A 68544-nucleotide genomic window follows, 5' to 3' on the forward strand; every position below is an offset into this window, starting at 1 on the left:
TTTAGTCTTATTAGGTAGTTATTTCGTTACCTTCTTAACTGTGATTACGATTAAACATGCTTATGACATAAGTTCTTAGCTTTTCCGTCACTTTCTTTCTGTGCGAAGCAATAAGCGCTACGTCCTTGTCTTGAGTTTTACAGAACTTGCCAGATCTCAAGGATAATGTTTATCGGGCGAAAAAATAACTGTGCCAGACGCAAGGCTACCTGTACGGCACAGACGAGATAAGTCTTTTTTACGATTTCCTACTCCTTTTGGCTTGGCTGCTCGTGGCTACTGTCAAAATGCCCCAACTTTGTGAGCCGGAAAACGGAACCTTGACAATTTCCTACGCACATGTTCTTGCTGGCCTCCTTTCTCACTTGGTGACGATTGGTAGGCCGAAGGTGTATGCGCCTCTTGGGCTATCCCATCTATGGCTGTGAAGTATGGCTTACTTTATCAATAAATTGGTCCCAAGCGCTTTTCCGCTTTCCACCGAAATCATTGTCGGCGATAGGAGTAGAACAAGGAGAGCCTACAACCCATGGCAAACGTGATGTCGATGGATGCTTTTGCGCATACTCGCGTTTATCGATTATGCAACCCGACGCTCTGGCGATATATCCTAAAATTAATACCCCTTGCTCTGCTCTCCAGTGATCTCTTTCTGTCGTAGTCGCTCTCTCGTTCGGTTCCATTCTTTATACATATCTCTCTTTGAGCGAAATCGAAAGGAGTGTGCCGGCCATTGCACATCTGGCACCTGTATGAATGGGGAAGCTTTCGACCCATCATCGAAAAGCTCTCGTATGCACGGATAAATGGGCCCACTGCAGGCTACCTCAAGATCAACGAGAACTCCATCGTACGATTCTCTCACCAGCTTTCTAATATTACGAGAGACCAAACGCCGACTATTTACGAACGCAATGGAACGAAAATCGACAAAACAATGCGACACTGCTAGGATGGGACATAAAACAAGCTATTTTATCGTCAAGGAGCAAAGTGATAATAATCGATCGAAAACGGAGACAAATAATAAAATTTGGATTATTTACAAAAAAAATAAAAAAATTAAGAATTAAGAAGTTAACAAAACAGAAACATTAAATCAACAAAGCTTGTATTCGATAGCTTTTAAACATGTCCATGAATGAACTTCGCTTGTACTGTAAATCATTTCCCTGCGTTGATAGCTATAGTCACGCTCCATGGAGGTAAATAGGAAGTTTTTCTCCGCTCGAACTCGAACTACTAGGATTCGGGTACAGTCGTGGTGATCACATCCTAGAATACCAAATACCTAGCAGGTTAGAGCCAATCTTCTTCTCTCCATCGCTCAATTTGTAGCACCGTATCCTCTCTGGAGCGGCTAGGAACGAACCTTTTAAAAAAGCATCACAAGCAATACAGGATTTCGAATCATAATACTCGCTATGTTTTGTATATATGGGAGAGCGAGAAAACGAGAGCAACTCTTAGGAAAAGGCTTTTTTGCATTGTAAAAGACACACATCAAGTATCAGCTATTCATGACTCAAACTGAGTTCGAACCAGTCACGAAATCTGGGTTGCGTTGAAAGGTAAAGAAAAACAGGAAAGTGAACAAAGGTGTTTTTTCTCCGCGCCAAACCAATGGAATTTACAAGCAATAAATTGTGAAACACAAGCTAGAGGATTTCCGCGATAGCTCGAAGTTTTGCTTGAAAATGTCTGGAGCATTGGTGATTGGTGAGATAATCAATAGAAGAAAATCATTCGCTGAAAGCTTTTCATGATTTTTGCGAATCTGTTCCTGATCGAACCACGTTGGTAATATTACAAAACAAGTGACGACGCGACGGAAGAGAAAAAAAATTGTACCGTGGCGAAATTGATTTTCCACCCTTGCTGCAGTAAAGACGTGCTGGGGCAGCCATAACCAAACCACCACCTCCCAGGAGAGAACAACAGAGCGCATTCGGGTGAAAGCAGGCACTTCGGAGAGCGCGAGTACGACGTCCAAAACAGGCAACAACAGAAAAAATAGATTTCCAGGATGTTGTAAAGTGGGTTGAGACTGCCCTTTGCCATACTATCCAAGTGGTTCGCAGTGTGTGTTCTTTGATGCTCGCGTGTGTACTAACGAAACGACGCGCAGTGTAGCGCACAATGGAAGTTTAGTTTTTGCCTTCCAGTTGCCCCACCGTTGCGTGTTTGTATGACTACCTAAACCCAAAATAGTGCCCGGAAAGTGGTGAAATTCGTTCGTTTTCCACCGGCAAACTGTGTGGAAGTATTTTGGTGACTGGGCTTACACGACAATAGCTCAAAATAGGAAAATCGTTGCTCGCGTGTCTTTCTTGGTCTCTGTAGGCAGTAATTTATCTATATATTTTTTTCTTGGGGTAACAACAGAAAGTGTCCTCATATCCTTGCCCGAGTGTATGTTTGGATTTACGCATATCAAAGTGATCGGTTGTGGAGGTATGTGTAAACGTTTTTCTATCAACTCTGTAATATTTTAGTTTTACTAAGTAAAAATAAAAGAAAAGAATACTTTTCTACATCCTACAATTAGTCAAGTATGAATTCTCGTCAGAAGCTCCTCCATGTCAAGGACGAACTGGGTTAGCAAGGTGCTTTTACTCTTTGTTTGTGCAACGTTTGCGTTGAAATGAAGTTTCAATTTTATTCGCTCAAAAGTTGAAACCTTGAACAAAACGAGAAGAGATCATTCAAAGGTTTTCTGTCGTTTTTCATCAGTGCAGTAGATAGTTGGATGCTCAATCATTGTTTCTAGTAACAATAGATTGATTTTTTTATTCCATGGATCTTCCGCTGCTATTCGAATTCTTTCATACACTCCTGTTTGACAATAAATGAAGGTGGTGGTAAACATGTAAATTAATCTACAATCTCGTTGTTCATTCGTTAGAGAACGAGCAACAACAGCTCGTCAATCAGTTCCATTCGTTTATCATGTTTGTCGCGCTGCTGAAGCGCTTATACACGACCTAAGTCACGTAGGCCTATATAAAACCAATGCTTAGACCAGCCCTCTCTCTTGGCACGCGTCATTTAGCCCGAAATACTCAGAGTAGCTATCCTAATCGGGATGTAGTAGACGCAGCTCCAGCCAGAGTTATGCTGCCCCAAAAAACTTGAACAGCGAAAGAGAAAGAGAGATAAACAGTTGGATTTGGAGATGTGATATATATTTTTATATTATTCAAAAGAGAATGAGAGCGCGAAAAACGCAAGAGATCGAGTTCTTCGCAAACAAAAGACCAACGCAATATTTACAGAGATCCCGAATATGTCGCGTACGGGTGGTGTGATAATCAATTTCAATGTTTTATTTTATTTACTCTAAAGTTAGGAACCATCACGTCTGTCTGGCCTCTTGGCCACGCCAAACCGATTATGGAATTGGTCAAGCTTAGCTAAATGTCTTCAAACGCACCTCATATTAGACGATCAAACTAGACGATGTTCGATATCATAGGGAATAATATCACCACTGGGTGTTTGACACATGACCCTAGTCTACTTCGTCGTAATGAGAGGTGACGTCCCATCGCTTCCGCCTGGGCAATAAATCCAAGAAATTTCTTTCGACATGCGTTTGGAAGACATGCTACGCGATTACGAAGGTGTTCTCGGGAAAAAAAAGTCTCCACTAAAGCTTTAAGGTGACAATATTTTGTCGAGAAGCACGAGACAGAAAACGATCATCCTTATGAGTGCATTCTTTCGCGAATGTCCTGCGGCGCAAAAAGTTTTCAAGGCCACCGTAGAAGAAGGGTCTGCCAATTTCATCCGTCACGTCCAGTTTGTTTGTTTGCTTTGGCGTAAACAATGTAACGATAACTAGCGCGACGATAACGTAACGCTGGCTCATATTCGATCATTGTAAAACCATTGATAATTTATGATAGAAAGACCACACACTTATATCCAGTGTAACATCTTGGAGGGATTTTTTTTGTAAAGCAAATAGCACTAAACCACCTACCATACGCCACGCCACGTCATATAACTGGCAAAGGGGGGCTTTTCCGCATTGCTTCTTCAGCTAGAGCGTGCTTAATATCGATTACAACATTTGCCTCTTGAGGTGCCTAGACGATAACGAACCGCAGCGCGCCTTATCGCCCAAGAGTTACTGCTATTTTATTAATACGAGTTGTTTTCGTTTTCTACATGGCCACCACCCCACGTCCAGATTTAGACGACCGTCGTTTCAGAAGCATTGATAATGGGCATTTTAAATTGTGGAACCAAAGTAACAAGAAAACAAAAAGAAAGAACAAAAACGCAACACACTCGAAAAGGCTTTGCCAAACGCGAAACAGCTGTTCCGGTGATAAGAAACTGCTAGGGCTATTTATTTTTAACTGTCTTTGCACTTCAACTCGTTGTAGGCAATCCTTCTCGATGGCACGACCGCATGTGTCATCAGGAACACGCTACAGGAGTAGTGTTGGCTAATATGACTTGGTGTTGCGGCCTGTCGGGTAGTTGTACTTCATTGTTTTCTTTTGTCTAATTTACGTGTAATTTAATGCCCCACTCGATAGTGAACAAAAACAAGGCGGAACGTGCAGGAGTACATTGTTTTATGCCCTATTTTTAGCGAGCTCTCGTAGTTCAAAGTAGTAAGCAACCGGCATGAATACATCAGAGAAACCAACAGCAAGAGGATTGCATCATATCGGGAATCATCCGCTTGCACTTGTTGTCTCATGGCAGGGTTGATGCGTAAGGATGATGTAACAATCTGTTATCGTTATTTCAGTGATAAATATTAAAGGAAAATGGAAAACGAAAAACACAACTGGATCAAAACATCCAGACTAAAATAGATTCTATCGATCTTCGATTGTTTCGAATTAATTGGAAGGCGCAACTATACGGCATCCTCCCACGAGAGCATGCGAAGCGCGTGAATATTCCAGTAAAGAACCTACTACAGAGAGGAGAGGAGGCATTTGATGAGATTCGTTTTCCCAAAGGCACCAGATGCATTGGAGATTCGGAAGTCGTACAAATAAACGAATTGGATAAAGTCGGATATTGATTATGCATGTTCCATCGCGTGTTCTTTTGCGCTCCCTTGCACGAAGCCAACCAAATCCATCATCGAATCAGGCATTGAACTGGTGATGGAATGCAAAAACTCTCTCCACCGCTGGGATTCCTAAGTATTAAGCTTGTGTTCGTGCGGTTTCCACGGAGAGATGCAGAACTCTTTAGCCTTGGGGAGGATTGCACGTTTTGTATTACGTCAAGGCTCATTCACTCTTCAGCCGATCTGGTGTAATGCAAAATAGAATGCTCACACATCAACTTTCAGCTCGAATGAATTAGTTTCGTAGGATGTCAAATTTACGATAGCTTTCATTGCAATTTTGGTTTACATATCAAATTTGCCCATGACTCGTGACGTGATGTCATGAGCAAGGTCTTTGAGCCATGGGTAGCAAGAAGCAGCATTCAGCCTTCTGAATTGCATCCAATTTGCGAACCTCCTCATTCGCCGCATCTTAAAGCAGAATTTTACAACGTACGCGTGCTTAAGAACGGCTTAATGCTGCACGGCTGTTTCTCTCCGCCGCTCGGGGGAAGTAAGTGGCAGTTTCACAAAAGGAAAAAGTGATGGTCCAAGCCGATGACGTCCGTCAAACTTGGCATTTAGGTTGAAACCGCGAAGTGTTGTTGAAGCAAAAGGGACTGGCGTGGGGACACGGTCGTGTTTGTCCGCCGCTGACGGAGGCCGGCTTTCGTGGAGATATAAATAGCGGGGCGACCACTTCAAGAAAAAAAACTGCTACCAATTGAGGGTAAAGTGAAACATATTGGAAGCGAATTGATGAGCGCTACGTCCACACAGAACACGACGCGCAGGACCAAAATTAATATACAACGCTGCAGCGCCACAGTACCGCAACCGAGGCCAAGACTAATAAAGAAATTCTTTCGTACAAAGTCACGTTCGCCGGCCGGGCAATGAGATTGTACATCCGTTTAATATGCTCAATGAAGACCGCAATGTAATGTAATATTGGAATTTTTGGACTCGGTAATGGAAAAACTGAAGGGTTTTGTTTAGTAAATGATTATAACAAACACTTTTTTAACAATATCTCCCGATACGATTTTCTGTTTAAATTTCTGTGCATTGTTCTGGGTTGTACCATCTGGTTTAAGTTTGAAAAGGTTGTTAACCGATCACGATCATATATGCTATTTCTGTTATTTTGGTAATTTCCGACAAGCTTTTTGTAGTAGTTTCAGCTCTGCACTTCTACCTTTAACCTTATACAATCCACTTGTCCAATGAACCTTCTCTCCCGCTTGCTGATGCATGTCAGTATGCGGTGTAGTGCGATTGTTACAAAACTTTATCTTGCAGTGTTGTGCGAATTGTGTACCGAGCATTCCTGGGCGCTGAATTCGGAGTGGTATTTTGCCGGCCGGCTTTTGGGACGCGAAACACGGGACCGGTCTACTTGAAGGCCGCCAAGGAGGATATCTTCCTCGCGCCGTGAAGCCAAGAGTGTGTACACCCTTTACGGAGGGTGCTCTCTGGTGAGCAGAAGACCGGCCGGCTAGCTAACCGGACGAACTGGATAAACCGGTTCGCGGGACCAAGTTTTTTTTGGGGAACGTAATTTATTTAAATAAATACAGATCCTCACCCTTTCCCCTGTCGCTAGCGTGATCTGCGTGGGACGATTGTGTGTTGTTCTAGTCGTTTATGCAGCGCGCACAGTATTGAAGTGTACGATATGATAAAAGAAAGTCAGCGGTAGGTTTGGGGCGAGAGAAATCGTCGGTGACTGTCAGGATTACTGCTTAGTGCAGAGAGTCGTGCTTAGTGATCGAACTTTCCAGAGCTTTGCTTCCACGTGGGGATGAGCGCGTCGCTGGTCGAAGGTTGTGAAATACGCGCAAATTCATTTAGTGGGAAAATGTAAAAATTGAAAAACTATGGTTAACTCGAATTCAAGAGATTTAAATTTGCTCTCTTCTGTTTCACGTTCGGTTATCATTTACAATCCATCATCCGTGCAAATGAGCTCGTCCTATCGGTGAAACGATACCTCACGATGTAGGATACAACAACCTATTTTTTCTGTAAAAATCCAAGTTGAGCTCGTATTTATGTATCGCTACCTTACCAACACCATTCACATTTATAGATTGTTTTATTGAGGTGCTTTTTATTGGCTCGTAATTTATGAGACAGTGCTCGTCCTTGCACATTCATGGATTTTTTTCACTATATTTTTTGATCTCCCTTTATCGTCAGGTGTCAATGTCCATGTTCTACGAACCGTTACGCATGAAGTAGTAATCAATATTTAAATATGTTACTATTTAGGAAGGTACAATATGGTAAACGCCACCAATAACCTATACCTGAACAGTTTCTCTGTTACTTTAAATTACTGGCTCCACGGATCCTTTTTTTAAATCATTTGGCGATTTTAGGATCATCTCAAAAACCCGTCTTATCTGTTTAAAGCGCTTTCTCCGAAACTGGTAGTAAGCTTTTGAAAGTTGCCTCTTGTATCGTGCATAACCTTCAATAGGACGACAATGCTATTATTCAAACATACACACTTCAAAGTTCTGTGCTTTTTTTGACCTCACATTCGCTTCCTGTTCATGAAAACACTCGTTGTAATGTAGTTGCTGTAATTATAGAACAACAGAAATCAAGTTGGGTCAGGAAGCGGAAAGCCAATACTGGCATAAGCATATTTAGTATGGCTTCTTCAGCAGTCTCCATCCTACGGCATTAAATTCGACATGAGTAACGTCATTAGTGACTAAGGGATCGATTTATTGATCTTCGTTATATCTAGAGTGGTGTAATCCCCTAGGTATTGAGCTCTATTTTGTAGAACATTCCTCTAGTCTCCATCGCACTAATAAATTGTTTTTATACGTTTTTCTTTTCAGCTCAAGCATTGAAAAAAGTGTTGTGTTAGATTCGTTTAGAAAAATATAACTCTTGAGTGCGTTCCAGCGAAAATTGCTATTAATTATCGGAAAAAGTAACATTGACGAAAAATACGAATCGAAGGACCGGAAACGGTGTTGCGTTCAACGTAAACACACATTCCCCAGCGTGCTGAGTTGCAGTTTGATCCTCCAAAGAGGCGTAACCAACGCATGACGCGAAGCGTGAGCCCGTCGTGGAGAATGTGTTGCGTATGCACATGCCGATAGGTAGCATACCGAAAAGGAAAGAACGGCAAACATAAAAACAACAACCCGCAGGTTTCATGCCCGTATGCAAGCAAACCGTTTAGGGGTTTTTGCTGTGTGCGTTTTGCAGTGCGCCGAATCGCCCAAGTGCAGCCAGCTCCTGAAGCGATTGAGTAAAGACAGGCGAGACGACGAGTAGCAGCAGCAGTATCGAAAGTTTAGTGCTTCCCGCCGGCAGTCAGTCGACGTTTGGCAAGCGCCCACTGTCAGTCATCGTCGAATCGATTCCACCCCTAAACGGGTGGGGTGTTAAAACCGTCGAACCTCCTCTTCCGCTGAGGTCACTTTACCACAAGTGTTCGCGGGTGTATTTGTGCGAGAAACAATAATCTCTAAAGTAACAAATCGTGCAAACGTGCGCGTGCCCAGTTGGGTTTGTTCTGACCAGCCAGTCGGCAACTTTCCGCAGCGGAATCAAAATCCACACGAGAAACTACGGACGGAACTCTGTTGAACGCACTAGCAGTAGCGAGGATACCCGCAGCGAAAACTGCGTAGTAGCTTTGCAGGCGGCAAACAAGAGAACGAGTTAACGACAATAATAGGAAGTCGGTGACAGATTCGCGCGAACGTCGAGAATAATCAACATACTCCAATCCCCCTGCAAAGGCGGACATCTGTGTAGTGCTGACATTGTTAAGCCAATTGTGAGCCAATCGTACATATTGGTGAGGAACGAACAAAGCCATCGCAACAAGTAATTGCTGTCAGCACCAAGCAAGTCGGCCACCGATAGAGACGAATCTAGGTCGGCGACTCTCTTAGTGATCTGGAAAAGGCGAAAAGTTTCGAAGAAAAATTAACTAAGCGTTCGGCAAGAGTACGATAGTTCTTGACCAGTAGAAGTGCGTTATCTATTAGCGATCCACTCTGTCAACCGGAGGTAGATCCTTGCTGTAAGGAACACACGGTAGGAAGCGATCTGTCCGAACATCCTTTTTAGGTTCCCTACCGCTTTCAACACCACCCATCTCGGTTCGTCGTTCTTTCTCACCAACCCCACCGACCGTGTGTGATCGAAAGCGATAGTGCGTTAAATCTGGGGCAAGGCAGGCGGTTCCCATGCTAAACTACCGCCTCGTGTCAACGCACTTCCTGAAGCAGCCATAGATTCCGCGGCTCAACACCGCACCGGCACAGCGGGGACCCCCAGCAAGGTCGTAAAAATGTGCAGAGATCGGGATATGCCACTTCGATGAACTTGAGCACAAACTGTTGTACTCGATCGTATCACCAGTCAGTTGTAGTTACTCGCCCAAAAAAAAGTACAAGTGAGCGAAGGGGATAGTGCGAGAGAGCGCGAGTGCATGTGTGTGTGTGTGTGAATGCGAGAGAGAGAGAGTGAGAAAAAGAGAGAGAGAAAGATTGAGCGCTACTATCGTCACAGCTTTAGTACTACGTTAGCATCATATTACTGCTTCTTCTACTACAACTGCTACCGGTCAGTGCAACGGTCAGAGTGTCCGCTGCTGAGCTACTGCGTGTGATTGTCACTCTCCCACGTGCACCGGTGTGCGTGCGTGGTAGTACAGCGGCAGTGACCTGATCCTTTGGCAAAAACACCGGTAGTAGCGCAACACCAGCGGAAACGGAAGCATCCTGTGACTACTACACTGCGTGTCCTGATCATTACTGGTGGTAACGGAACAACAGTCCACGTGTTCTGCTGTTCGTGGTGCTTACAACAACCGTGTGTCACCTCCGTGTCCTTGTACCTCTGTGGCGACGTTATTGAGTTACTCGTTTGTTGGCTTCTTCGACGGAAATTACTAGCTTACACCTCGTCCGGCAAGCCAAAACAACTCGACATCAACAGTAGATAGCAACAGCGAACTTGGACGCTGTTGGTTGGATCGTCGTTAAGCCGCGAAGATTCCACCCAAAATTGAAGCATTTGCCAAAAACTGCTGGGAAACTGTAACCGCTTGCGTGGTAAGTACAAACGAGAGTCCTGCTACATTCCTCCCCAATCTGTATATCGTCGATTGACATCGTTCACCTGCTTTCTATTTCCAAGCATGGGAAGCGCTTGTGCTGAAATGTTTTCTTCACTGCCGTATGACGATCAGATGCTGATCTCACGGCGATCAGGTTTATTACCCTTTCGTTCGTTATTGACCTTCAAAGTTTAGGGCCAGCTGGCAAACTGCCACTGGGAATAGAGCACTAGCTTGTTCAATCGCGGAAATATTCGATGAGCGCTTTACTGCATCAGAATTACCAGTTCGTTTTTGTTTGCATCAAAACAACTTACCTCCTAGTGTCGAATTTCGATAAGGCTAGCCTTATTTTTGACTAAAACCGCTTATTCAACTGAATTATTAGTATATTTTAATGTTTTGATTATATAGGCAAACAAACTTCTTGAAATAGCTATTTTGCATCTGCGTTATATTTAGCTTCCTAAGGGATACTTATTAACTAGAGCAAAGTAGATTTATATTTAATTTGTTTTAGTTGAATTTCTCATACGTTAAGACAGCATGAAAACATGTTTTGCTTCTGCCATAGCCAGGTACATGATCTCGTTAGTCTGCCGTGCATTTGGGTGCCCATTTGATCACAGCTAATTTATGTTACTTGGCTCAAACGACAGCCATAGCCTAACGATCTAGGGGTGGAAACCGAGGTTCTTGATGGATGATGCAGAACACAAAATCAGCGAACAACAACACCAACGGAACCATTCTGTTGTCGCCGATTCTGCCCCAGCTGTGGCCTGCAAAGAACTATGCGCTATTTTTAGTTAACCAACAGCAATACTGGTGGCTTACATTGGCCTTTTACAGCTTCGCGTCATGTTTTTTGACTTTTTTTTCTACTTCTTCCGCTCTCATCTCCCAATCCGGCCTTTTCTTCCTCTTCGGGTTATGACCGGTTGTTGATGATATTTGTTTTGTTGTCTCGAAATGCGCCAAATTCGTCGCGAGGCCCGGTTTCAAACGAGCACCCTGGTTCACCGTTCGTGCCATGCTTATCTTGCCTGTGAGCTGGGGTCTTGCCGGATTTTGTGTGCGTTTTACCTTTTTTCATTTTGAATTTTTTTGCTGAACAATTGTAAACAAACAGCAAATATACAGAGGTACACTGATAGGACTGAACGGAATGATGCTGTATACTTCGCAGGTCGCTAACAGTACGATGAGCAGGCGACAAGTACTAGAAACCTTCGTTTATGGACAGGGAGAATTCATGGAGGTATATAGTTTTCGCATCTTACTATATTGTGATAGTCCTGGTACAATTTTAGACAACAACAAATGCTCACTTTTGTCAGTTTCGCTGGGCGATCCAAATACAAACCTAGAACCTGATCGATCGAGTGATCTTAACTGATTCATCGTATGGTACATGCCTCGGAAATAAAAAAGAAAGTTTTCAAAGAAAATCATATAAAGAAGAGAATTGTACCGGATTGATACAAGGAGAGTATATTTACCAAAGTGATAACAGGACAAGAGTAAAATAACCAACCAAATAGCCACTTATCTGATGTCGTTTGTATTTTTGTATTCCTTTGCTACCTCTGTTTTATTCTCAGAGGATCGAGAATTTTGACATACATTCAACACCGTTAAATTGAGCAAAAATATAGAAACAGCCGTACGAATCATGGCAGTGTGTATATAGGCCTATTGTTGGTCTTACTTTTCTGACGCATATTTTCCACACACCCAAGTCGTTTCATTTACGCTATTTACATTTTTCCACTCTAGGAAGGCGTCTCGTTCACCCCGTATGTAAACTCATAATTTTATCATTATAGTCCAATGACACGTAGCGTTGTGCGGAGGTCCACGCTGATGATTAATATTACAGTGAATGGGTGATGCATATAGGAGTCGATTATTTTAGGAGTATACCCAAATAAGACAGAACTTTTTTAATGGACCTCTAGCAGTGTCCTCCAATCAAATTTTGGGTTTGTGGACTTCTTCGGTATGTATTCTACCTTCGTGTTTGGTGTGTTATGCATATTTAAAAAACTAAAAGGTTGATGGCATCGGGTTAAGGCATGTTTATGATTATTATTGGTTTAAAGATACTGGCTATCGTCGGTTATGGCGTGTTATATTGATCACGATAACTCAACGAGCTATAAATATATAAATCAAATATTGATCCATGCGCCGAATCATGTTACTTAGTCTGATGAAATTGCTTTATGTCTCTATGGCTAGAGTTGCTCTATGTAAGCAGTTGAAGCATAATGTTTAAAATATGTTGGGTGGAAAACATTTTTTCCGGTTCAAGTTTTTTCTTAAATTTTTAGTAGAATACGCGAATAGATTCGATGCGCCTATAACATAAACGCATCTATGTTTATACGCTATCGCAATCTCCAGATTTGGATGTGATAACAACCATTTTCTGGCTATTTCAATCCTATCAACATGTACTAGAAGATGGACAGCGTCCGCATCGCACAATTATGTTTTAAACGTCATCATTTAGCACACTCGTGCACCTTGCTTGCTAGTAGCGATTGCGATCGTCACCGTGCTAATTGCATAATTCAATAATAAAAGCTTGCCATCCCGGTTATCGGAAACTGATTCAGCACGCCCCGGAGACGTGGAAAACAGAAGATCACTACCGGTTACTGATAAGTGCGTGGCAAAAGTAATTTTTTCAGCTACAATCAGCGTTTTCATTCAATTTCATCATGGCTTGTAGTTTAATTAAAAGCAAAGGGGTTCACGTGCAAGGACGGGCATGGCATAAACCGGTGGCACTGACACCACTCGACGATCCGTATCAATGTCCGATCTGATCTTTGAACGGCTGACTGATACTGAACTCCACCGGCAACCCCACATTAGCGGGATTTCGGCCAATCATTGCTGAGCGCGTTGGATCCCGAGTGGTAACTTTGAGATGAAATGGAACACGGACAATGTAAACAAATTCGTTCATTATCTCTGATAAGAAACCTAGACTGACAACGATAGGGAGATATTCTGAGAAATATTTTCTTTGCCCAGCTATATGTGTGGGTGTCTGAGTATCGTTCCCAACCACTGATCATATAAAGAATCTGCAAGTACTCAAAGCGATGAGGTGATGATTTTCCTTTCTGACTCTTTATCACCACATTAAAATCGATGTGACCTTGGTCATAGGCACGTGTGATGTCGTATCGCGCTCCCCATCTTTAAGGTGTTTACACCTCCATCAACTTGAGGTCCGAATCAGTTCAGGTCAGTTTAAGTCAGTGTATAACCGTTTTGTCTGGTTGACACTGGTCCCGTGCCGTGTCACCTCCGGCCAGTGAAAGAAGGCTGTACGTCTGGTCAAGTCGGATTTGCTTGGTTAGCTTATCGCGAATCAGCTACTCGCGAAACCACATTATGATAGTCTCGCTACAAATCTCACCTTTTGACATATTCACATCACGCGAAGCAAATCATTTAAATGATCGTAACATCACGTGATCGTCAATTTTGCACAAAATCCAGGAATACACACAAACGAAACGGTCAACTTGTTACAGATAATTAGTTTCACGAGGCTGATTTGAAAAAGCCAAGCAACTCATCAATAGCCTATGGATAAGAGGGGTATGAGAATAATATCTTGATGCAACTTTTTATGGTGAAAATAAACAAATGAAATACAAGCCTTCATTACACGTGAAGCCCTTAGTTAGCAGTTAAATAAACAAGCACAATCACATGCTGCGATCATCTATCCAAGATTCTTTTCAGCGAAATGGTGTGGTGTAATGAAAAAGCTATTTACATTCAAGCTTCAGTTTACCTTGGCGATTACAACCATTGGTTCTTGTACTGGTGTGGAGTTTCAGCGGCATTCAACGAACTACCGAAAGCAGTCAGTATGTAATGTTCGTATTTGAACGATTTCTGTCAATATTTGGCAGCACACCACAGGCAATTTGTAATATGTCTGCATTCATACGGTGTTACTGCCAGACTGGCTCTCATTCTGTCCCCCAACAAGTATCAACTATACTTGTTATCTTAAGGCGCAGAAATGCGAAAAATACAATCGGCTTGCGCTTTGCGGTAAAGATCGAGCCCCCTTTTCGGGCGAACGAATAAAATGCGCATCTACGCAGTGTGGGAATAAGACTAGGCAGCATGTCGTATTTTCTATGTCCTCTTTTTGTTACACTTACCAAAAGCTAGCCAGCGTTGAAGATTGTGAACTTACCCCACCGGCTGGGCAGAAAGATAAACGAGAAAAACGCACTCGGCTTTGAGTGCTCGACTCAGGGGTCCTGCACTTTTGCACACCGGGAAAGAGTAACCGGGTTGGTTCGCACTGTTTCGAATAAAACGTGTGTATGTATTGTATACTACTCCGATCTCTCCTCGATGGCCGATTGTGGCTGTCTCTGCGAAAAGAGTCAGGCGCGTTATCTCTGGGTTTACAACGTCGCCATCTGTCCTGAGAGCACAGCAGCTCTGCTCTGTGGTGCAAAGTGTTAGTGTATGGTGTGTACTTAATTTTTTTTTCCAACCACCCGACTATAAAACGTATCTCGAGTGTCTCGCGAGCTCCCACATCTTTCGCGATCGACTACGCAAAAGGTTTTCCCTATCTTAGAGCGAGTAAAAAGTGAGATCGTGTAGGAATTCAACGTTACGTTTGATTGTGACCATTTTCTTCAGTTGATTTTGAGTTGCATTCCTACATTCTAGTCTTAACAAATAGTTCACATTGCAATAGCAGTATTGGAAACGTTTTTTTTTGCGATATCAGTGAATAACAAAAGTGCATGTGAGCGTTACACCAAAGGATACTGTTGATAGACCTGAAAAAAAAATAAAGAGTGGAGTGTGATATTTTATTCGGTACACTGAACCGACTGCATCTTCTTCGTGATGTTGTGTTTACAGAGTACCGATCATATAAATGGAACGAAAGGGTTGATCTACAAGTTGGCACACGCTTGTCACATTCGCAAGTGGAAACATAAAGTAAGTGCCTAGAGTTATCGGATGCTCATCGTATCGCAAATGCATCTTATCGGTGTAATTTGTGCTGGAAACTATATTCACCATGTAAAGGACTATGTTCCAGCAAAAAATTTTCATACACTCATTTGTCAGCGATGATGATGTGTGGCTTGATCATTTGTTTTTTCAACTGGTGGTATCTTTTAAAGTGGCGTGGTTTTACACAAAGAAAGTTCATGATGGGCAATCGAATCGCATCGATATGGAATCGGCATCGTGTTGGAATTTAATGTGCCTTGTTGGCTTCCGGTGTTTTTTCTCCTCTCAGTTGGAAAAGTGCACAATATCCCACAAAAATGCCACCTGAAGTGGTATGATCTCGAGTAAACTGGTGGGGGGATTTTTTGTTATTGCTGGGCTTTTTTACTAGCATGTTTGTTTTAGATAATGGAACCTCATTCAAAAGTGTATGGCTCGATGGTTTGCTTTTATTAGGCAAATAGAACGAAGTTACCATGCAAAAATGCGTTCTGCAACGTGCCACTCATTGGTCTTGGGCCTATAGCATGCACATTCATGTTTTGTTGATATTTAACCTTCAAACTTTGTATAAGTACGAGCAACATGCTTTTTGATCTTAAAATGCGCTGATAATTTATATATATATATATATATATATATATATATATATATATATATATATATATATATATATATATATATATATATATATATATATATATATATATATACATATATATATATATATATATATATATATATATATATATATATATATATATATATATATATATATATATATATATATGTGTGTGTGTGTGTGTGTGTGTGTGTATTTCTATATTTTCTTTGAGGCGTGCTATCTATACTAAACATTTAGTATGATCTCTAATCATGTTTAGTCAAATCGTCGTCTAGTAGTAACGTATAGTGATGAAAATTGAATGGTTGATTATAAAATAAGATGCTTAAAGAGTAAATAATTTTTTTGCTTCAATCATATTTTGTTAAAAAATAGTTGATATTTTTTTAATTGTACCATTTTGTTGTCTTAAAAAGAAGGCATTATACTGTTGTGCCGTGCAACTTGCAAATAGACATATGTAGCAGATAATGCGGCATTGCTCAAGACAAGGCTGGCGAGTAAATCGATCGTTAGTATTCTCATCATGCGGACATACGCTGACCTACTGATCATTGAGGAATTTATAGCAAAATTGTACTGTCTTGATGTGTCCTTCACTATCTATTATCAGCACTCGTAAATTCTAGAAGAAATAATAAGTCAGTTATGTCGGTGCTATCTTGTAATCTTAAATAGGCAATGATCGAAAGGAATTAGAAATATCACTTTTAAGATTGAAACGTATAATAATAATCGTATTATACTGTGTTCAATGTATTATTCCCTCCAGAAGATTGAATGAGATAATTATTGAAACAATAGCATCTGTACATACTCATGTGTGTCAAAAGCGATAAGTAAATCAATTTTCAATTTGACACACGTCGTCCACATATTTGTTGGTGCAGGTGTGCCAGGAGAAAACACACGAAAAGGCACCACCACACGGGCTCTTGATAAGAACCAAACAACAAGTGTTAGATAATTTAATCCGATAATATTTGAAGCGGTTATTTACAAGGTAGTTACTATGGCCTCACGGAATCACAGGCGGTTTTCCCGACGTCGTGAAGGGCTGATTATAAAAATCAAAATTAAATAGCACCCCACCAAACCAAACAGGCTGACAATTAAATGGTTCGATTATCCGCTCCGGGCAATACGTTTGGTCGTTAGTAAACGTGACATTGGTGGTGCTATTAAAGCGATCGCAAAAACGTTTGGTGATGATGAAGAAATCAATTTTCACCGCAGTCGCCGTCAACAAACTAGTCGAGAACCGCTTCATTGCACGAATGTATTATTGAACCTTCCAGCAACGTTCATTGGCACCGGTACAAGAAGACACAAGATTTACGGAGCTTCGCTAATAATCACGTATCCCTTGCAGTTCCGCACTGTAAACAATTGGAATCATTTAAAACGTGAAGAATGATGTTGTTGCTTTGTAAAAGCCAGCCCGTCATCAGTTCTTTCACTGTTGATCGTGAAACAATTTGCATCCTCTTCCGGAAACTGGTGCAGTTCCCTTTGCAGCACGTAGAAAAACAGTAACAGATCGCTAAAATGGTTTGAGGCGAAATACGTAAATTACGCCTTTGTCATGTATTGAAAGTGCACGACTCTCAGTCTTCTATGACAGGTCACCTTGCTCTGTATGGTGATACAATTTTATCGCAAGCAATACGGTAAGCCCCTGCATCACATGGCAGGGCACGAGGCAATATTTAAAATAGCACAGTGGTGCGCTGTTACATTGATGCAGCCACGAAGCCCGGGGTCAATTGGTTATATTTTTTGCAACTCCCGCTCAAAATGCAATCGAAAAACAAATGCGATTGAGTCGGTCTGCAATTGCTATGTAGTTTTAGCATACACTGTATTAGAGCTTTTCATCATATGTTCTATAGTATGGAAAGCTTTTTACTACGTCGTTTCGCGCATGAGTTTGATCAATGTGTTTCCATTCCTAGGGTGACCTTGGGTCGATAAAACGGTACGATTGATTGATTATTTTCGGGTCTGCATGTTACGCAGGTCGGTGAATGTTTAAGCATCCATCACCACGGCTACCAGCGTCGGTTTGTTTGATCAATCGATGGTGGAATGCAAAAGCTTATTGTTCGCTTAATCTACAACCGACCAGGCTGCTCCATGTTCCAGTCTAGTAGGAATATGGTCGTACGAAATATTCATAATACAGACTGATTTCTTTTGTATCAGTCGATGATCTAATTTACATGGAAGTAAGTAAATTTTGATTAAAAACCGTCTACGAACCTCAACTTCCTTCACAATAACCCCGGGAATCTGCAATGACCAGGCGCCTCCATTTGGCTTCAAACTCACACTTCACTAAACTGGTTACTAATGATTTGTCATTATTTTTTTCATTCCATCTCCTCTCAGTGCGGCATGCGTCGCCCATCACTGGGACAGAATGAAGACGACCTCAGTCGTCTGACAACGATCATATCCCCGACCAGCATCAGTCTTTCGTCAAACGGTCTGTCCGACCCGGTGGTGGTCGTCGTAGCAAACGAACACCATGATGTCGTTAGCTGTGGCCGGTCGAAAGCGAACAGCATTAGCAGCAGCAGCAGCAGTAGCAGTAGCAGCAGCACCAATGGCGCCAGCAACACAACAAGCAACAGCACCAGCAACTGTCCTGCAAGCATCAACAGCATCGGCGCTGGTGACGTTGGTGCTGATGGGAGCAGTACGGGTAGTAGAGGTAGCAGCACCAGCAACAGTATCAGCGATGGAGTGAAGGAGACCGGAGGGAAAAACAGCAGCCATAGCAGCAGCACATGCAGTGCTAGTGTTGTCGGTGGTGGTGGCTGCGGAAGCTCACTACCACCACCGACAGTGCTGGTCAATCAGTACTTGCCGAATTTGATCAACTCGTCCGAATGGCAAAATTGCCGCAAGCGCAAGGAGCGCCAGGACAGCACGTCCTCAATCAGCCAGGATCGGAAGCTAATACGATCGAATAGCGAGGAACATTTGCCGAACTGCCAAGAGGTTATTCGGCGTGTGTCATCGCATGAGGACTTCAAGAAGCGCGCAGCGGGTGTCGTGTCGGTAGAGATCTCGATCGACAAGGAAAACATCATTACGGAAGAAGCGATAGAGGGCGACGGCGAAGACGAAGGGCAGCAGTTACAGCAGCAGCAAGTGTTTGAGAAGAACCTGAAGAACAGTGCAGATGATCTGAAAAAATTTTTCATTGGTAGCGTAGAAAATGTCGGCAATGGTAGTATTGGTAAGGAACATCAGTCTCATCATCACCATCACCACGGCAACCATACGTATCACCATCTCGGAGGGCATCATCATTCACACCATCTGCACCATACTGGTGGCAAGGCTCTACAGCAGTCACACCACAGGCTATCACCCTGTCGCGATATCCTCAAATCTCGCCGGGACTCGGACAGTGAGCAGGATGGTGAACATGAGCGACGGCGTCACTGTGAGCGGTTCTCGAAGACACGTCCACCACCGGGTCGAAAGTCAGTTTCACCTCGTGCCCGCAGTAGCTCGAAACATTCGAAGCTTGCGGCAAAAGCGGCTACCGCTGGTGGCACCGTGTTGCTGGCGGGAAACGAACAGTTTTATTCCAAGCACGATACGCACCCGAGTGGTGGCAAATCAGACCGGCGCCGATCATCGAGCAAGCACCGGGAACAACAGCTTGCAGTGATCCCACACGATAGTGATACACCGATGGGTGATATCAACTTTATGCCGCTTTCCGATTACAACGATAACAATGTGCTGGAAAAAAATCAAGCCGTAGAAGAAGCGGCTGCTCAGGAAACGATTGCACTTATCGATGAGCAGACGGAGGTGGAGGAACAGGAACCGGAACCGCTATCCCCACGCGAAAAGCTTCCCTGGGGTCAATCGTACCCGGACGATATGCCAGCGATCGTGTGCCAGCGCTTCTCAGACGACAAGTTCGATCACGCAACACGCATGGACTCCGTGTCCCACGCCAAGCTACGTCCCGTCTCGTCCGGTGGTTCTTTGAAGCTATACGGTGCGCACCACCGAAGCGCCGAGACCGCACCACCGTCGGGAATGCACCATCATCACCATCATCAAAAACCGGGTGCAACACCAGCGGCCAACAATATGTTTGATGATCGCATAAAAGCGATCAATCGAAAGCTGGGTGGACTGAAAAAGAAGCTAACGCAGTTCGAAGACAGATATGAACGCGAACACGGTAGCAGGCCGACACACGTCGACAAGTCGGCCGATCCATCCATCAAGAGTATCGTGGTGGAGATGCACAAGTTGCGGAAGGAGAAGAACCAGATCAAGGCGGACTTAGTTGTGTTTTCCGCCAAGGCAACGAGCTCGTCCAGTCAGCGATCATCCGGAGAAATCACTGCAGATGATGCGGCCGAAGAGAATAGGCTGGCAAAGATGAAGGATACGATCACCGACATTGAAAAGGTAAGCGGATCAATCATCGCGACGTATTTTGCTGGTCAACGAAACGATTGTTTGACGATCTTGCCCACGCGTGCATGTTCTTCCTATGCATGCTTGTACCTAACTACGCCCAATCCACGACTTTTCGGATCATCATTCAATCGCCAGCGACTGACGAGTTAATTATAGATAATTAGATGATTGCTCGTTTAACTGAACTACGGTTCAGCCACGTTTCTTTAACCGCAATAAGCAAAGGATGATTAGTGTCCACTAATGTACGGAGCAGATTATAAAATGTGAAGTCAGGGGGGAAATTGTTTTCGCACGTGTTTTGCACGGCACCTGCGCATATTGTTAAAGGAAAAACAATGTTTTGTCGTAGAAATCACGCTAATGAAATCTTATTCAAACGCAATTAATACTATTTGCATCGTGTCTAGATTGTCACTTTGTTCAACGTCCCCAAAACCCTGCCAATCGCATTTTAACCCATCCGGTTTCCCTGTGTGCTTACAATGCTTCATGAGGATACCGTACCACTTTGGTCAATGATGCTATTGCTGTGGTTTGCGCCTATTATCGATTGAAAATCAATCTTGTCTCACTTGCTGCAGTTGATCTCTTGACCAAACACAATCAACGTACGGAAGCGCCCGCACAGCCTTGCTGTTGGCGAGGGAACAATGACGAAAATACCGGAATCGGTCCCTCCAATCTACAATGAAAATGAAAAAGCAAAAATACATACTTGTGCTGCATAGGAAGTTGTACGGGAATTTGCTGTTCATAACCGAAAATCTATGTTAAAAAAGAGCTTGATTCACACTTATACAGTTTTAATCGTCCGTCTTAGATGTTTCTTCTGAATCAATAGACTTCATTCGCTAGTCTAGTAGATTCTAAACGAATCATCCATTAAATGTTGAGCTCTTCTCATTTGGCTTCGAAACCCTGCTTTCGTTCGGCCACACTAACATCGTCTCGGTAATTGAATAAACAAGAATGTAATGTGTTCAACAAAGGTTATTATGAGATAACTAGTTTATCGCACACGTATCACTTGAAAGACGAAAAATGTATGACCAATGTTAGCACGGTTCGCTTCTCTGCCGTGTGTGGCTCTTTCTCGAGTATGAATCTATGTTTTGCTATCGCGGATGTATTTACGCTCTAACTAGAGAAACAACTTTAATTCACGCTTATCACTCGAAGCTTGTATGAACCATCGAAACGGCATATCACATTGAATTGTATTTATTTCGCTTTAAAGTAAACCCATTTTTATCTAGAATTGGATGCTGATATAAGCCTTTATTCATTCGTCTCTTTTAGCGCCTTTCGGAGAAACGCGATATAGATCATCGAAGTGAGAATCTAGACCTTCTATCGAATGAGCAGCTGACGGAAGAGAAAGCCTCCGTACAGCGTGCCCTGTTGTATCTCGAGTCGATGTACGGCCGACCGGCGAGCCGCGAGGAACGAGATGCGGCCCGTCCGTTGTACGACCGTTACCGGGTAATCAAGCGGCTTGTGAACCGTGCCAATTCTATCAGTGGCCCGTGCGGTGTAGCCAACTCTCAGATGCCGACCATCCTCGAGCATGAAGCGCTGGCCATCGTCGGCACGACGACCCCGTCCACCGACATCTCGCCCCCTTCCGCAACCTCCATGCTGCAGTCGCCCACGGACGGCCAGACTGCCGGACCGCTGTCAACGGATGAGTCTGAGGGCACCGCAACGACGACTAGTGGTTCCGTAACTGAAAACATCCACTCGATGACGACGGACGAACTATGGCAGCACTACGATGCAACGCGTGAGGAAAAGAAGGAGCTTCGTCGCACGATCAAGGATTTCGAACAGCAATTCGAGGAAACGACCGGGCGCAAGATGTTGAAATCAGACCGCAAGGCGATCGAGGACACGTATGCTCTCTACAAGCAGAAAAAGGCCAAGTTGCGACTCATTGATGCGCTCTTTAAGAAGCAAATGCACGCTTAATCGAAACGAAGCGGAGATATGTTAATGTTTAACGAAACCGCTTTTCAGATGGAACTGCTGATTCAATTTTGGGTATTATTTCTCTCGCATTAGATATTACCCCTAAAGTTTTGTTTGTATTTGGTAACGAGTGTTCTCAGCATAATGCAGACCTATTCTTCTTTTGTGCTTTAGGCTTAAGGGTTCACTGGCCTACTGCTATCGGAGGAATCAACCCGGTTCCATCTAAAACAATCTGAGCACTGAAAAGAGATTTTTTATTTGCCAAACTCGGAAAATTGCAAAGCTTTCATTAAAAAAATGAGAGAAAGAGAGCGAGGGAGCAAGTGAGAAAGATCTTCGTAAAGCACATAAAGGGAGTGAAAAAAATGACAAGTTAATCAAATAACGAATCTTTTTATTACTACTAGTGACTAAGACTATTTTGCGTCAAAACACAAATGTGTTTGTCAATTGTTTTCTCTTTGAGTTTCTTTATTCGAATGTTTTATTGTTTTACTATTTTTATTGTTTCTTTTGATTTTTTACTACTACTTTTCTGTGAAGCTGGGAAATTGATGCATGAATGTTGGCATTTAAAATGCCTTGCTATAATAGTAACAGTTCTTCATTCATTTGAGGTTGGTTTCTTTTTGATTGGAAAATGAACTTAGTTTAGCTTTCTGTTCGATTGATTGCGTCACACGTGGTGTCTATAAACTGTTATTAATCTATTAGAAAGACTATTGCATTGTTTTAAGTATTTTAGACCTTAGGAGTTTAGAGGGCGTTGCGGAAGGTTAAGCGGAAACAATATACAGATCTAGAGGGTGAAAAAAAGAAAGATACTAATTCTAAGCAGTGCATATGTTAACGAGTTGATAATGTGAGGGACGATCCGAGGGTCGACAAACAGGAGTTAGATGACATTTAAAGATGGAGCGACGCTGAATACGTTAGTAAGTAACATACTGAAGCAGTACAAAAACGCTGCAACCCTTACACATGCATTGAGGTTTGAAAAAACGAAGTAAAACAAACGAAATGTAACAAATAAATAAAAAAAACCTTACATTTACCCATACACATTTTTTGCTGCATTAGTAAGCGCCATTTGAGAACAAGCGCAATGGAAGGATAACATGTAGTCTGGCGGGATATGAACATTGACGAAAAGTTTATAAAAGAAAAACTAAAAAACATTTAAAGCTACGTGATGCAACGGAAACAAAGAACAAATTAACAAAATCTATATATATATACATATTTACAAAATTAAAACCGTGAGCGACGGAACCGTAGAAAAAATGGAGATGGAGCAAGAAAAAAGATTTGTTTTCTTTTGGAGCATCTTTGGCGTTGAATATGGGAAGAGACTGTTTGTTAAAAAAAAGCGATTGATTAGCTAATAGGAAAAGAGGAAGAATCCTGAACCGGAAACGATTTGTATCTGTATATGGTTTTGATTGTAAATGGCACTGAATATGTGCTAGATAGATACATCGATTAAATTTGGTCCTTTTTTGCTTGTGCTGCAACTTATTTTGTCGATATGAATATCTACTTTTATTATATTACATCTATTTTTATTACGATCGAGGCTAATCTCTTCATCCAACCGAACAGCGAGATCATCAACATGAATAGCCAACCAACATATTTCACGCCCATAATATATGGTATCAACAATAGCGAAACATAGGTCAACTATATATAACGAGGAGAAACAGGGGTTTGTGTGAGAATAATATCTACCGTTGGGTGAACTTTTTTACCGCCGCAACCCTTGGGCCAAATCGAAATCTTATCTACTATCTTCCGGTAAACGAAACAAAAGTCTACTCCTTTCGTCCCTTTATGATGGATATTTAAACAGCAACACACCACACACTATTTTATTAAAACCTAATCGACCGGTTTGGGGGTCTAATAGAATAGCAAGAAATAGCTCACTGCAATGGTTCAGGAGTTCTTAAAATGATACATGATTCACGTACAGCAACAGCGCACTCCACACGAGGCGGAGAATGTGGTGTGATTGGCGCAATTACGTTTGCAACACAAAAAAAAAGAACATTTAACTTTACTGTCCGCATGCATGGTTTTTGTAGCTCTTTAAAAGGCATACTAGTACTAATATATTATTACGATTACGAAGTAGGATCAGTACCAGTTTGCAATGATAATTGATCCCGATCATGCTATAAGGTGAGCGAAAGAAACGCCTGTAGGCTAGTAGGATCGATAATGTTCTCAAAGAACAATCTATTAACCGTAAGTGTAGCGGACGTGCGTGAGAAGGATACGTTGTAGAAAAGCAAGAAAGGATATGGGGAGAGAAGCAGTGAGCATTAAGACGTTATGGCGCACGTATGAACGATAATTCGCTAGTAAGTAAAGAAAACATTATTACGATGTGAACACGTATGAACGTTAAACTGGTCAAAAAAGGAAATGAGGAATGGTTCTACAAGAATAAACCGATCGTGTGACATAATATTGAAAGGTTTAAAAAGGAAACCTGTACGTATGTTCCTGTACTTAGCTATCCGAATATCTCTCCCTGATAGTTATTTATTTGGATTCACTACATTCATATGACATCATTTTTCGGGAGCCTCACGATTCTAGTTCGCCGCACAACCGTATCATGCAACGCACAGAACTCGTGGATAAAAAAAATGCTGGGCAACTAAAACAACCGCTGTACGGTGGATACCAGCCTTGCTAAGTCTTTCCAAGATTTGAAATGTTCACCTAGCTGAATAGTAAGTCCTGCGTATTGGGGAGGCTCAGTCGAGATTTGAATCCTTTGTTTGTGCGGCACAGTAACTTCTTGGCTATCGAGCACTCCTTAACACGTGCTTTCTGTAAATTTTCTACAGATTGGAAAACACAATAAGGCTTTCCTTTATAGCCGAAAAATTACAAATGGAGTGCATAGTATACTGTTTATTACCTTGAAATCGATGATTCCGCGTTATCTAATTGCGAAATGACTTAGGCTAACGTTCAGTATAGACTGCCATGGATTCATGAGCTCAAAATCCTTGCCCCGAGCCATTTTGAAGCTGTTGTCGTTCGATTCACTGTTTCCGGCCACTTGCTATAGTCAATAGTCAAAGTAATTGCATAAAAATATTTATTGGTACCTTTTTTAAATGATCTAGGAGCTTTGCACCATAGGACTCAGTAAGAAATTGTATGAAAATGCAAAACACTGGGTAACATTTAATATAGCTCTATGAAGATTAGCCTTTTTCTTTTTAGCATTCACCGAATGATTAGTGTGATTGTCATGTTTCCGATCCGCTCCTCTTAGGCTGCAAATCCAGTTTCCAATCGTTTCAGGTATTCCTTTCGGCACTTCATTTCATCGGCGGGACGATTGTAGGGTAGCCATACCGGTTCACCAACAAAATATCGCTTAGCTCTGACGTAATTCTGTAAATAACATATGAAAACGATTGCTAGAAATATTACGATAAGAAGGCAACGCATTAAACCTGATTACTTTTGAATCGAGAGTGAAACGATGATAAATTCCGCTGGGAATGATGATCAGATCGCCACCCACGACCTCGATTCGGATCCAAGCATCATCTTGGCCACTGGAAATGTATGAAATTTGGCAAGACAGCCAGAGGAAGATTTTTTTATCATTCAACATCTTTCTCGATCTTATCTCATCTTACTTGCGCACATCGAAATAGCCTGAGCCATCCATGACCAAGCGTATTTCCTCGTCGGTGTGCAAGTGTTCAGTGAAGAATATCTTCAGCTTATTCGCATAATCGGGTAAGCACTCTTCGGAGCAGGTGATTTCGTCCTCATACGAATAGCCACGGTCCTTGCGGATTTTGCCCAGCACCCCATCCGTGTCGAACGTTGGAATATTAATCTATGTGTTTAGGCCATATAGTATTAGATTGATAATTCGATTCATCTTTTATTTAAATCGATCTTTACAAACCTTAAAATATTCCACACCAGTGCATTCGAACAGCTCGTCCAATGTCAGGAACTTTGGTGGATTCAATTGGTGTTCCAATCGTTGATCAGTTAGCTCGTTGTCCATGTACCAAGCGCGCACCATCTTCGGTATATTTGCGTTGTAAATCCGAGTGAAAAATTGTTCTTTCTTTCTAAGGACAATCAGTAACTGATAATGCTGGATGATGTTTAACGGATTAACTCACGTTTTTTTGGGTACTCAAATAAACAACACCAATTTACAAACAAGCTTCTTCTTCTTCATTAACCTATTTTACGATTAGGTGTTGCAAAAGGGACATTTAAACGAGAGGCGAAATTTAAATGCTGTCAGTTTTAAAAAAATTACAAAAACATTATTTTTGTCTGTAAAAATATTATATTTCTTATGAACTAGGTGTATTTTCTTATGAACAAATTTATGAGATTACACCCTTTGAGGTTAAGGTTATAAACACCAGCGCTCCATATATGATTTACAGTGCACAATAATCATTAAAATTGCATTACTGCACGTACATAGCCAAGGCTATGGCCACACAATCCTATCAACGCAAAAGTTCACGTTTTCGGCTGGGAATGTTATTTTTTCTAAGTGATTGCTAAGGATTCTTTTCCTACAATAAGTTCTTTTTTCTAAGTGATTGCTTAGAATACCCATAATGCCATGTATTTTGTGTAAAGTAAATTTTCCGCGAATCGTACCGTTTGACAGAGCGAAGTGTTTTCGAAGCGTTCGGGTTTGCTGTCAAAACCCTATCATCCCCTCCTCAACGCGTGTGCCCACAACCTTTCACGACACCAGCAAGCGTTGATACCTGCGCTGCGTGTGTATGTGAAACGAGAAAGTGCCAGAGAGTGGACAAATACCTACTGCCTGTTTTTTCTCTTATTTCCCAAAAGTGTATTTTCGTTGAAGGAAAGTGTACGTGTTAATTCCCGCAGACAGGCCAGGTGATAATATCTCCAAACCGATGCACCGTCGCACCGATGCTTCCGCGACTTGGCTGGACTTTGCATGGTTGCTCTGTGTCGGAACGCCGCCATTGATGGTGGAATAGGTGGTTGCCGTCGATATCTAGAGCACACGGGTTCTACGAGGGTTAGAAAAGTTGACAATCAAAAAGTATCATGGCGTAGGAAACAAAAAAAGTGCAGTGCGTTACACGCGAGAGGTTTGCGTTCGGTGGATTTTTCTAGGAAGAAGAACGTTTCCGCGGATCTGCTCGTAGTGTGTTTACAGTTGCATACTGGCTTATTAGCAACGGGCAAGAAACAAATTGTGGAGGCCTGCTTCCCCGTGTTTTAGTTTCACTCTAATCACGCCGTTCGCGTTCGAGATCCGATTTCGCGCATCGGGATAGATCGTCCCGCTAGCTGAGTGGGGTTTTGGAAAGAGAAAAAAAAGAAAGCAACGACGACGGCGGCGACGTCGACGGCAGCCGCCGCTGCCGAGGACGATAATAGTGACTATGTAATTGCAGAACCCTCCGCCCGCCGCGCACGTCCAAAACGGTTCCGTCTCCACGAGCGCCTTCAGTGTTTGGTGATTTGTTGGCAGAATCGAATGATACAGCCACGGGTGAAAGAGAAAGAGCGCAAGGGCCGCGATGGATAATGGTAGTTCTTGGTTCAGTAGCCGTCGCCACCGTCATCGTTGCCGTCGTCGGTTGCTAGGGCTGGGTGGGGAAAGAAGAGTAGTCGAGGTGTAAGGGTGGTTTACATCCATTGTGGTGCATACCCCGTCCGCCAGCCGTCGCTATTCTGCGAGCCGAGTGGGGATGGGAATGAATGAAACTTCAAAGCGCACAGTCGAAGAAGAATCACTATTAATTTCGGGGGCGAACTCCGTACTAGAGAATAGTGCGTGGTGGCTCTTTGGCGTCTTGCTCAGTGCAGCTAACTTCGTGAATGCTACCGTTAAATGGAATGATTAATCTCCAAGCACGTGTGTGTGTGTATGTGGTTTGCTTATATTTGGTGTCTTGTGTCTTCCGTCCAGTGTAAATCTAGTAAAGTGAAGCAAGACATTCGAGGGAAGTGACAAGTGCAGTGGTGCTGCGTCTTTCTCTCGTTCTCTCATGATGGAGCGCATGGAAGTGGACGATTCGGCGGTGGTGGACCTGAGTCTTGGACCTGGCCGTTCCTCCCTTACCATCACACCGGCCACGGCACGCGATCTGCGGGCACTGGCGAAGAATTCTGGCCTCACCATCACGCCCGCACTGCCACCGGTTCCGGCGCCATCCGCAGCATCTCCCGGAAGTCACCACGGCGGTTCTGGCAGCGGTGCAGGCTTGCTCAGCGCACCCATGGCAGCCGCAGCAGCAACAGTGAGTGGTATGGGCGTGGAAGGGGGTAACACATCACCTGTTCCCGGTCGGCGAGTGTTGCGACCCCGCACGGAAGTGAAATCGTACGCGGAAGTCCCGGATATCGTGCTACTTCCGGCGAAGGTGAACGGACGATCGCAGAACGGAAGTGGTGGCGGTGGCGGAGGCCCCAACAGCGTCGGTACCGGACTGTCCGAATCCGAGGACGAAGAGATGCCCCCGGTGTATCCGATCAAGGAGCTGACGGCAGCGGAGATCTGCGAGCGAGAACGCGGCCTCCGGAAGCTGCGTGAGGAGTTACGCAGCGAAGAGACGAAGCTGGTGCTATTGAAGAAGCTGAAGCAATCGCAGCAGGTGATGATGAAGGAGAATCTGATCGTGACACCAGGCAACCCTAATTTGGCCAACCCACTGGCCGCCATCCCAGCCGCTCTCACGAAGGGTTCCCTCAGCGTCACGCCGACGAACGCGGTTCCGTTGCCGGCGCACTCGAAATCATCCACCGCCAAGCCCATTTCCAACCCGGTGAAGTATGTATGCGGCCTTCCACGTCCTTCGAGCCTCTCGTTTACGCCATACCCCTCGTTTTGTTCCCTTTGCAGCAACCGAGGCTCCCCGCTAAACATCACGCCCGTGCCGAAGGTGTCACTATCCCAAAGACCGTCGCTGCCGGGTGGAGCAACCCTGACGCCTAGTAACCCCGGCCAACGGCTGCCGATCGGGTTGAGCCGGAGCGTATCCAACCTGATCATCACGCCCTCGGTCACGATCACACCGACCAACGCACCCACCGCGGCCATGAAGCAGCGCAATGTGAGTCGTCCGCGAATGTAAAGTTTGTTCGGTCCATTCGACGGTCCATCCTCCCTCGGCGGTTTCCTTTTCCTTTATTTGTTGTCTTGATTCTGTTCGTCTTGTGTGAGAGGGAGCCATCCTACCCCTCGAGAACCATCTTTACCGATGCGCCAATAAGGCGTTTCCGGGGGTGGAATTTCAACCGTTCGTTTTCGACTGATCCTCTGGTCTGCTTTCTCTTTATCCTTCCCCTCACGAACCAGGCACAGAATCTTGGGCAGCTCAGCAGCTCCGTATCGATCACGCCGACTCCGCCGATACCGGCCCAGATCAGCTGTACGACCGTCGAGCCGATCTCCTTGAAGGTGAGTTCACGGACCGGTTATTGAGACGCACGTTTATATTTCTCTGCAACAGTTTGCATTGCAAGCAAAGGTTACTCAGGTGTTAATTTGATAAGTTTTCAGTCCGCATATTAGCAAAAGTCAATTTATGTCTCCGGTCTACTTGGCATCGAAACATGTTTTTTTTTTGTAATTCGTTCACAACTAGGGATTCAACGCTATTTAGTGAAGGCCATAAAAAAACAACGCCACCAGCATTTTCTTATCTTCTCGCGTGTCAGATGATCGTGGCTTCAGGTCATGGAATGCAATCGTTTCGAGCGAAGCTGAGGAAGCAGCAGCTCTAGCTTCCAGGAGTACAACACTACGCATGTTAGCATGAGGGTTTGTTGATGCTATTTTATTACGTTGTGTATGAATTACACTGTAATACTCTCTTAATGTTACCCCTTTCGGGGAATTTTTTTATCATCAATGTATAATGATGTACCATTGTTTGCCTGTAGTGAACAAAAATTAATGACAATAATAATCAATTGCACAGCATTGCTTTGAAAAGAAGTTCGTCAAATCAATAAAGAAGTGGTACATATCTAACTGTGTTCTGTTTCTGAGTCTGGCAAATGACGTCTCTTCTTTTTCTACTCGCAGCGCGATCGTGATCCACCGACACGCGAGGATCCACAGAGTCAGGCACAGCGGCAGGCGTCGGCGAAGCTTGCACTACGCAAACAGTTGGAAAAAACTCTGCTTCAGGTAAGAGTCCAAAATCTCTACACCTCTTATCCCTGGAACGGAATGTTTGATGTTGTGGCTATTTAACAGATTCCGCCCCCGAAACCCCCGCCGCCGGAGATGCACTTCGTGCCGAACCCAAGCAACATCGAGTTTGTGTACCTGCTGGGTCTCGAGCACGTGGTCGACTATCTGACAAAGGACAAGAAGCAGAACCCACCGCAGCAACCGTATCGATGCGCGCAGTGCAAGATTGATTTCACTCCCGTCTGGAAATGGGAGAAACAGGGTAAAAGAGGAAATCCCACTTTTCAGAACAGTCCAGGTTTTGTGTTGTTTCCTTTTTTTTGTAAACCCCCACCCTGTAAAGTACAGGGTTTGGGGCTTTTTCCACACCTTTAGCGCCACCCACGTACGGCGCTCGAGGACACACGTTGTACTAACCAGGTTGGATGTTTTCTCTCTCTCTCTCTCTCTATCTCTCGCACACTTTCTACGTATAGTTGGCAAGGATCCGAAGGTCATCTGCGAACAGTGCGTAACAAGCAACGTGAAAAAGGCCCTAAAGGCCGAACACACGAACCGCCTGAAGACGGCATTTGTGAAGGCGCTGCAGCAAGAGCAAGAAATCGAAGCTCGGCTGGCGGCACAAAGCAGTCCCTCGCCCGTAGAAATCCATCCAACCCCGTCATCGACGCCCGGACTCCGCGAAGAGAGGGCGTTGCGCGAGCTGGAGCAGGCTCAACAGCAAGCCCAGGCCCAGCAAGTCGCCCTACAGCAGTTGCAACAGCAGCAGCAACAACAAGCGGCAGCGGCAGCAGCTGCTGCCGCCGCTCAGCAGGAGCGCCAGGAGCGACAGCAGCGGCAGAAGGAACAGCAAGAGCAACTGCGTCAGCAACAGGCCCAGTTACAGCAACAACAGCTCCAACAGCTGCAGCAACAGCAACAGCAGCAATTGCAGCAGCAACTCCAACAGCAGCAGCTACAACAGCTCCAAGAGCAACAGCAACAGCAGCAGAGTCGTCACCATCATCTCCACCAGCTGCACGCAGCCCATCTGCAGTCGCAGGTTCCCTCGAAATCAAAAACACCCACACCGACGCCCCGTCCGACGCCGACACCACCGAACCAGCATCAGACACCACCGCCAGCGTCCAGCTCTCGCTCCAACCGGCACAGTGCAACAGCGAATGCGACCGCCGAGGCAGCAGCCGCCCAACTCTCGGCACTGGCTGGGCTTGGCGGGCTCGGACAACTCGGCGCTTTGGGTAACTTTGGCAGCCTCGGCAACCTAGCCAATCTCAGTAATTCGACCGCAGCGGCTGCCGCCGTGCAGGCGCTGCACCAGCAGCTGTTCAGAGGTAAGAATGCTTCTTACTGGCTGCTCCTAGGTAATACAACAACTAAACACGCTCTATTTTGTCGTTGCATAGGCTTACAGCAAAATTTGCAAGCTGCTGGTAATCTTGGAAACATAAACAACCTACAGGCGCAGATGATGCAGTTTTCGCCGCTCCTATATTCCTACCAGCTAGCAATGGCCCAGGCAGCTGGTAAGTTTTTACTATGATTTGGCTTTTCATTGATGATACCACAGATTTTTCTTGTCATTTGGTGGCATTGGTGATTGTAAAGCATGTGATTGTGATGTTCCTATTAGGCGTGATTCTTAAGTATAACCTCGCTTGCTCGTAATTCCAGCTTCACTATCAGCCGCCGGTAAAGGGTCTTCACTTGCCGATATGCAGCGTGCTCTGGAGCTGCAACGCCAGTACCAGGAGATGCTGTCGCAGTCGAACCCTGGGCCGAGCAGCAGTCGACAGAACAATTGGAAATCATAAGCCGCTAACGATGCCACCGCCCTGACTCATCTAGCGCGGGAAGCAAGTGAAGAAAGTGATTCAATATAGTAGTACAGGCTGGTCGGTACATCTTATTTCATACATACCCCGGGAGGTTCATACGTAACTGCTACGCAACTAGTAGCAACCCCGTACTTCCTAGTGTTCGCACGCGAGATAAAGGTCGCACGACCTTTTCACACCGGCAGGATACCATCATTCAAGGATTCAACTATAGGTAGCGGACTCGTTGGAGATGCCCGCATGAGAAAAGAAAGCGAAGAAGATAAGCGAGCGAAACAAAAATCCTCCTTCGCGAGGCTTCACACGGCAGACTGACTCTGGCTTTACTGGCTAAGGGCGATGATAACATAGTGAGTGCTGTTTTAGTAATAAGTTATATCTTTTTTGTTTATGTTGTTCTTTCACTTCCTTTTTCTCCATTTTTATTGACGATAATTAAAATCCCGATTATAGAATGCTAATTTAGATAATGCAGTCAGTTTAAACAAAATAATTGATTCATTTGTTTCTGTGTAAAGAAACGAGTTACAGACACAGAGTTGGCGCCTTTTTTATCACTTGAAGGCACTGAAGTACGAATGCGCGCGTGTCTCCGCAAACGTTCTATATGATTGGTAATAACATAATACCTCTGTTTTGATTCATCGGAGTTTCATGCTTTAGTTGTATTTCTACGACTCTGTTTTCACTTACAATTAGAACGATAATATAAGCACTGTCTTTGCGAAGGCTTTCGTAGATTTTAAGGGCAAATTTGCGACGTAATAGTAATCATAGCGTCGATTGCGCACGCGAATGAAAGGAAATAGCGACTCGAACGAATCTATTTTGTTTTTTTCTTTTTTTGTCAGATGTGCAAAATAGGATCAGATTATCATTTTATCTTCGCTCAGGTTTTTATTTCAGACTCAGATCATTGTTCTGAACATTTTTTTTCCTAAATAATATGTTTTATTTTCCTACTTCAAGAATAGAAAGCGCATTAACTTGATTTTAACGATCAAGTCCGTCAAGCTATTTTCCGATCCGTATGTTGGCAAATTTTTGCAAAATAGAACAAAAAAAATGTGCACATAGAGCTACGTTAGTTTGGACCAGACGAATCTTCATTGATAGCTATTTGTTTTTTTTTCGTTTTGAATAGTGTGGTAAGAAATATCTTTACTCATACTGCTTCTTCTATAAGCAGGAATAGATAAATGGCGGGGGTACTTGTTAATCTGTTCTCACCATTAGACCAAACTAAACTATATTGATAAATGGAATATATGAATTTAGACAATTTTATTTTTCATTCTTATTTCTGCTTGATTTAACCTTGCCTGCAAGGGCGTAGAGGTGGACATTTTACAAATGAAATTGGAATTGTAGTACGATAGTAGATGCACCTAAGTAAATTAGTCCTACTTAACACGATCGTCAAATGAGATCGGTACGGCAGACTTGGTGTTTGATCTACAATTTACTACATTTCCTCGCTGTTGCAAACTGCTGCATCCACCGACTCTATCGAGGGCCAAGACGTAGCAACACAGTTTTAATGGGTTCTGTCTAGCTGTTATTATTTGAAATGTTAAGCTTATTCGTTTCAATGTTACAATTCAACATTAGTAGAAGATTGCGCACGAACATTGTTGATTCCAATGCAATGACTTCCTTTGGTAAATTTGTGGAACTATCATTTGCTTCATTTGTTAATTGAGTTATTTCGTTAACAAATGGCTTACAATTATTGTTTACTTTCCTCTTCGGACAATATGCTGATGAATTTATCACGGAGGCATTCTACGTAAAAATGCTACCAAATATAAAATAAACCAACTTATGAACTATCATTATGAATAATAAAACACGTCAACAAATACACACATTCAACCTAAAAACAAACAAACCCAAAATTCAACCCTTCTGGTATGATTTGAGTGAGGAAACTATTCATTGACAAAAAATATGGAAAAACAACTTACAATATTTCTTACATTACATTGCAAAATTTGTGATATATTTTTCTTCGTCTTGCCAACACGCTGTGGCAGACTTATCGTTTACTCAATTTAAAGTAGAACTGGACTGTTCTCCACTCAATCGAAAGAACCGCCACACGCGCTAAGCGAACTGAGAAGCTAGGTGCGGTGGTCTTAAGTAGGTGAGGTTCGAACTTCTGAGAAGAACACAACACGATGACACACGGAAAACAAATCGTTGCTGGCTAAGAAACGAAATAACAAGTAAATTTTTCCGTTCGGCCGAATTTCCCCAGTCGCCGCATTGTTGAGTGTAGAGCGCGCATCTGTTTATAAATCTCTTATGATCTATTAAGCTAATATCACTTTGGTTGCCTTTGGTAAACTTATCAAGTACACTTATCAACTACGTTACATGTCCTGGTATGAGTCACGGTTTCTTTTTCTTGCAGCACCACGCCTCCATCATGTGTGAGGAGTGGCCTATATTTCTCATTTTAGAGTTTGTAAGACAAATCGTGTGAAACACTTGACCAGGATGTCCTTTCATAAGTTTCAGTGGGATTACTGAATGATATAAAATTAGATGTTGATGCACCTTCACATAACTCATCATTTAAACATACCGCAATACAACGGCTGGTACAGGACCCTAACATACACGCATGCATATGTTGAATATGATGCCCACTAAAAAGTGGTGCTGTTGATGGAAATTTAAGTACAACTACTATCGATATGTATTTTTGTATATAAAACGATTTCATTTCGTTTTCCTATTTTGATGTTTTTTTATTCTTTCGAAACCCGCGGTACATAGTTTAGTTGAAAGTTGAACTTTACGAAAGAGCTTTTAAAATTTCGTTTCAGCTTTCGGATTTTAATATAAGTCGAATTTGCGAATATCCATATTTGTTCTATCGTCACGTGGCAAAGCAAATTTTGAATATGGATCGGCAGCAACATTTAACATTGCTATAAACAAGAAACAAATGATAAATGAATTTGGAAATGCCAAGAAATTATTGCTGAATGTAAACGAACGAGTACTGGAATAATACATCAACGTGTTTTGCAAAGTTAAGTTAAATTCTCGAAACTGAACAATTAAGCATGGATGGGAAGCGCGTGTAATTAGTGAGATGGAAACAAATAATAAAATGGAATAGAGAAGAAAAAAACAACAATATTAAGACATATTTTAGGCAAATAAACAAAAGTCGAATAAGATTGATTTGTAACAGTTTGATGCTACAATAAAAGTAAAGATAGTAAAAAACAAGAGTGCTGAAGAGCGAGAGTGGAAGTGAGAGTGAACAAAAAACACAAAGAAATTCTAAGTAATATTTTTTAAGTCTAGGCTAAAACGAATTTGATCGTAATGTAAAGTGAGAAAATTATTGTACACTGGAAAAGTGTTTTCATTCTTATTTTTTTGTCTTGGCTAGGGCCAACACAATGCAGAACAAAATAGATGTGCAGGTGTGTGGAGTTATTGGCGCAACGCGAAACTGAGCAAGGCAAATCACAGACAGAGTAAGGATTCAAGTGATATATATATATATATATATATATATATATATATATATATATATATATATATATATATATATATATATATATATATATATATATATATATATATATATATATATATATATATATATATATATTTATTTACATATATATATATATATATTGGAAACGCTAGATATTGAGTTTACTCTGGTAAATAGGAAAACAATGTTTCGAAAACGAATAACAACTCAAATGATAACACTAACGAAATTCTTTAAAATTCAGTACTCAAGATAAATGAAACTGTCCCCAGATAATCTCGTTTGTGTGCGAAATCGTTCGCTTTTCTATTGCCTGAATGGTTAGAAAACATAAAACATAACGACAATGCATTCAAATAGAGGTAAAATAAACACTATTACGCCGTTCCAATTATAAAGCTGCATTGATTGGTTGTGTTGAATAGTTTTGCCTGTTGGCTCTCTTTGCTTTTCTTTAGATAGGCTTACGCTGCTGGCGAAGCGGATTGTTTTAATTATTAGGCAAACCCTTATAAACCCACGTTTGGTTATCAGAATTGTCCTTTTAGTCCTTTTGATTTGTCGTCGAACATGCGCAATTGTCTGGCACGGGTGCGTCCAAGCGGCATGTACCATGCATTTGTCTTCGACGCTTTGTAACTTTATTCTTCTTTTTCGGTAAGAAACGAGATCCTAGCGTAAACGAAATAACGTCTACCGTAACCAGCAGGCAAAACATGGCAAGCAAGCGTTTAAAGAAATAAACCAACACGAATTACTTCACTTTGCTATATTATCAGTAAACGATAATGACATTAACAGTAAATGAAAACACGGAAACAAAAAGCGCATTTGCCTTCATTCGATTCGAAAGAAATTTGTTCACACGTATCGTTTTTCGTTACACTAGGGTTTCGCGCTCGCGGATTCACCGTCAGTGTAAAAAGGGAAAAGCCCTTCGACATGCTTTACCCACGCAAATAGTTAGCGAGCACGTTTGGTTGTGCCTTCAACTCATGTCAACAGGTTATTTGTGTTTTTGAACCAACTTCTTCCCAGGGGTGATGATCGGAAGTCGTTATCAGCGGGTGAATGTAAAACAAGCATGTGTGAATACGCGTCTTGGTTATTCATTTGTGCTGCTTCAATCTTCTAGATCCGTTAGCGACGTAGTACTGTTTTATGGTACAATTCAGTGTAGTAAAACCGTTTTCGGAACAGTAGTTTTAATTATTTTGAATTGTTGATTATTCCCTCAACCTAAAAATGCACATCAATTTGAGTGCGATCCTGTACGCGTTACTGGTGATGTGCGTAGCTTTGACTCACGCCAAACCACTGCGAAGGGATGCAACGGGGATTGAAAAAAACCCGCTACTGGTACGTTGCTAGAGTGAAGCCTCCGGTGTTCGGACCGTTAGGAAGGATTTAAAAAACAATCGCTTTCCTTTTCGACTTTCAGGAGCGGCAACGGTTTAAGAGGCAATTTTCGCTTAATCTCGGTGCTACGCACGAGGACGGCTACGGGACGGACGTCAACGCGGAAGCTATAGCCAGTCTGTGGAAGAGCCAGAGCGGAAACACCAAGCTGGATGGATCGGCAAGCTACAATCAGCACTTTGGCGGGCTGGCTGGTGACGGTAAAGCGCGCATTAGTGGACTATTAACATTTTCTCATGGCTACTGAACTATCTTCTCGCCATCGCGAATGCATCCATCCACCCATTTACGTAGGACGCGATTACAGGCTCAAGCTAAAGATAGTGTTCACACGATAGTTTACCACATGCTCCCGTGCTGGGCCGGCCGAAGGACGGTCATCAGGTGTTGCTAGTCGTGCAGTGAATTAAACGCGACCATCACATCGTTCCATTGCCACACGTGTTTTATTTACACATATGCCACACTAACATATGCTTCTCATTGCATTGCCTACGGATGTGTCCAAGGATACGGGAAATCGGAACTACTTCGATCGGCGACGTGGGACGTTTACTTTAGCTCAGGCAAATTGGCCGGTGGCCAGGCCCACTGAGTGGCGGGGGCTTGCTTTGCCAGAGGTTCCCAAGGCTTCCATCCGAGCATCTTGCGGGCGAGGGTCAGTTCGTTTTCTGCTTGGATTATCAGTTCCTCCACCTGGCCGCAGTTTATCTTCTGCTCGATCTCCACAACACTTGGCGTCTGTGAGTGGTTAAAGACACGCAACAAAACGTACGTGCGGTTACAGCAATATAGCACGTGTGGCTTTTGGGGGACAATATGCTTACCGTAGCAACAATTTTGACTCGATCCGACACGATCTGCTCGGTGTACCGTCGGTATGCGGCTTCCTGGGGCATCTTAGCGACAGCGCGAAGGATCTTATTGTACAGCGCCGTCAGTGTGTGGTGCGGATTTTTCGCCACATGCATGCCAGTCAATCCGGTCGCCTGAAACAAGTAGTGAACCGGGTAGGATTTTATCGAAAACGAAACCACTCTCCTTGGGACCGCCGGTCGTTTGTGACATAACCAGCACTGGCAACGGCAATCTGCACTCCAATGGCCCCAGGGGCTAGAACTGTACCACTGATCCTTTCAAGGATAGTTAACGCGACGAACCTTCTTAATTACTCCTGCCATATCGCAGATTTGTGGATTTAAATCTAAGCAAAAGAATGATTTTTAGCAACGAAGGAGCGCCTGCCTTCCGGGCTCGCGTAAAAATATTTTCCTTTGCCAAACCAGCTTGTCAAGCATGGTTTGACAAGTGAGAGCGATGCTCGTTATCGTTCGATTATACGTCGTTTGAAAACAGCTGACATGAACTATGCTCATCTTTAGACATGCATTGCATTCGAGTGGGCGTAAAACAACATAATTAGAGTCAACATATTAGAGGTATAGTAGGCATGAGAAATTAAATTTCTGGCAGAAGAGCATGAATTCTATTACTTTTCTTCTGTACTGAATTCTATAATTTAGTTTTAACATGCTATAATAATGATAACGCTACTAGTGTCACCTGTACGACAGAAAGCGTTAAAAACAGCGCCTGACGTGAGAGTATACGACTATTTGTGTTATACGATATTTATGTTATATAGATGATGTTAGGTGATGCCCAGCAGCAAAAATTGCTTCTTTTTGTGTGGAATGCTTTCCTGTTACTTTTGTGTAAAATGTTTACTCTTTTCCCCGAGCAGTGCAAGAGTAAATTTTAATCTTAATTATGTTATCTAGTTTACATTACACGCTGTTGTGTATTCACTATATAAAAGCATGTTCTTTGCAAACAGAGGAATTGGCAATACCGCGTGTTTATATATTGTTTAAATAATTCGAAATATTCGTGATAATACAAAAACTCGTAATACGCTACACTGGTAGTGCTAGTTCTCAAATGTGATTGAATGTATGTTTTACTAGTTGTTTGGATGAATATTAATTATTCCAGTCCACCGATGAAGGTGAAATTGGAATTTTTTCTTGATTTCATATTAGTAGGAAAACTGTCAGGCATCGTGGCTATTTCCGAGGAAATGTTTTATTATTTGAGGAGCAACTCATGTCTATACAAAGCACAAATTCATTGAATTAATAATAATATCAAATCAGTTATACTAATCAAACAATTCGCATAAACAACTGTCCTACCCCGTAAAAGTCAGGATTCTCTCTTAAGGAATGTGCTATTGAGAGAAAGAGAGACCGAACCAGGAGAGTTAAGCAAAAGTGAGAGCGAAGAGAATTTGCAAAAACAATGACAGAATCGTAACCAAAATAAACGACAATTTCCCCGCAGATAAATACTTTTGTTTCAACGCTTCGGTTGCATCTCGCCGAGGTCGCGGAAGGCGCGCGAAGGTGCAGCGAAAAAAACTTCCACACACACATACACACGATATTGTTTGGTGGGGGTGGTGGGTAATAAAAAAATCAAACCGTTGACGAAACACTGCTGCGCCGTAAATCGCTTCCTCAGCATTACGGAAGCAACGGTTTGTGGCAAACGATCGTGAAGAAAGCGAACAACTACGGCAACGAATGCAGCGAGCACTAGTGCCATCGAGGGGTGCGTAAAGTGAACAACCGGAAGTGGAGTGAAGAGGAGAATCTCGAAAGACTGTCCCGTGCAAGGCGCAAGGCCAGCAAACCACAAGTCATCCAGTCCCCAAATGCTGCCAGCATTGGGGCGTCGTGATGAAACCATAGAAAGTATTACCAACACAGGAAGAGCGCAGATTCTGTCTTCAAGCGACAACGCTTGCTTTTCCTTGCTGGCAAACCAAGCGAAATCAGCTGAAAGCAAGTCAACATCGCAAGGCGGAGGGCCTGCATCGGGAAAATTGCGTCGTATTACGTGCACTGGTTGGGGTTTAAGACGCAGGACGGGGAACGGCTCCGCGCCGGAAGCGAAACGACGGTTGACGGAACGGCCGCCAACAAAGGGCGTCCACCTCCATCGAGGCTTGGCTGTCGAGGCCGCAGACGGGCTGCACAGTGAGGAGAAAGTTTCGACCGTACCGTTTCGACCCGTTCAAGGGCATTGGCGACATTCTGCTGTGGTAAGGTCCGGGTACGACGTGATGTGTAGCAGCCCAAACTGGGGCCAGCTGCCAGCCCTCGCCATTTCGAACATTTTCCAGTGTCTAAACCACCAGGATCGTCTCCGTGCGTCGACGGCATGCTGGCACTGGCGCTCGACCATTTTCCAACCCAGGTATGGGCCGGATCCTTTCCACTTACTCCCTTTGGGTGCGTGATGAAACGACATTTTCGTTTTTATTTTTTTGCATTTAGATTCTTCAAACGCATTCAATTCAACGTGGCACGAGAGCAGAACCGAAAGAATAGCTTCTTTTTGGAAAAGCTAGCTCACATCGTCAGCGAAGTAAAAATTGCCTTCGATTCGTGCAATTTATACGATGTCGAACAGGCTGCCGAAATTCTGTACAAGTAAACGTTAACGATACTCAGATAGAGCGGCAAACAGAAAAGGAGCAGAATGCTGACAATTACTTTTCTCGTTTAAGGCTTAGCAAAAGCTCTCGGCTTCTCAGTATTTCCATCCTTCCCAAATATGCAACCCTTGTTACACCCGGTTCGTTCTGTTCCGAGGATGAATGGGACTACGTTCTCAAGTGAGTCGTGCGCGTGTATGCTTATTATGTTCAAAGTTAAGATTGTATCCCACTTGACTCTCTACTTCCAGGCTGTTTGTGCAACCCCTGATGTCTTTGCTCAGCAGAAAGAATCCTCCACTGCAGGCACTGGATTTGGGAGGCTCCGAAATTCTTTCCCTTCACGCTCCGGATTTCCTGCACGTATGTGGCCGGCAGGACAGAGTTGTCTCGCCGTATCACAGAATGATTGATTCCATTTTGTTAAATATCGTTCTTTCCTCCCTCGCCAGTGCATCTCGAAACCGCAATGCTTGGAACGGCTTGTGTTAGCCTCGGTGAAGCAGGATCCAGGTCACTATGCGCTGCAGCTGATTGAGCCGGCTCTGTTTGAAAAGTGCAGCTCGCTGCAGGTTCTCTCGCTCGACTACGATAGCATGTGCGAGGAGCTACTGCACACGCTGCATCTGCTTCCGTTGCGTCAGCTCATCGTCCATGTCCACGGCATCAACGAGGAGGACCATTTTGGGCTGTCGGAGAATGCGTGGACCAGTTTTCGTAACAGTAACCCACAGACGGAACTACACCTGACGCTGATGTGCGCGTACGAAGCTGTCGACATGCTTCATTCGCACATCTTTCGACGGTCGATGCCACTGACCCATCTGAAGGTGTTATTCTGTGAGAAGGTAAGATTACGAAGCAATTACGTGAATGAATTGTGTTATTTTATTTTTTTCAACGCTGGTGCCTTTTTCAGATGAATCGCGAAGCTTTGAATTACCTCTCGGAACATTACAACGCTACTCTCCGCAGTCTAGTTTGGGTCGATTCGATGGTATATCTAAGTCACGAAATATCACTGCGTTTCTGAGATGATCCATATTTTGAACGTTTCTTTCCAGCGAATCGAACAGTACCGAAACATCATGGAACTGGTAATGCACACCGACATGGATCCACTAGTGATGATGGCCTGGCGTTGCAAAAACTTGCAAGAAATCATCATCCACGGTTATCTGCTCGATCCTATCAATCTTGTCGGTGTTTCGCGTTTACGGGGCCGGGAGCTGCAGTTGCTTGAGGTGTCTGGAGTCCATTTTACGATCCCATCGGTGCGCAACCCATACATCGCGGTAAGACATACCAACAAATTAACTCTTTACCTTTTAATGGGCACATGAAGCATTGACTTTATGCTCTACCCATCCCAGGAAATCAGCGCACAGCTTGGCAAAAAATGGTGCCCGTTGCATGAGAAAACACTTCCGCCAGCACTCCGCTTCTATCCAGTGGCAAACGAAGTGCGTGATCAGTACATCTTGAAGTACATTCGCAAGGATATCATGGAGTAGATGTCAAGCGCTCTTGAAAAACGGTTTATGTATGTGCTTGTATTTTAGAAACATTTTGTTTATGCTCGCGATACTTCAAATCTACATAAACCAAGGAGATGAACTAATTACATTATACAATTCAAGCCAAGAACGCTCACTAACACAGAACTTGGTACTGCAGCAAGAATTAAGCTGTATGGTTTTTAGAAAAGTTTCGCAAATCCGCAATTTAGTTGCCCGTGTTTCGCTTCTCGATCAACAATGTGCCACAAAGCGATTCGTTGGCAAACTTTCATTTCAATAACAAATTACGTTTGTTTGTTGGTCGTGGCTTAGATGCCCTTACAAATAACGTTAAGTTGAATGCTATTATAACTGATAAAAATCGACTGTGAAACCAAGGCGAGGGGGAACAAAAGCACCTTTGACGTAGCTGCTCCTGTATAAGGGATACAAACAAGAACGAATGAGAAGCTCATAACCGCCGAACCGGAAGACTGAGAGCCTTTAAACACCATCTAGCAGAGCTGTTGTACCAACGTGTAGTATTCACAACTTCGTCTGTAGCGAACGAACGATCGAAGCGACTAGTAGAATGTAAATGAACAGCAAAACGAATTGTGACAAAAACGGCTTTGATATCGCGGAAACGAATATCGATTTAGAGGGTTTTAATTTATTGTTATAACACATCCTGCTTCCCGATTCGTTCGATGCAAGGATCTATTTTCCCTCTCCACTATATGCTAACGATTCATCGTTTAAATAAGGGGCTGTTCCTTGTTCCACCGTACAGAGAAAAGAAACGTAATGATTTATTTATACAAGGATATATATATTTTAGGAAATCAAATAGAGCTAAGAACAAAATGAGCCGAATGCATTCTTGACTGCTTAGTGACGAAGCACTAATTCACAATCACGATCCCATGTGCACATATCCGCAAAACGTTAACATCAGGCGTGAAGTATAGAAGATCATGTTATATGGCGATGGCACGTAGGTCCGCAACGGTTAAAAGAACGCAGTGTTCCAGCAAACGAGTGCTAATATTAAAACCTGTAGAGATTTGGTATTTCAACTACATACTTGCCATGGGGCCCAAATCAAGCTTACCAATGCAAACGAACGAACGAAGAACACAAACCGCAACCAATCTGTGATGATAATTACCACTTTTGTGTTACGTATAGAATGAAACAGTCCCAGAAAAGGAAAACATTCTAATCTTTCCTTGAAGTTCTGAAGAGTTAAATTATACAAAAATGCTTTCTCTTTTTTGAAAAATGTTTGTTTCGTATTTTTCTCTAGCTGCTCTGTTTTCATATAAACAGTGAACGAAGAATAGGATGATTTATTTTAGCCAAAAACAATCCTTATTTATTCTAGTATATATGATTTGCTCAAATGCTCGAAGCTTTACTTGTGTGCTACCATCCAGAATGATTTAACCGACAGAATTTGCTGGGGCAACCACATTACATTGCTAATGTGCGCAAACTATCTGATTGCTATAAAGTAAAAACCTTGACCAAGATAGTCTAAACACCTGTTTGAGATGATCGTTTTATATCATATGTACAAATGCAAGAATGAGGATAGCCAACAATCAGCATCAACATAGAGAAGAATGTTTTAAATGATATCACACATCGAATGCATTGGAACTATTTAAATGATTCAAACCCAAATTTGAACCCCATGCATCATCTTGAATAGAGAAGAACATCCAATGAAACGAGAACACGTCTTTATGATGAAAAGATACAAAAAAGCAACATAAATATCTCAATGAAACGATTTTACAGTTCTACTACTACAACCCTCGTGGCAGGGATTCCAGATGAGTATTTACTGTAAAGTGCAAGCAAACGATAAAATGTGTAATATCCAACAAAGCTGGCAGACTGGCGTACTAATATAACGGCATACGTCTTTTCAAGCAATCTTACAAAAATCCAGCAAAGTACGAAGAAACTAGCACAAAACAAACGAAATGAAAAACAAAGAAAACTCCATATGCCGTCCTATAACGAATGGTCGTGTTAAAAGCTATGCTTGGTACAAGTTTCAACAAAACCGTAGACATGTACGGTACATTCTGGAAGTAGAGAAACATCATGAAGAGCAACATGTTGATAGAATTACAGGTAGTGTTAAACGCGTATAAGGAAATCGTGAAACGAACAAAGTCTTGTAGAAGGTACGATTGTACAATATTCACCAATTGCAAGTCAAGAAACATTTTTTTAGAAAAAGGGAACAAAACACTGTCGGTTACAACAAAGTGTGCCTAAAGCAAATCGAAACAAACGATAAAGCATAGAAAAGATGACGTAATAGCGGACGTGCAATAAGACATCGGTACGAAAGTTATGGGAATGGAAGAAACAAACCATGCCATGAAAAGCACAGACGGTTATCACGGTTGTTCCGCAGGATCAGAACAATGTCAGTCAAGCAGTCAAAGGTAGTACCAACCAAATAACGCAAAGGAAATGTATTGATTTAACAGCTTCATTTTTGGCAGAAACGAAACAGTTTCAATCCGCAATCGACCGATTGAAAATAATATCGAGTGCTTAAAACAAACAAGTCAGCAAAAGAGAAACAAACAACAAAAATATACAAAGCAACAAACAATTCCTTTACATAAACAAAAGAAACCTACATCTGTGATACTATCGAAGTGTGAGAGAAATCGAATTAAAAAACGTAATACAAAATGAACAATGCTTGAACGATGTTTTATTCAAGACAACAGTATAAGAATACATAAACAGAAAACAGAAAAGGGGTCAAAAGAAAAACGATAAATCAAATGGACTCAACTTAATGCCAAAGGTAGGCAAAATGCAATCAAAAGACGTGATAAAGGGGAGAATGGTACTGTTCAAATGAAACGAAAGCTAATCTGCCAGCGCCATTGAAATGGTAAACTGTTTGAGAACGAAACAACCATAAGACCTCAAGTTGAAGCGTGTAACACCCCAAAATGAATTTGTCAACTAGCAAACATAGAAGCAGCGGTCGGATAAACATCCCAGGTGCTCAAAAACCCACTTCATTTGAGAAGGATACTTCTTATCTTGCAGGCAAGAGGATACAGGGAGAGATGGAAAGAGAGCACAGCACAGTTCACCCACCAACTCGTCGTCGAGTAGACTCTAACGTACTTTTGTTCCGATCGAGTGTCGATAGTAAAATGAATCTTTTAAAGCTACCCTTTAATGCAAATGGAAAATAAGCGTTCGCTTGATGGTGCAAATCAGACTAACAGTTCAATGGTAAATAACATTATTAAAACGCTATTTAAGTCCTATAAAAAATCCTAATGGATCAAATGTAAATTGTGCTAACTATCTTCATAACATATTTAAATGTAAACGAAAATTGCATCGATGCACCAAGTTTGCTGAAGGCGACAACAAATTACGACTAGTAACTGGCATGTTGTTCTTTAAATACAGGTTTTAAAATTGTTGTTTGATTGCTGTTTAAATACAGACTGCTATAGTTTTTAAAATTCTAATCAACATTCTGAAGCTGTGTTAAATATTTTTCATTTTTCTATGGAAAACGCTCATTTGTTTCTTTGTTTTGACTGTTAGTAAATTTGCCGTGGGTTTTCGCTGGTAATACATTTTTTAATCAAATCATAGAAAACTTAAGGATGATATGTTTCCAAAGTATGTAACATCGAACAAACTTGTAAGAAACTAGCTTTTTCGTCATTGAGCGAGAATGTATTTAAACAAATCAACGTGAAAATCCCTTAAGGTTAAGAAACAACTCCACCTAACATTAAAATCATAGAAAATTATTTGCTGTTTTAAAATCAGTTGTGTGATAGACGAGTAATAATGAAAAATAAAGAGAAATAGAGAAAGCGAAACGGAAACATAAAAGAAATGAAACAGTAAAGCTATCCTCCAATCCAATTATATGGCATAAGATCAGATAGAAAATAAATAGGAGATTTGCAAAATAAATGAAAACAAACAAGCGAACCAACAAAGAAACAAAATCTAGCGAGACTATCACGACTGAAATATGATTCTATAATGAGTCCACAGCGCGGCCGATTGATGCAACGAAGCCCACTGCGCAGGGAAATCCTTATTCAAGTGGGCTTGACAATAACAGCATCTCACTAAAGGGTCTGCTCAGAATTCCACACCCAAATGATAGAACATAAATCATTCAATTCAAAATAAAGCAGTACAGGAGGTGCATACATGCCACAGAGACACGTAAGTATGGAAAAGTCAAACAAATTCAAGTATAAATAAAATTGAACAGAAATCAAAATGATAAGCAGCATACAGGACGGATAACAAATGCAAAAGTGTACCGCATTCACCTTCAAAAAGCCAAAGCGTGAATCAGTATACGCCGCTTTTGCCAATGGATCATCTCTGACAGAGAAGTGTGAAGAAAACGGGATATTGAAGAAGGTAGAATAGAAAGAAAAGGATTCTGTATAAAAGAGAACAATTTAGAAGGATCATAACACGTATTAGAAATAATGGAAGAACGCATAAAGTCTCGCAACGGTAAGCTTGAAACAAATCAACAAGTCCAAAAACTGATAAGAAAGTTTGAAATCAACACCATCTGTGATATAGGAGTAGAAAGGAAATAGCAAGCTACGGAAACAAATGCAAGCTAGCTTACAAACGAACAAACGAAACATATAACATCAATAAAAAGACTACCAAATAGCAAAGGTGGCATCGTGCGGCACGAAATAAATCGACAGACATACAACAATAGAAGCACAGCGGCTACCGCTCAAAGGAAGAAATCTGGAAACTTCTGAAGACAGGTGACTGGTATGAAAAGCGCAGACATTACAGTAAATTAATGCTCAACTTCAAAGAAAAAAGCGCCTAATTTATCACACTAAATGTTCACTCCTTGAAAAAAATGACCTTTATGTTAAACATGGTATTGCGTGGTTATTTTTCCGTTTTTAGTCACATGAAATATGTTTCACAATAATATGTACAAACATGTTTTCAATCATGTCATACACCGATTTAAAACCCATGCAATGCTCATTCAGGATTAAGAATCGATAGAGGATCAGCCATTAACTAGCGAGAATCAATCGCAGTAAGAACGTATCATGGTAGTTGAAATGCACCAAAATGTGTAAGGCCAAATAGCAAAGGGAGAGGAATTGTGAATGTCATTGAAAAACATAAATATCCTACAACTGAATGTGGTCCAATGACCAATGAATGTTCATAAATGAAACATAAAAAACCATCGAGCAGCTGAACTCAGAATAGGCGAATGTAAATCTGAATGAGCAATGTGCAATGAATTAAAAATGTGACAGGAATTCTCAAAAATCCAACAATTTCCGATCTACTTAACAACTCGGCAGATCACCTATTGCAAAATGCAATTTCGATATTGTAATGATAACTAGAACCATAATTCCTATATGCATGATGGCATGGGTACGTAACAAAATCAACCGATAGAATTGAGGATGCAAAGTTTTACCGTCGCATTCTCCCACAAAGAATTCCCCATTTAATATGAAAATCGAAGAGCAAAAAAATTATATGTTAAACAGTGAACGATTTGCGATTGTTTGTTGTACGTGTGTATGTGTGAATATATGTACGAGTTTGAAAGCTATCTAGCACCAGTGCATTGTAAAAGTTGCAGCAGATTTGTTATGCATTCGCGCCAACGTAAGGAAAGAGAAACCTTTCTGTTGCAGTTTGCTCGTCGAGTGTTTCTCGACTTTTTTGTCAGTACCAAATTTCACTAGTGTGCGAAACATGCTCACAATATCCTTAATGGGCGTTAAACATAAACCGTAAAACAACACAGATGGACATCATCCTTAATCTCGTAACATTTGAGCAATGGCTTTGAAAATTTAATGAAATAAAACAACAACTATTCGATAGAAAAAAAGGCTGTACTTGCTTAGTGTATTTGAGTCTGAAAATTGAGCGGCATTTGAACTAGACTGGCAGTTTCTTTCATATCCTTTCCAAAATGAATCGTCTGCATTGGACAAGTTTACATATTTTTTATAGTTTAATCTTACTTTGGCATACATTTTTAAGAGCTAGATATGAAAGTGACGAACGTCATCGAACTACGAAACGTGGGTCTCGTACGGCTGTAAATACACGTGTGTAGAAAAAAAGGACACGAAGACAGTCCTTCAAACAAATTTCTTCTGTGATTACAGTACGTGTCGTCGATTGTGTCCGGTTGTCATGTTGTTTGCTTAGTATTTTTTCTTTTTTTCTTTTTTGTGTTTTTAATTTATAACACCACCATCACGTCTAAAATGCGCTAAAATCTCTCAAACGAGTAGAATCTTCTAATAAGCAACTATATGTCCATTTATTTGCTTTCCTCTCCTCTACCGAACGTTCGATCAAAACGAGCGAAACAGGCTGCGATACGATCGATGGAGGTAGGAGGCAGCATCTAACTAACGATTACACCTAGAAACATGCTTACAAATAATCAATAGCTATGTGTAATAAAAACTGTTTTCGTTTTTTTTTTCAAAAAATGCTTGATCGTTTCAGAAAAAAGCGACAAAGGACAATTAAGGGGGAACTGCGTCTTTTTAAACAAGTCTTGTGCAACTTGCATGGACCCTGGTCGTTAGACTAGTCAGCCTGGTTCTACACCTAACTAATTGCACAAACTACGCAGGAAAGCATGGGTCAGTCCACAGACACCTTCGACTCACTTGCAGTTCGGGTGGAATGTTCTGAATTTGGAATGGATTGCCTCTCGTTCGATTTGTCTGACCTGAAATTAGGCAAACGAGGAATGTTCCCGACTTTTTTTTCGACAGGAGGAGTATTCCGTATTGTAACTTTCGATTACGACTGGATGAGGATTCCAACATGAACGAAACTGGACCATGCTGGTTCGTTCACGTGTACTTTAGGTCGATGTAACGCCCTTTCTCGCGACGAGTAGATTGAGCACGGGATTTTTTCGTATGTAACTGACGGCTTTCTTATGCGTTACCATGGTGAAATCATACCCATTACACTGCAGAATCTTATCGTGCATTCTCAGGCCCGATTTTGCCGCAGGGCTTCCTTCGTGTACTTCGGTGACGTATATTCCCTGAAACATGAAACAAAAGGGTATATTAGCGGGTTAGCAAAGAGCTTCCTGGGCAGGATTGATCGGTTAGTGACCAACGTCCGTCAAACACTCACATAGTCTGTGTAGCCTTGAGGGCTTTTTCGGAAATCTTGATCGATGCCACCACCAATTTTGAAACCGCACTTTAACACTTCTCGCCCTTCCTCGTCGATGTCTTTTTCTTTGTGTAACGTTATTGGGATCTGCAAGAAGGAAGGTTAGAATATATATGCTTAACTGCATTAAACTAGTGGGATGAATTATGAAATTAGGAATAACACGTTTTAACGGATGTTACGAAGATCAGAATCAGATTGTTTGCACTTCAATTGGCACGGCCCGTTGCGTGAAAGGAATGCTTTGCAAAGGTCAATCGGACACCCTCTCATTACCACAGTCGCCGGGAGGAAAGATCTTTCCAGCTTGTGTAAAACAGTGATTGATTGTTGAGTGGAGGTATACCGAAGCTTTGCAATACTTTGCAATTATTCAATCAACCGTGACAATGCCAACCTGTAGGAATGTTACAAACTTACGCTTAAGCACTCCATGGCTGTGCCCGCCTGATGCTGAAATGCTTTCTTAGCCATTTTTGAGAATTTGAGATGTAATTTCTGCTATGATAAATATAAAGTGGTGCCTCTTGCTGATGATACACAAATAAATCCGCTTTTTTCAATTGATGTCTCGTACAACTTCCAGACCGCGGACTCTTCTTGTTCTTCTTACACCAGGTTACGCTACACAAAACTACAACTTGCTGTACGTTATCTTCACGCTATTGTTTCTGGAAATGTTTGAGCTCAGCTGCGTCCTGCATCGACCCGCGTACAATAACTTTCAATTATTATTAAGATTTCTTTACTTTTTTATTGGCTAAACTTCAATTGCATTGTTTACCTTTTTTATACGAATGATCTCTGATGGTCAGATTCAATAATCTAGGTAATCAGGTCACGTAAAATGATCTGACAGTTTGCTACGGGTAAAAGAGAAATTTTGCAACGCAATGAAATTGTTCAAATGTCCTTTTTCCATTTAAGATGCATAATTGTATAATGACTATCACATATAATAAGGTTAGAAAACGCGTAGGAAAATAATAAAAGAGTTGAATTCGCAATCATTTGAAGTCCTACATTTGTTTTTGACCAACCTTTTTTACGCTATATGTATTCCTTTACGCCGTCAGACGATATTGTTGATATAGAAACTTTTTCACGGGGCTGTATTGGATAACCAAATATTACCAGAATATTTCAATATTAAAAAAATACTTATAATCTTATATTGAAAATAATCCGCAATGATAGCTTACCAATGTGTCTAATGTTTTAAGATGCATCATATCGTGTCAATTGAAAATTGATCAGCTGCATTGACATCGGTTTTCAAAACACGGTGAGTCAAGAAAATCTGTTGCAGTGTTTTTGTTCCTACTGTATAAAAAGTCCTACGCTTACTGATAAAGAATATCAAGTTTAGTTGTGGGATTTAACTATAGCGACAGTTTCCTCCAAGTTTGCTCGTTTTACAAAATGTTCTGTGTTTTTGCGTCTCTGCTGTTTGTGATCCTGGCCCTGAACGTGGACCGAGTTGCGGCCAGTGGAATGGATTTCGGTGACGTCTCGGCATTGATTATTGGAATGTTTCTGACCGCGATAGGCATCCTGGCATGTCTTGGGCATCACGCCAGAAAGCAACGCGCGAACCAATATTAACCGAAACCAATCCCTTTCTCTCTCCTATCCCATGTGAACAATAAACAAAATTTAATTCTTTAAAGCGTCATTCGCGTGCCGGATTTTTATACCCATTCCCTTATGTATTAGTTGTAAGAATGAGCTACATGAGAACCGTACGTCCTGTGGTGTTATCTGCCGGATCCGTGCGATGGGGCACTGTCACTCGTCTGCCTCATCATCCCGCGATAGTGCGACAGTTTTCGTATCAAGCCACCGTCAGTGGCTTCTGGCAGTCGCTATCGCAAAGCACACCGGTCGCTTATATGCAGCATGGGCTGATGGACCTACACGACCTCACGGGGCTGCCCTGGTGGGCTACGATCATTCTCTCCACGGTGGGATTACGTACACTCGTCACGCTTCCTTTAGCTGTGTATCAAAACAAAATCCTTGCCCGACTGGAGCAAATCTCACTCGAAATGCCCGAACTGGTCAAAGAGCTAAAAACGGAAACGGCATTTGCTATGAAGAAGTTCAACTGGTCCGAGAATGAAGCACGTACTATGTACAACCGTTCGGTAGGAATAGCACAGTATCGTAATACAGATCATTCAATAACAGAGTACCCTCCTATTTCAGTTGAAGAAGCAGTGGAACAATCTGATTATCCGGGAGAATTGCCATCCGGCCAAAACGATGGTACTGCTTTGGGGTCAAATTCCACTGTGGGTCATCCAGTCGGTAGCAATACGCAATCTAGTCTCACTGATGCCGGACCCGAGCGCGATTGAAGCACAAATTGCCTACAGCGAGCTTATGCTCGGTGGTTTCGCATGGATACCGAACCTGATCGAGCTTGATCATTCGTTGATCTTTCCGGTAGCGCTTGGTATCATAAATCTCAGTATAATTGAGGTATGCTTATGGCGGACTTATCAGTCAAACTTCCATTAACAAATCGTTGTTGTTTATATCGCAGATTCAAGTTGCATCTCGCACCAAGGCCTCCTCAAAACTACAGACTATCTTCACCAACCTATTTCGAGTGTTGAGTGTGGTGATGGTTCCAATTGCTGCTTCTGTTCCATCGGTAAGCTTACCATTTTCCTTCAACAAGTATGAATTCCTAAATGGTTTTCCTTTTTCGCTGACAGTGTCTCTGTTTGTACTGGGTCGTTTCCAGCACGTACGGTTTGGGTCAGAATCTGGTCCTGTTGTCACCACGTGTTCGTCGCGCCGTTGGTATTCCAACAGTACCATCCGAACTGGTACATCCTTACCAGCACTTACGTCAATTCTTTGGAGCCAAACTTGCTGTTCTAACTGGTTCCAGTGCTCAACGCCCGAATTCGAAAGTGTGATCGCGGTAGTTCCGCCAAATAAAGTTTACCCCGCTGGAGGATGTTATATTTTGTACATCAAAGATTGTTATTTTACTTTTTGTATACAAATCGGATATATGTAAAAAGTGGCTAATCCAACTATCACTAGACAAAAATTTCTTTGTTTTTACTAAGCTAGTAAGAGAAAATGTTTAAAAAACATGCCATCAAAATTATTAAGGTACATTTAGGCACTCCCATGGTTTATGGTAGACTTGATTCATCAGCGATACGCTTTTTGTAAAGCCCTTTTTCCATCATTTTCAAAATGATTGATTCTTGCGAGATTCCCTGAACAGTTGAAATATATATGTTCATAGCCTACTGACTCTTCGCAGCATATATGTCAGTACGCCTTACGGGTAAAACTGCAACAGTGCTTCAAACTCCGTACTGGTGGAGCGACTGGTTGAGTTTTTGCTCGATCCAATCGCGGTAGTGTGCCACCTTCAGATAGACGCCTGGTTTGTTCGCATATCCGCAGTGCTTTCCCCATGACACAATTCCGGTAAGCATGTGCAGTCCTGAGGTGAGGGAACAAGATTAAAATCGCAGGAACTGATTAAGGATCACTGTGACAAATACTCACCATCACCGCTCGGGCACACCAACGGACCACCGGAATCACCATCGCACGAATCAACACCCGGTTCGAGCGTACCCGCGCAGAACATGCCATCGATGAGGGAATCTCCGTAAACTTCCGGTCTCCGGCAGACGCTGTCCGGCAAGAGTGGTACCGTTCCGGCCCGCAAATCGTATGACGAATCTATACCCGTCGCGTTGCAGCAGTCAAAACGAAAGTTAATGATTGGAATTCTCGCTTATTTGTTTTAGCAAACCACTCACCTTTCGAACCTTCCACCGTCGCACCCCACCCGGAGATGGTGCAGTTTCGTCCCGGCTCATACGGTGCATCCTGGGCCGGCAGACAGATCGGCTGCACGTAATCGTTGAAGCGCACCGGCGTCTTAAGCACTATGACCGCGATGTCGTTGCTCATGTGGTGACCCTCCCGGAATTGTTCGTGGATGTACGTGTTTTCGATGAACATGTCCAACTCCCCAGCATCGTAGTTGGCCGTATGGTAGTCCCCGATCCTGACACGGTACGTGCTCTTCGGGTAACCCACCAGGCAGTGGGCCGCCGTCAGTACGTGGTAGCGCGTAATCAGCACCGCACCGCACCAGTGAAGGGTTTTTACCCTCAGTGATGCCTGCCACGGGTGGTGACCGTACACCGTCTCCGAGCCATGTACAACCCGGGCTCCATGGGTTGGCCGGCGCAGCGTCGGGTCCACCATGATGCGGCCACACTTGTCCGGATGGATCTTGCGCGACCTCTCGACGAAGTCCAACCGTGGGTTGCGTCGCGTGTTCCGGAGCCGAGCAGCACTTGGTTTCGTCGGGACATACACACCACACCGCACACCGACGTCCTCTGCGTGGCCGCAGTTATGCTCTCCCCAATGCCAGTGCACGCAATCCTCAATCGACGCCTCCGTTCCGTTGCATTTCACCTCATCCAGCCAAATCTGGCCGGCACCGGGCGGATAAACGTTCTTCCGTGCTTCCGCCGTTCCGTTGTAGCCGAGCTGGCGACAGATGACGCGAGCCTCCCGCACGCCAAAGTCGTCGTCGCACACCGTACCCCAGGTTCCGTGGTAGTTGATCTCCACCCGGCCCTCTCGATCCGTCGGTCCAGCGACGAGCCGGACAGCAAGCGGGGCCTTGCAGTGCTCTGGCGATTCGTCCGACCCGTCCGCGCAATCCCGCACGTTATCGCACAGGAATGGCACCGGGATGCACTCCTCGGACGCGTGGCATAGCCAGTAGTCCTGTGGGCAGGCCATAACGGGGGTTCTGCACACCACCCCCACCACCTCCTCGCGGTTGCAGTCGCTCACGCCCCACCCTCCGAAGGTGCATTCTCGCAAGGAGCTCTCGTTGCCGTGACACCGAACGGCATCCATCATGAACAACGGTCCTGCGTCCGGTTCGTCATCCGGATCGGTCACATTGGGTGGGAAGAAGGAGTGCGGTTTCACTTCGATGGCCCCCAACGGGAACCCAAGTTCCCGACAAACGACGTTGGCCGCCTCTATCCCGAATCCGTCGTCACACACGTAACCCCAGCGGTCGTATACTCGCACCTCGACGCTTCCTTGTGCCTTCTTGGACAGCTTCAGCTGATACCCGATGTGTTCGCACTCCTGCTCGTCGGCCTGGTTACCGCATCCATCCCGTCCATCGCACACTTCCGCTTCGTCGATGCACACTCCGTTACCACAGATAAACTTGCCGTAGCACGGATCCGGCGTGGTGGTCGTTGTGGTCGTAGTCAGGACGGCCCGTCCAGGTGTGGGCCGGTTGTCACCGAAGCGGCTCTGAATGGCCATGGGCTTCACTGTGGTCGTGGTTGCCGGACGTCGGTAGATCGGATATACGACCGATTCAGGGGCTGAAGCGTGCTGCCGGTTAAGTGATCCTTCCGCGGGTTCTGTGATGTACGGAGGCGGAAGTGGCCACGGGGCCAGAGGGACCGGTTGGGACGATCCATAGATGAACTCGCTCACCTCGCTCGGTGTTGGCAACACGTACGGTGCCGCGGATGACGGCTTGTTGGCGGTGTTCTGTGGAGTCGGTGGTGGAAGACCGATCACGTGCACGATTGGGGGCGCCTCCGTCGTCGTCGTCGTGGTCGTCATCATGGTGCTGAGTTTCGTCACATTAACGTCCACCGTGTGCTTTTGCTCTTTCATGTACGGTGTTAGCATAAGCTTGAGTGCATCCAAGTGTTGCTGTATGTCGATCTCCTCCTTGCGAACCGTCGGATGCGGAGTTCCCATCGGACGCGGCGTACTAGTTGGAGTCCGTGCTGTGGTTCCAGCAGTTGATTGCGACGGGGCGGCCACGTACACGGGCGCACGATGTAGCGATTCCGGAGCTTTTGTTGGAGGCCGCACGTACACGGGGTAGGGCTTGTTCGAATTTGCACCTGCAATCACTTTCGGTTGACGGTTGTCCACTGTTCTCTCCGGTTCTTCAAAGTTGGACCGCAGATCAAACCCTTCATATTCATAATTGTCTGGTTCTACGTAATCAACAACGGTGGCTTCTGTCGGTTGTTGATCCAGTTCAATTTGCTCCACGTCAGGATTGAACGTTTCTTGTCCCGTTGGCGGTTTGTTTTGTGGAGTGGCAATTGCCGGAACAGGTCGGGAAGCGGCCGGAACTTGCGTTGGATAGCGTGCCGGAGTGGGTTGCGGTTGTACCACAGGGACTACCGGCTGAGTTGGCCTATCGTAACCCTGTCCCGTTGGTGGTTTGTTATGTGGACTGACGATTGTCGGGACTGGTCGGGAAGTGATCTGAACTATCGGTCGAGCGGGACGATCGTAATCCACGATCACATTCTCCGTATTGTCGCAGTTCACGTTTCGTAAGTGATCGCAGCCGAGAATGAGAGGGTTGAAAGCCGTCCCAGGTCCACAATCTTGAACGTACCGAGCCCCATTATTACAGTTTAAAAATTTGCGACAATCGGTTGGATGTGGACGTAATCCAATTATTCCCGGTGGGCAGTCCACTTGTTCCGGCTTGGGTTCACTGTAGGCCGCTAGCTTCGGAGCCTCCCGATGGGTCGGTTCGACGACAGAGTTCAACGAAGGCACCGGTAGACAGACTACCTTAGCTGCGTGATCGCATTCTCGCGTGACTGGATTGAACAGCGTACCGGGAGCGCAGCTCTGGATGGATCCGCGGCCTTTCCAACAGTTCAAAAACTGCCGACAGTCCATAACGTACGTAAAGTGTCCCGTCATGCCTTCAGGACACTCGAGCCCGTTTAAGTTCTTTAGTAGCGTGTGTACTGGCTGGCGGACGACTTTCGCGGGGGCGGAGTCTTTCAGTTGTCGATCCTCGCTACCGTAACCGAAGCCCGCACGTGAGGCCATCTCCACTGGAACCGGCTGTGATCGTCCGTACACCAGCGGGCGTTTCATTTCACTAGGATAAGGCGCAAGCGGGACACCCGGTTGATAGTACGAAGCCGAAGGACCACTAGGCTGTTGGGACCCTACCAGGGATGGCGTCTGTTTTTGTGGCTGCGCATACAGATAGTGATCGAATGGGATGTACTGCTGCGATGGTTGTTCGTGCGCACGGTGGTGATGAACCTGGCTATACGCGCCGTGCATCTCGGGCATCATGTGGACCTGGTGCCTGTGGTTCGATGCGGTTCTAGGATCATAGATCTGGCGACGACAGGAAAGACGATAGTGAAAATCAAATGAAACACAGCTGTTTACGTCAAGTGTGCAACGCGCGCCCATCGACAAGCGCCTATTAATCAAATGAGATCGCTGGGGCTTGATTAAAACGAGTCAACTGCACTTAATGGTCCCTCCTAACGGAGCGTTGAGAAAGCACTTTAACAGAGGGATAAACACCATCTATGTCTATCTATATCTATGAATGATCATGTCCACATTGATTGCCAAAGAAATGATGATCACTTTTTAAGAGGGTCAGTCAACAGCCTAAATGGCTTAACTGGCTTATTAAGCCAAAATTGTAAAATGTAGTTCATAAACAGTATAAAGTACTTCCTTGTGGCTTACGACATGGCTGCTACGGTTTACAACAAAGCTGATACGACATAGATTCGCGCCCATGCCAATTATAACAGCTCTTCGAAAAAGGCTTTAGCATCTAAAAACTAGATTTCAAAAACAAATAATTTTACGTTTGCATTATTTGGTCAAATTTAACGAAAATAAATAAGCTGATTGCGATCGATACTATTACATGCTACATCATCGCTTGACTACTGTGACTCAGTGTTTGGTTAAATTTTGATTTTGCGCATCAACTCAGTCCAATATAGCACACTACCAGACACAGGATGATAACAGCTTGGGGGAACAATCTTGGCACGCCTTGAAGAATAGAGGCACTTGGGTTTCCCTCATTCTTTATAGGAAGCGATCGAGATGACATTGTCTTTGCAACCAGGCTGTGCACACTCGTACTATCTTTTGCCGGAAGGAACGGGATCGAGGTTACTACGAACATGATGGCGTACGAGTTGCAGATCGCATTATCGCTCTTCTGAAGGTCTGGTGAATATTAAAGGCAAAGTGTTTTGTCACAATAATAACGTTTCTTTGGAGAAAACCACCGTGATATTACTCTAGATTTTACATAGAGTATATAAATTTCGTAGATACCAAGAAGAGTGTTCACCGTCCAAAATCAAAGACCAGTTTCTTAACAGATTGTTTATTGTCCATGCCAAACGTGATTTTCTCACGTTTCACGGGTTCTCTTGTTTCAACCAGCCTGCACGATCTTGTGCATAGGTAGAACTCACTAGCGTGATAGAAAATCAGTGCAAAGACATCCTTTGCAATCACTTCTTAGAAGAATATTAAATTTGTTGGCTACGTTAAGAAGCCTCGATGAGTGAAATACCACCCGGCTGATAAGGTTATCAGTTTGACGTTCACTAACACGCGTCATTGCTTTTACGGAAGAACTCAGAAAAAGGTGAATCAGGACGAAATGGTTATCAATTCTAGAACACCTACACTTTGCACCACACTGCAGCAACCGCCGAACACCACCGCCAGCACCAGCAGTACCACCCTGGGTCGTTCCCAAATGCGTTGCCGCATTTTTGCTGCCTTTCGCTTCACCAAATTTTACCCGAGCTTGTTGACGGTCGTTTCTTCGCTTATCTTCCAACAACCTTCACGTTAAGCTCACAAGACGGATGGAATTAACTAATGCGCCACCGAACGGCTGGCGTCCAATAGCTTAACAAGTAAGTCAAAAACGCCTATCACCAGTACTCTCCTCGTAAAGAGATCAGCCAGCAGGGACGTCCTGCTTGGTCTACACTCGATCGCACAATGCGAAGAAACTCCAGCCACGATGGTCCAGCAGCCAGCAGATCCGCGTTCATAATCACCCGGGAACAGATTCTGAACGAGATGAGGACAAACGGTTTCGTACGGTTGTGCGCTGGGGGAAACCCGAAGAGTGTGTTCGGGTCAAAACAGCCCTCTTTAAGCACAGCAGTAATTCGTTCATGTGAGATGAATTCTTCTGTGAGATGGTACTATTGTATTGGCACCGTTTTGCATTGCTCGTACATTTCCTAAACATATTTATCGTCTTATTGAGTTTATTATTCAAACATGTTTTGAAATTGTATCTTTGTTCAATTGAATGAACGAATTAGCTCGTGCCGGTAATATCAATATTTGCCGACGATGTAGCACAACCATTCAATAGGTGATTTCTAACAAAAATCACGTAGTCCTAACAAAAGTCATAAGCCATAAGTGAAACTACCCGTCCAGGGGTTATTGCTGTCAAATGGGCCAAAAACGACAATTAAACCGCAAACGAAGAGTCATCAGCACCATATGAAATGTCTGTAAACTCAGCGCATGGAAACTTCGCCTTCGTCTCACATCACGCAGCTGACGGTAGCAGCCGTGTTCTTATCAGCATCGTTTCGTCCATTCTGCGTTCATTATTTACGACTGGAGGCCACCAAGATCGACTAGCGAACACAAACATAACCAACTACACACATGCTCCTCTTTTATAGCGTTTCAGTTCGTGCCCTACTGTAGATGGTTAGGATGAATCATAAGAAGCCACACGAATTGACGCTATTTAATGAATCAATTAAATGACCACAAATCGGTGGCACTTTCATCGGTTTTGTTTGACGTCGCGTACAGTTGGCGGGAAACTCCGACGCATCGTCTGACTCCCATGTATCGCTCGCTTGTGCATTCAGTAGACGATGAATGAACTCGCTTCATTGCAGTCCATCTTCCAGGAAGACCTTTGAGCGAGCGTTCAATTAATGCTCAATTGAGTGTTTGCTCCGCAAGATGGTTAAAAACGTAACGATCTGCTTCCAATTGCGGCCCTTGGATAATATCGATGGTTGCGTGCGCCTTTTGGGTGCCATTTGCTTCGTCGTCAACATATTATAAACGATGTTACGGATCAGAACAATGTCCAACACATGCATGATATGAGATACTATCACCGTAGTTCTGCACGTATGTGCTGTTGTGATATTTACTTTTGTTTGGGATTTCTGCTATGTTGTGCTAATGTATGCATTTTAAGCAACAAAGCACAAGTGGGGACTTCCGTGCGGCGTTGGGATTTCCCTCTTTACTCGTCTTAATATTGCAAATGGTGTCTAATTTTGTGCCGTATTTGGTATCTAAAAATTTGTTATCTAACGGTGCCGTATTTGGTACCTAAAAATTTCATTTGTTTTCTACTAACAATTCTGCAAACGCTTATCTTAAATAACGAAATTAAATAACGAGAATAACGAGAAGTTCTTAAAAAAGTTCTTAAACAGAATGGATACTAATTCTTTCATATGGTGTCACTATACGATTGACCTGCTGTTATCACTAACTACCAGGCGCCTCCATAGTAGTTTAAGCCATGTGCTTGTATGATTCAACACAACGTGTTTGGTAGAAACAAGCAGCCCATGAAGCTGTTGAAGTGTCAGTGGTGAAATTCAGTGCCCATGGTGAGTGGAAACATGAATATAGCTAACTGAGAGCGGCATGCTCAATCAATTCAAGCATGAAGGAAAATTCAATACAGGAGCTTGACAGAGTAGCCATTATGACTTACTTCCAGTGCACATCTTGAGCAAGTATTGCGGAACGGTGGCATTTCGAAATCCTCAATTCATCGCTCTTTACCGCTCTCTTTCTTTACTTGTTCCGAAGTGCAGGCGATACCTCGTGCGTGGTGAATTAGTCACGTTTGCTCTCCAACTGGGGCGTCTAGCAAAGTGCCGTGAGGAATCAAGCAAGTGAGCGGGAGATATCTTGATGAGAAGACTCTTCAACCAGAAACAAATGGATGAAAGGGTGCTCAAACCGTGATAAGCGAGACGATATCTTGAAATGATAATATTTTAAACAAAATAGATTACCTGGCGCTGGTAGCCTGGTCCATGGCGTATATTTTTCCGACATCGTCGTGCAAACAGAAGCTTCAGAGTCAACCAAAAGAGAGCCGGAAAAGAAGAGAGCGTGATAACTCGAGTTGAAGCAAGTTGACAAATGTATTTGTATGACCGGCTATTGTTCACTTCGATTAGATCATTTTCCTGTTTCTCTCTCCGGTGGCTCTCCTCTCTGTATAATAACATCGATACTGCACAGTGAGAATAGTTCAGTTTTAGTAATAAAATCATATTTTATGGAAATCATTTTCCGGAACTAGTTATTTTATTGGGTGGATTATCTATTCAAAATCCAAAATATATTCATCAAATATTTGAAGTAAAAATTAATTTAGTATTTAGTGGATACAAAAAGAGAACTAGACATCCTTTTTCAGAGCATTTATAATAAAAACTTAGCATCACAGGTTGCTAATAAAAATATATGCATACATAAAATATGAACGTGTTGTTGACCGTATCTTAAGCGATGTTATCTCATAGTTGGCTGGCGCTAGTACTACACTGAGAGGTATCTCGCAGGCATAAACAATTCTAAGTCACCGTCATCTTTAGCGTGCTGCAGTCGTGAAATTTTGCACATAAAAATCGGTACCCCTTTCTGACCATTGCAAACTTCTAGCACCGTGCAATTCGTACGAGCACAGCTTGTGAGCTTTAATTCGTAAATTCGGGCACGAAAATTTGACGTTCGTGTAGCTGTTCGGAGATAGACTGACAGATAGCGGCTGGGCGGAGTGTGAGTGTGTGTTTTTTTTTTATCTCGGGTTACTACGTGCATTAGTGCAGGGAAAAAGAGCTGTGATCAAAATTCTTGCAAAAGAAATGTAAGTAACTAGGCCACTAGGGAAGTGAGTCAGGTTATGGAGGAATCTATTTCTCTAGAAAGCTAATTCGGTTATGGAGGCATTTCTTTCGCAAAGAAAAAGTTTTTTGAGGACAAAAAATAGTGATACAAAAAATAAATTAGGTGGTTGCAAAAACCCAAGTATTTCCATGTAAGACAAATCTGCGAATATTCTTCCATGAGGACACAAAACCCTTACGCCTGAAAGTTACGTCATCGTTTATAGTATTCTGGCTCGCGAGTGAAAAAACGAACAGAAGCATTATCTGCACTCAGTTGAACTGTTGCTTCTAAAAAATCGTAATCGATAACTTGCCAGAGAAATGTTGACCAGTCGTATTATTTCGATATATGAAAATAAATTTTAAACTTTTCACTTCCCCCTAGAGTTACAACAGAGTGACCCACTTTTTGTTTGGTGGCTCGAACGGGAAAGGGGTTTTCTCCGGTGTCACAGTTTTCCCAACGGCGCCGCGCGAGGGAGCCGCATTATTTTTTTCGTTGCACTCGAAAATAGATCATGACGGCAGACGAGTGGCAAAACTGTTTGTATATTTTTTTATGGAACAAAAATCTGTTCGATCTTCTTCACCGTTGTATACTGTTGTGTTTTCAATCCGTAGAAATGGTCATAGAAACTTTAGATGAATTCACCGGTTTGTTTCTTCAAGCGTAACCGAAAGCTTAAGCCAAATAAAACCAGTTCTCGACTTTATCCACGCACCAGCACCCACTTCCATGCGACCTTATATAATTCTGCTACAAATGAAACCAAACATCACCTAAAAACAGTGTCTATTTACAATTGTAGAGACAAAAGGTCATGCAGGACAAAAACGATACCGCAAGGATTTTTTTACGGCCATGCTAGAATTATTCCAGGATGAAATTTTTTTAATACAATCGGCTGTACGCCTATTGACGACGTTTTGAGACTTTTTTGTAAGACATAAAGGCGCCTTTTGATACGAAGTCTGGATTTACATGGAATAGAGCATGCCGTTGTCATGCAAGAGCTTATTATGGACGATAAAGCTCAAGCTCAAGGATACTGGTTGTCGCTTTGCCTAGACTTGTTGACGTCTTTGTCCAATTATGGAAGCATGTTATTTGCTCTTTTTTTAGCTTGACCTTTGGTTGCTTATGAATGTATTGAAGTTCTAAACTTTAATTGCATATATTTTATATTGTTAATTTGCATATATATATATATATATATATATATATATATATATATATATATATATATATATATATATATATATATATATATATATATATATATATATATATATATATATATATATATATATATATATATATATATATATATATATATATATTGTAAAAGTGGCGTGCGATATATTATTTATATTTATTCTAAACTACGTTAGAGTATTGATTGGCATAACATTTGAAGTGAAGTGAAAATGTACTTTAAACACTACGTAAGAATTTGTACTATGCGAATAAATGAACAAATGTACCTAATTTATATCCCTGTACGACATACTCTTAAGAAATGTAGACAGTTTAGAAGCTGTGTTTGTAGCCTCCGTATCGATATAGATGCACACTGCATCTAATATCGCCTTTCGTCACCATGAACAAATCACGTGCATTGCTGATTCAACACGCTGTGAGCTGGGGCCGGTGGCATTTTTGTCACCTCGCGTCATACCTGCGAAGCAATTTATAACGGATTCATCACCATCTGACTGATCAACGGCCTTTCGATACTTTTCCATTTCAGCAAGTCGTTTTTCTTGAAGTACGCTCTCATACCTTTAACAGCCACCATGTTTGCCCTGTGGTACTTCTCGTTGGCAATGGACGAGCTAAGGTAAGTAACTGCGTTGAAAATATATGAAACAATATCAAATAGCTGTAAGAAAAGAAATATGAAATGTGCTTAACAGCAGCCTAGATCAGCATACGTTGCATGCGCTACATACTCATAAAAAATTACGCAGAATGCACGCATATCACAGCGAATAAGCCCAACTTGGCGCTACAATGTCAGTGAGATTTCCTAAAATAGATACAATTACTAATGTACACATGGGGATATTCACATCGATCTGCCTTCGATTCGTCGTCACCTTTGCCTTGGCAAAGGTTTTACTCTATCTGTTGGACTCTATCACAAGATCGAAAGACACGGCGATGGCGCTTCTATGATGACGTTTGCCACTTCTGTTTGTCGAAAGATTAACCAGCAGCTGATTCATCAATTTCCGTCTCAAGTTGATGAAACAACTGGCAATGCCTCAAATTACATGAGCTAAAACAGAGAGTGTACTGAGATTGTGCATTCAAGAGAGAAACATGATTCAAAAGCTTGTTGCGTTCAGTATAAAGCTTAAATGCATGTGCACAAAGCTCAGATGAGGATTTGATAACAGGTGTCTGTAAGCCCCGTAAAGTATGCAACACACATGACAGGATGCTATTAAGGGTTAGTGTCATTCGAATCGATGGTTTTAAACACTTTGCTGTACTTTCGAGTGGGCAGTAAACAAGATTCACTCAAGAGGAGCTCTTATCTCCTCGATAAGAGTGGAGATTAATGCAAACATATTAATAACAATTTGTACTATATGTACTAGCAAACTTTCTGTTTAAACCTCAGAAGAATAGTGAAATCACTGCGATTGATTTATACAAATAAATGCTATCTTATCGTTCAAAAAAGAGTAAAACAATTAAGGTAATATATCAAGATGTCGCTGCATACAAATGTGAGACTGATTCGGCAATTGGATACATAATACTGTATTCTATTAATATCTATTTGGTTGATTGTTAGATGTTTCAGAATCTCTCAAACAAACGGAATGTACGTCATGTCAAAAGTATTTTTCTCGCTTATTTATGTTTATTTCACGGAATTTTTATAAATACCATAGGTACGTGACATACAAAAGTATTTAAATAAAGTGTTGTAAATAAATTCTACTTGATACAAAATTTTGATGTATTTATCTCTTACGTGTAAAATCGTTTGATTCTTAAGAATTGAAAACAAATATCTTTGAATTATTTTTCAGTCAAATTTCAAATAATCTAACTTGATTAGACTCATTTTTTACGAATGACACATGTGTATGAAGAGAAAAAATACATAAAAATATAAATTATCAAACGTGATAATGCTTAGAAAGACTGAGCAAGAAGAAAATAGTGGAAAATAAGCATACAAACCTCTAAAAAGAGAAATTCCCAACCACAATTGTTATATAACACGCATTGGAAGCTGTGCGTCGCATGCGGGTGTGTCTGACGTGCGTCCCAAGCTGCGGAAAATTTCGCATCGTCTTGCTGAAAACCGCAGGACGGTCAAGATATTTATTTATAAATATTTCAAAAAAATCTTCGGATTGGTAGGTGGTAAAGGCATGTAAGAATGGAAGGGAGCAAAGCCGTACTATCTTCTTTCAAAAACATCTCTTTGACCGTGGAGATTGCGAGCACGGGGAAAGTAAAAGACATCCACTTCCCGGCAAACGAATGTCAAGGTAACTTTTAGCTTAGATAGATGGCGCAAAATGATAGGTGTTACGTGGAACGGGAAGGAAAAATAATGGAAAACGCCAGAAGCGTTGAGTGATCGGTCATCTGGGAGCTCGCCGTCGCGCTCAGCTGATCGTTTTTCTTTTTCATCCATAGCCCTGGCGATAGAGCATGAAGCTCGTGTTGTTACTTATTTCACCTGTGATACACAACTGCTTAAATGAGATACCCTGTGCTCCATCTGCAGAAGATGTGATAGCATAAATTGCAAAGGTCCTGTTTTGTACAAGACCTAAACCTCGTCTGTTTTACATTTTGCTTGTCCTTGGTGTGGAAAGTTTGTTTTAGCCCAACACAGAAGCGTAAACAAACGAACAACGGCGATCTCATCCGATCAATGTTGTATCCCATTGCGTGGCTAATGGGAGAAAAAATAACAATCGTACTCGGTTGAAATTATTTGCTCACTCTCCCCATAGTCCAATAGCCTTAGCCAGCCGGTGACGTCCTTCGGGGGTTGTCTTACGTTCCGAAACAACTCGACCAACACCTTTCGAATGAAAAAAGGAAGAAAAATACGAACACTCTGAGCAGTAGAACGCAAGGCGACACAAACGATTCGCATTATTTTCGTTCATTTCTCAAGTTCAATGTCAGCCAAAGATGACGTAACGGAGGCGTAATAGAACCCCGCAAACAAGTGTTGCGGAAAATATGCACAATTCATGTTAGCAGTCGCGGATTTGGTCTCATTGTGCTGCGGTACAGGCGTTAGTGATATTCAAGGGCCATATAACATATGTGACTATCGAAAATGCGATGTTTTGTCAAAACCTTTCAAGTCGGAGCCAGATTTCTTTGCGTTTAATTTTTATTACAAATTAAGTGGTTAATAGTACATGCTATATGATACATAACTATCCCGATGTTATTTAGGTCATGTAATGCAATGTTTCGCAACTGGTCGCTGAGTAACATTGGTACTTTTGGCGTTCTGTTTTAAAATAATAGCAGAAGCTTGTTTTGGTAATATTTTTTCTATTGTTCTGTACAAAAACGCTTCAGAAGCTGTGACATGTGCCAAAAACTACCTTGCCGGTTGAATTACCAGAGCGGTGTTTTTAGGATGCATGACTAACATGCAGCCTCCCTCCACGGCACATGTTATCAGTACAGTTGTAATAATTAAAAATATAGCGTGCATCCGACGATAAACTTTCCTCGGTTTCAGATAACCCGTTACAATGTCGCAAACTGTTCGAAGGTGTGGTTTATCAATCGAATAACGAACGAACGAACATATGAGTAGGGAGCTTACAGCCATGAGGTTTTCAGTAAATAGCCGTTCAGGTGTATTTTCAACACGATATGATTGAACCGGATTGATGTTCTGGAAGTATCCGACAGGAATCGGCACGTACACTAGCATGCGGTAGTCGTACGTTCTATGTTATCGGTCGAACAAATACGGTGGGGTCATGCCGTGCACTCGGATGTAAACGAAACTGCACATTTGGGCCGCATTTTCGGACATAAAGCAAGGCAAAGAAGGCCTAATCCTTCTTTGCATAGCGCGCCAAACAACTGGTCATGAGTTGGATGATTATCACTCGAGATATATAGCATGACCGTGTTTGTAGGCTTGAGCTAAGACAGTTAAGATGTTCGCCAAATCTCGTAACGGAGCGGTTTTCAAGAACGTTGCCAAGAAAAACTGTCAATACACAAGACACGACAATTGAATTAACATAGCGAGGGAAGATTTGCGAATTTTGTGAAAGAAAACCTACCATATAAACATATTGAACAGCCCAGCTCACAATAGAAGCTGATGAAATTGCTATCACGCAAATGGGTTAACAAACTTTAACCACGATTATAAAATGCGCTTCGCTTGGATGAATTCGGAGCCTAGCTAATAGTTTCTTATTTTCATTAATTTTTATGCGCTTTTTGTGGCTCACTGTAGAGGAAAACAAGTATAGATGATTTTGAAACTTATAGTTGCGTTATCTTACGCATTAGGACGCGTTTTATCTTATTATGTGTTTAATGTATATACTTTCATAAATTATATCACTTTTTGCATATCTTTTTGTTTTCTATTCTTTCGTTTTGTTTAATATGATTTCTTTTATTGTTTTGTTTTTCTTTTTTATGTTTTCTTCGATTTAGAAAACGAATTCCGTTCCTAGATAGGATTTTTGCGTTTTTCACTGGCAAAAGCCGTTCCGTCCAAGCGCTCCCAGCAGCGTCGCCGGGAGTGGAAAGCTCTGAGCCAGCGAAGCCCCACATGAAAGACACAAAACCATCTGATGAATCAGTCACTGGGCCGAAACCGTCGGTAAACCCCACAACCGTAGAACCATCTAAGCCCGCCCCTGAACAGAAACCGGCACAGATTGTGGTGAAGCCCGCAGTAGTAGAGCCGGTTAAACCGACACTAATTTCTAAACCAGAACCTCCAAAGACCACTCCCGTCGTAAAAGCACCCGAAGCTCCTGCTCCAATTGTTCCGACGCCCGTGGTGAAACCCGTCGAACCCGCGAAAGTGGTTCCAGAACCCACCAAGCCCGCACCATCCCTTCCCAAGCCGACTCCCCCGGTCGAGGACGTTAAGTCAAAGGATACTCCGAAACCAGTGGAACCAGCACCACCAAGCCCCCCGGTGGTCACTCTCCCCAAAGAACCCGTCCCAGCGCCAGCTGCTTCTTCTGCTCCGACTCCCGCTCCGGCCAGATTGGTAAAGGAAAAGAAGGAACTACCTGCCCCGACCCCCAAGAGCGCAGCCCCAATCGGTGAGCCAGCGCTGCCCAGCAACAACGAGGACAGCTTCATCATTGTCGAACAGCAGAAACCGGCCAACAAGCCGGCCCAGAAGCCGAAGGTGGATCTCAAGAACTCGACCATGGACTTCCTGCAAGGCGAAGGTGGTCGAGGTGCTGGCGGTCCTCCCTCGACCGCCGCTGTCACCGACAGGTAACCGAATCACGTCCACGAAATTCGGACAGGACGAAAAGACGAGTGTCGCTTGTGCCGAGGCGAAAAACGCTGCTGAACTGCTAAATTATTCCACCTGTTACATTTTTGGCCCACGATATTCATTAATCTCGTGTAGATGGGGTTAGTTCGTGAAATATAATTTCAAGCATTTGGCTTTTGTTTCCGTTGAACGTAATTGTCGGGTTTTGTTTACTTTTTTAGTTTCGTGTGTCGATAAGAGATGGTTTTTTTTGTTTTCCAAGGACATGTCATTCAGCAGTAAGCGTGATTGTTCTGCAGGATGAGCTGTTTGGAATTCTCGGCTCCCTAATGGCCCATTTTTTGCATTAATTGGGTTTCCTCATATTTCTGTATGGAATTTAGGAATTAAGAATACATTGACAGATAACGTACAAATCAGGGCACAGTATTTGCACTTTTGCTAGGGATCGTTACGATCGAGACTTTTCAGAAATAGCTGCTTCGGAACTGCCAATATTTCCCAGCCATTCATTTTGGTTTGTTCAACTTTGGATTCGTAGTAATTAACACAATTTGTTGTTAGGAGATTAATGCAATTTGGGATTAAACGTGCCAAATTAAATCCACAAAAAATAAGGTAAAGATGCTGTTTACACAGGTTTCAATTTAGCCGTGGAAATTGCAAGTAATCTCATCCATAACCCCCTGCACTATTTAGGTAT

At 42.8% G+C, this 68544-nt stretch overlaps 10 protein-coding genes across 10 annotated transcripts; 6 read left to right on the plus strand and 4 right to left on the minus strand.

The window, feature by feature from the left end:
• The first annotated feature begins 15141 nt into the window (after positions 1-15141).
• LOC128727407 (protein FAM13A) lies at positions 15142-24752 on the plus strand. Its single transcript, XM_053821316.1, has 3 exons — positions 15142-15194; positions 18229-20286; positions 21601-24752. The coding sequence occupies exons 2-3, from the start codon at positions 18235-18237 to the stop codon at positions 22267-22269; spliced, it is 2721 nt and encodes a 906-aa protein (XP_053677291.1). The 5' UTR covers positions 15142-15194; positions 18229-18234; the 3' UTR covers positions 22270-24752.
• A 654-nt stretch (positions 24753-25406) lies between these two features.
• On the minus strand, positions 25407-26439 carry LOC128725219 (acireductone dioxygenase). Its single transcript, XM_053818944.1, has 4 exons — positions 26222-26439; positions 25944-26149; positions 25763-25859; positions 25407-25692 (listed from the first exon to the last, which is right to left on the minus strand). The coding sequence occupies exons 1-4, from the start codon at positions 26342-26344 to the stop codon at positions 25567-25569; spliced, it is 552 nt and encodes a 183-aa protein (XP_053674919.1). The 5' UTR covers positions 26345-26439; the 3' UTR covers positions 25407-25566.
• Positions 26440-28325: 1886 nt separating this feature from the next.
• Positions 28326-32289, plus strand: LOC128725095 (transcriptional repressor p66-alpha). The gene is made up of 8 exons (XM_053818814.1): positions 28326-29104; positions 29177-29387; positions 29633-29734; positions 30365-30469; positions 30539-30773; positions 30952-31809; positions 31882-32001; positions 32150-32289. Exons 1-8 carry the CDS (start codon positions 28326-28328, stop codon positions 32287-32289), a joined length of 2550 nt encoding a protein of 849 aa, XP_053674789.1.
• Positions 32290-36932: 4643 nt separating this feature from the next.
• On the plus strand, positions 36933-37507 carry LOC128722581 (uncharacterized). Its single transcript, XM_053816253.1, has 2 exons — positions 36933-37195; positions 37278-37507. The coding sequence occupies exons 1-2, from the start codon at positions 37082-37084 to the stop codon at positions 37500-37502; spliced, it is 339 nt and encodes a 112-aa protein (XP_053672228.1). The 5' UTR covers positions 36933-37081; the 3' UTR covers positions 37503-37507.
• Positions 37508-37679: 172 nt separating this feature from the next.
• Positions 37680-38532, minus strand: LOC128722580 (NADH dehydrogenase [ubiquinone] 1 alpha subcomplex subunit 5). Its single transcript, XM_053816252.1, has 3 exons — positions 38416-38532; positions 38083-38244; positions 37680-37996 (listed from the first exon to the last, which is right to left on the minus strand). Exons 1-3 carry the CDS (start codon positions 38434-38436, stop codon positions 37808-37810), a joined length of 372 nt encoding a protein of 123 aa, XP_053672227.1. The 5' UTR covers positions 38437-38532; the 3' UTR covers positions 37680-37807.
• Positions 38533-40367: 1835 nt separating this feature from the next.
• On the plus strand, positions 40368-42271 carry LOC128726153 (F-box only protein 33). Its single transcript, XM_053819943.1, has 8 exons — positions 40368-40516; positions 40597-40752; positions 40830-40937; positions 41009-41120; positions 41210-41605; positions 41677-41754; positions 41822-42052; positions 42131-42271. The coding sequence occupies exons 1-8, from the start codon at positions 40383-40385 to the stop codon at positions 42269-42271; spliced, it is 1356 nt and encodes a 451-aa protein (XP_053675918.1). The 5' UTR covers positions 40368-40382.
• A 5972-nt stretch (positions 42272-48243) lies between these two features.
• On the minus strand, positions 48244-50158 carry LOC128722995 (tax1-binding protein 3 homolog). The gene is made up of 3 exons (XM_053816697.1): positions 49940-50158; positions 49478-49606; positions 48244-49382 (listed from the first exon to the last, which is right to left on the minus strand). Exons 1-3 carry the CDS (start codon positions 49991-49993, stop codon positions 49194-49196), a joined length of 372 nt encoding a protein of 123 aa, XP_053672672.1. The 5' UTR covers positions 49994-50158; the 3' UTR covers positions 48244-49193.
• A 675-nt stretch (positions 50159-50833) lies between these two features.
• LOC128723203 (cytochrome c oxidase assembly protein COX18, mitochondrial) lies at positions 50834-52504 on the plus strand. The gene is made up of 4 exons (XM_053816920.1): positions 50834-51666; positions 51728-52003; positions 52068-52178; positions 52243-52504. Exons 1-4 carry the CDS (start codon positions 51244-51246, stop codon positions 52447-52449), a joined length of 1017 nt encoding a protein of 338 aa, XP_053672895.1. The 5' UTR covers positions 50834-51243; the 3' UTR covers positions 52450-52504.
• Positions 52505-52593: 89 nt separating this feature from the next.
• LOC128726037 (uncharacterized) lies at positions 52594-58147 on the minus strand. The gene is made up of 4 exons (XM_053819817.1): positions 58055-58147; positions 53320-56725; positions 53060-53239; positions 52594-52994 (listed from the first exon to the last, which is right to left on the minus strand). Exons 1-4 carry the CDS (start codon positions 58145-58147, stop codon positions 52852-52854), a joined length of 3822 nt encoding a protein of 1273 aa, XP_053675792.1. The 3' UTR covers positions 52594-52851.
• Positions 58148-61252: 3105 nt separating this feature from the next.
• LOC128723730 (uncharacterized) lies at positions 61253-68030 on the plus strand. Its single transcript, XM_053817496.1, has 3 exons — positions 61253-61325; positions 63099-63188; positions 67034-68030. The coding sequence occupies exons 2-3, from the start codon at positions 63145-63147 to the stop codon at positions 67839-67841; spliced, it is 852 nt and encodes a 283-aa protein (XP_053673471.1). The 5' UTR covers positions 61253-61325; positions 63099-63144; the 3' UTR covers positions 67842-68030.
• The last annotated feature ends 514 nt before the right edge of the window (positions 68031-68544 follow it).

Source organism: Anopheles nili, chromosome 3 (genome assembly GCF_943737925.1).
Source record: "Anopheles nili chromosome 3, idAnoNiliSN_F5_01, whole genome shotgun sequence".
In the NCBI taxonomy this organism is placed as follows: Eukaryota; Metazoa; Arthropoda; class Insecta; order Diptera; family Culicidae; genus Anopheles; species Anopheles nili.

What these genes read in the sequence shown, in the direction of transcription:
- LOC128727407 (XM_053821316.1), top strand. Translation starts at nt 18,235, where the DNA reads ATGCGTCGCCCATCACTGGGACAGAATGAAGACGACCTCAGTCGTCTG. An exon ending in CGATCACCGACATTGAAAAG is followed by an intron (nt 20,287 to 21,600) that starts GTAAGCGGATCA and finishes CGTCTCTTTTAG; the next exon opens with CGCCTTTCGGAGAAACGCGA.
- LOC128725219 (XM_053818944.1), bottom strand. Translation starts at nt 26,344, where the DNA reads ATGGTGCGCGCTTGGTACATGGACAACGAGCTAACTGATCAACGATTG. An exon ending in CTGGTGTGGAATATTTTAAG is followed by an intron (nt 26,150 to 26,221) that starts GTTTGTAAAGAT and finishes CTAAACACATAG; the next exon opens with ATTAATATTCCAACGTTCGA. An exon ending in GGCTATTTCGATGTGCGCAA is followed by an intron (nt 25,860 to 25,943) that starts GTAAGATGAGAT and finishes ATACATTTCCAG; the next exon opens with TGGCCAAGATGATGCTTGGA.
- LOC128725095 (XM_053818814.1), top strand. Translation starts at nt 28,326, where the DNA reads ATGGAGCGCATGGAAGTGGACGATTCGGCGGTGGTGGACCTGAGTCTT. An exon ending in TGGAAAAAACTCTGCTTCAG is followed by an intron (nt 30,470 to 30,538) that starts GTAAGAGTCCAA and finishes GCTATTTAACAG; the next exon opens with ATTCCGCCCCCGAAACCCCC. An exon ending in CACTTTTCAGAACAGTCCAG is followed by an intron (nt 30,774 to 30,951) that starts GTTTTGTGTTGT and finishes TTCTACGTATAG; the next exon opens with TTGGCAAGGATCCGAAGGTC.
- LOC128722581 (XM_053816253.1), top strand. Translation starts at nt 37,082, where the DNA reads ATGCACATCAATTTGAGTGCGATCCTGTACGCGTTACTGGTGATGTGC. An exon ending in TTGAAAAAAACCCGCTACTG is followed by an intron (nt 37,196 to 37,277) that starts GTACGTTGCTAG and finishes TTCGACTTTCAG; the next exon opens with GAGCGGCAACGGTTTAAGAG.
- LOC128722580 (XM_053816252.1), bottom strand. Translation starts at nt 38,436, where the DNA reads ATGGCAGGAGTAATTAAGAAG. An exon ending in TGGCAGGAGTAATTAAGAAG is followed by an intron (nt 38,245 to 38,415) that starts GTTCGTCGCGTT and finishes TACTTGTTTCAG; the next exon opens with GCGACCGGATTGACTGGCAT. An exon ending in GAGTCAAAATTGTTGCTACG is followed by an intron (nt 37,997 to 38,082) that starts GTAAGCATATTG and finishes AACCACTCACAG; the next exon opens with ACGCCAAGTGTTGTGGAGAT.
- LOC128726153 (XM_053819943.1), top strand. Translation starts at nt 40,383, where the DNA reads ATGTGTAGCAGCCCAAACTGGGGCCAGCTGCCAGCCCTCGCCATTTCG. An exon ending in AGGTGTTATTCTGTGAGAAG is followed by an intron (nt 41,606 to 41,676) that starts GTAAGATTACGA and finishes TGCCTTTTTCAG; the next exon opens with ATGAATCGCGAAGCTTTGAA. An exon ending in TGCGCAACCCATACATCGCG is followed by an intron (nt 42,053 to 42,130) that starts GTAAGACATACC and finishes TACCCATCCCAG; the next exon opens with GAAATCAGCGCACAGCTTGG.
- LOC128722995 (XM_053816697.1), bottom strand. Translation starts at nt 49,993, where the DNA reads ATGGCTAAGAAAGCATTTCAGCATCAGGCGGGCACAGCCATGGAGTGC. An exon ending in CAGCCATGGAGTGCTTAAGC is followed by an intron (nt 49,607 to 49,939) that starts GTAAGTTTGTAA and finishes TCCTTCTTGCAG; the next exon opens with ATCCCAATAACGTTACACAA. An exon ending in CTCAAGGCTACACAGACTAT is followed by an intron (nt 49,383 to 49,477) that starts GTGAGTGTTTGA and finishes TTCATGTTTCAG; the next exon opens with GGAATATACGTCACCGAAGT.
- LOC128723203 (XM_053816920.1), top strand. Translation starts at nt 51,244, where the DNA reads ATGAGCTACATGAGAACCGTACGTCCTGTGGTGTTATCTGCCGGATCC. An exon ending in GTACTATGTACAACCGTTCG is followed by an intron (nt 51,667 to 51,727) that starts GTAGGAATAGCA and finishes CTCCTATTTCAG; the next exon opens with TTGAAGAAGCAGTGGAACAA. An exon ending in TTGCTGCTTCTGTTCCATCG is followed by an intron (nt 52,179 to 52,242) that starts GTAAGCTTACCA and finishes TTTCGCTGACAG; the next exon opens with TGTCTCTGTTTGTACTGGGT.
- LOC128726037 (XM_053819817.1), bottom strand. Translation starts at nt 58,147, where the DNA reads ATGCGGCAACGCATTTGGGAACGACCCAGGGTGGTACTGCTGGTGCTG. An exon ending in GTGTGGTGCAAAGTGTAGGT is followed by an intron (nt 56,726 to 58,054) that starts GTTCTAGAATTG and finishes TGTCGTCGCCAG; the next exon opens with ATCTATGATCCTAGAACCGC. An exon ending in GGTGTGCCCGAGCGGTGATG is followed by an intron (nt 52,995 to 53,059) that starts GTGAGTATTTGT and finishes CCCTCACCTCAG; the next exon opens with GACTGCACATGCTTACCGGA.
- LOC128723730 (XM_053817496.1), top strand. Translation starts at nt 63,145, where the DNA reads ATGTTTGCCCTGTGGTACTTCTCGTTGGCAATGGACGAGCTAAG. An exon ending in TTGGCAATGGACGAGCTAAG is followed by an intron (nt 63,189 to 67,033) that starts GTAAGTAACTGC and finishes TCTTCGATTTAG; the next exon opens with AAAACGAATTCCGTTCCTAG.